At 38.5% G+C, this 63,302-nt stretch overlaps 3 protein-coding genes across 3 annotated transcripts; 2 read left to right on the top strand and 1 right to left on the bottom strand.

Moving 5' to 3' along the window:
- The first annotated feature begins 12,555 nt into the window (after nt 1–12,555).
- On the top strand, nt 12,556–15,189 carry LOC121996685 (probable cysteine protease RD19D). The gene is made up of 3 exons (XM_042550729.1): nt 12,556–13,328; nt 14,311–14,430; nt 14,510–15,189. Exons 1-3 carry the CDS (start codon nt 12,891–12,893, stop codon nt 15,032–15,034), a joined length of 1,083 nt encoding a protein of 360 aa, XP_042406663.1. The 5' UTR covers nt 12,556–12,890; the 3' UTR covers nt 15,035–15,189.
- Nucleotides 15,190–18,157: 2,968 nt separating this feature from the next.
- Nucleotides 18,158–21,012, bottom strand: LOC121994969 (WAT1-related protein At1g68170-like). The gene is made up of 8 exons (XM_042548839.1): nt 20,840–21,012; nt 19,528–19,590; nt 19,306–19,422; nt 18,970–19,213; nt 18,722–18,880; nt 18,472–18,623; nt 18,305–18,375; nt 18,158–18,246 (listed from the first exon to the last, which is right to left on the bottom strand). The coding sequence occupies exons 1-8, from the start codon at nt 21,010–21,012 to the stop codon at nt 18,158–18,160; spliced, it is 1,068 nt and encodes a 355-aa protein (XP_042404773.1).
- A 35,075-nt stretch (nt 21,013–56,087) lies between these two features.
- LOC121994968 lies at nt 56,088–58,592 on the top strand. The gene is made up of 3 exons (XM_042548838.1): nt 56,088–56,195; nt 57,741–58,123; nt 58,534–58,592. The coding sequence occupies exons 1-3, from the start codon at nt 56,088–56,090 to the stop codon at nt 58,538–58,540; spliced, it is 498 nt and encodes a 165-aa protein (XP_042404772.1). The 3' UTR covers nt 58,541–58,592.
- Nucleotides 58,593–63,302: the final 4,710 nt, after the last annotated feature.

Below are 63,302 nucleotides of genomic sequence, written 5' to 3'. Positions count from 1 at the left end.
AAACCTTCAGTTAAGCATTCATGAATTTCACTCAATCACAGCCCAATAGATCTAATGTAAAGCACAACGCCTAGCTCACTAGATAACCCAAATTAATCAAACTAAGGTTAATCAGAACATCTAATTCAAAACATAAACTAGTTAGCTAACTAATTAGTAGTTAAACAAGATTCGGGTTGCAACACATTAATAAAATCAGAATATCAAGTAAAACATCAAACATGGGTTTTCAAAGAAAATGCAAGCAAGAATTGAAATAAGAAAGGAAATCAAGAACTGAAATGTACTCTATACTATCAGATCTTTAGATCTGAGCAAGGAATTGAACAATTCAAAGACAAAGTTAAAGAAACAAAAGCCTAAAGACATTCCACAAACCAAAACCGAAACTAAACCTCTCTTCTCTCTATTGAAACCACAGATTTGCCTCTGGGAACGCCCTTCCGGCAATCACCGGCTACCTCTGAATCACCAGCACATTCAGGAGAATTCAAAAGCCATAGAGAACGCCCTAATTAGCTCGGATTCACCTGAAATCACCAGCCGCCGAAGAAACAGAGCACTCTTGCTAAATCCGGAGACGCGAGGTGGAAATGAAGATGGATCGATCTCTGGAGAACCGGAGAACGCCCCTAAATCCCCCAGAGAGAATGGCAGAAGCTCAGATCGGAGAACGCCCCTAAATCTGGCTTGGATGTAGCTCGCGGACAGCAAGATCACAACCGGAGAACGCCCCTAAATTGCTGCTCTGCGCTTCGTCTGCTGGTCGCCAGATCACTAGAGGTTCGCCGGAGATGAAGAGAAGTGAAGATCAGATCTGGAAGTGGAATGGGAGCATCAGCCGCGGAGGAGGAAGAAGCTGCTACAGTGTGAAATCGCGAACGCCCGAGCCCACTGCACTGTAGCTTCTCACGAAGCTTTTAAACCTCCTCAAAACTGATCGGACGGCTGAGAATGATCAAGACTCAATCAACGGTGAAAAATAGCCCAAAATCTGATCCAACAGTACTGATCTTGATCTAAGGCCTGGATCTACTCTCCCTTAAGTCGGATCGATCAGATCATCACTGGATGGCCCAGATCGGCCCAGTCTTCATTGAACGGCCCAGATTAATCCGGCTGGATCAATGGCTAGATGAACTCAGATCTGGATCAAAACTTCTGGATCTTCATCAATGGCTCAGATCTGCTCCCCATTAGGTTGTATCGGCCAGATCTTCAACAGATGATACATATCTCTCCTATTCTTGATAAACGGCCCATAATGCTTCAAAGCTTGATCTTCTCGTTTGAATTCCGATTCGAGCCCAATTTCAGTCTAAATAGATCCAAATCTAAGATCCTTCGATGCCTACAAAATAAGAATCGAATATTAGCATCAAATAATATAAAAGTAAAGTAATTTACAATTAAGTCCAAAAATACACACAATGCACAAAATGTGATGTAACCATGATTTTAACCTATGAAATCAACATCAAACCATGCATATATGAATCAAAATAATACAGTAAAATCATGGTTATCAAGCACTGAGCAGCTGGAGGCGGAGAAAGGCAAGAGCGCCAAGCAAGCGACCCAGCTGGCTTGTCTTAATAAACAAGCTTCCTTCTTTGAGTCAAAAATCCACTCGGCCAACACCAGAAAGCTCCGAACCATTAAAGATCTAGAGATAAAAAACAAAGAGTATTGGGTGTTGGCTCAAAATCTGAAGGAGGCTGAAACTGTGCTGAAGGCCGAGCGAGATGGATGATCGACCGAGCAGACTCTAGTAAAGGCCTAGCTCGACGCCAAGGATGAAGAGCTGACCAAGTTGAAGGAAGAGCTGGAGGCCTCCCGAGTGACCCTAGAGACTTATCAGGGAGCCGAGTCGAGTATGTTTGATCTTATGAAGCAAGCTTACATCCGCTCAGATGCTTTTAATGACAAAGTCACCGATCGGGCTCTTCGTTTGTTCAACCTGGCTATTAAAGGGATGTTCGGCCAACTCAGGGAAGGCGGCTACCTCCCCACCGTTCTATCAAACAAGGTCATCAGTCGGGACAAACTGACTGAGTCGCTGCTCGATGATGTCTTAGATTATCTGGAGTGAGCCAATTTGAACGTTTTGCCTCTATAAAAATTTTAAGTTTCAATGAATGTTTATCCGTTCAGCTAACCTTTATTCTCCTCCCTTTATTTTCTTCTTAGTATTTTAACTTTTCAGCTCGATTTTCAAGCGTCGTGTAAACTCGTGTGGCCTCGTGTTTCTTCCGATTGGCAACATATTATCTATTTAGCTGGTCGATCTATTTTGTTTTCAAAGTTGTCGCTTGACCGTTTTAACATAGATATGGGTTTAATGTTTCCACTCACCACTGGCGAAAATAGGGGTTTAAGGTCGCCGCTCGCCCGTTGATGAAGACAGGGTTTTAAGGTCACCACTCGACCGCTGATGAAGACAGGGGTTTAAGGTCGCAGCTCAACCTTTGATGATGACAAAGGTTTAAGGTCGTCGCTCGACCACTGACGTAGACAAGGGTTTAAGGTTGCCGCTCGACCGTTGATGACGACGGGGGTTTAAGGTCGCCGCTTGACCGCTGACGTAGATAGGAGTTTAAGGTCGCCGCTTGATCGTTGATGGAGACAGGGGTTTAAGGTCGTCGCTCGACCGTTGATGGCGACAGGGGTTAAGGTCACCGCTTGACCACTGACGTAGACAAGGGTTTAAGGTTGTTGCTCGACCGTTGATGGAGATAGGGGTTTAAGGTCGCCGCTCGACCGTTGATGACGATAGAGGTTTAAGGTCACTGTTCGACCGTTGATGGAGATAGGGGTTTAAGGTTGCTGCTCGCCCGTTGATGGAGACAGGGGTTTATAGTCGCTGCTCGACTTTTAACTTGGCCTAATCGGCCCAAGAGTCTGAAAAACTTTAGTTTTATTCATGTTGGCCCTGCATTCAGAAGGCATATGCACAAGTATATTTATATTTGCTCACGCACCTCTCACCTGGGCCTGTAGGATTAAAGAGAATTCACGCTCCACGATCGCTCGAGTCATCTCCTGTTTTCTTCTTCCAAGTAATAGGCCCTCGAGTAGAGTTTCTGTATGACCTTGTAAGGTCCCATCCAATGTGCCTCGAGTTTGGTGACGTCGTCGACCGGCTTGATTTTCTTCCATACTAGATCACTTGGAAAGATTTCGGGATCACCCTCCTGTTGTAGTTCTGCGTCATCCGCTATCGGTAAACCATTAGCTGAATGACCACCTTATCATGCACTTTACTACCAAGTCAAGCTCCATTGACCTTTGCTCGCCATTTTCCTCGTCATAAAGTCGCACCCGATCGGATTCTACTCCGACCTCCACAGGAACCACCGCTTCTCTCCCGTACACTAGCTGGAATGGTGTTACGCCGATCACCTCCTTTGAAGTCGTGCGAAGTGCCACAAGACACTTGAGAGCTCGTCAACCCAGCTACCTCCTGTGTGGTAAAGCCGAGTTCGTAAGCCTCTGAGTATATCTCAGTTTATAACCTCCCTGGCCGTTGCTCTAGGGGTAGACGACTAAGGTGAATGCCTGCTGGATGCCATAGCCTTCGTACCACTCCCAGAGCTTCTAACCCATGAACTACCTTCCGTTATTCGAGATGAACCGACGAGGGATGCCGAACTGACAGAGGATGTTTTGCTAAATGAACTTGATGACCATCTGCTCAGTTATCTTTGTCAGGAGTTTAGCCTCCACCCATTTTGAAAAGTAGTCCACAATAACGAGTAGGAACCTTCGCTGACCTGTTGCCATGGGAAATGGCCCCATGATGTCCATGCCCCATTAGTCGAACGGGTAAGATACCGTGGATGACTTCATCTCTTGGGATGGTCAATACGAAATATTGTGATACTTTTGACATTACATGCATGTGGTTGTCGTCCGAGCGACATCCTCTTGGAGAGTTAGCCGGAAGCATCCGGTTAGCTAATCAAGTGGACAACTGAGCTAAGTGAGTTCAACATCTAATACTAGCCTCGAATGATGATAAAAGTTCAAGCCTTAGCTGATTTCATCACAGAAATCCAGAGCGGCGAGTTAGAAGCCACTTGGGGAATATATGTGGATGACTCTTCCACCCGACAAGGCAACGAGATCGACATCCTGCTCATTTCCCCAAGGGAAGGTCGAATGCAACTTTTCGTTCAGTTGAATTATCGCGCCACCAACAATGAGGCCGAGTATGAAGTCTTGATAGCCGGCTTGCAAACAACGAGGCATGTCAGAGCCACAAAGGTCCTCATTCACTCGGACTCCCAGTTGGCCGCCCAGCAGCTGGCAGGGGTGTTCGAGATTAGCAACCCCGACTCAAGTTATATACAGAAGCCTTCGAGAAGTTAAAGACAGATTTTCAAGAAGTCATTATACAGAAGATTCCTCGATCGAATAATTAAGCAGCAGATGAACTGGCTAAGTTAGCTAGTTCATTATCACCGGTCGTGATTAGTCGTCCAATCGAACATGTTTCACTGGTGGCACACATCGATCGAATGGAAGGAGTTGTCTTTCCGAGCGACTGGAGAACAACATTAATTGAATTTCTCCGATAGGAAAGTACACCGACCTACCAGGAAGCGACGTGTCTATTAAAGAAGAGGGCCAGACATAAAAGGATACTCCAGGTATGAAGAATGCAAGATTTATCATTTTTTTAATTATTCATTGTCTTCCTGATTTTGACTTGAGCGTCAGAGGGCCAACGTCAGGGACCCCTTCCCTGCTTTGGTTTTGTTTTGCAGAATTAAAGTCTTCATCCCGTCAGCAGTCACCCAATCCCTGACTTTCCAGCTTCCTTCATTCGAACAGGATCATATACTATGCTCTCTACGATCAAAAAACTTCTATACAACTCTTTGATTGATCCTACATTACAAATCACATTTATTTATTTATTATTTTTTCATTTAATATCTCTATATAATTTTTATTTAATATTTTAATTATTTATGATCTTTAATTTATTTTTTTAATTTATAATTAATAAATTAATAAATTTATGATTATTAATTTAATTAAATTTATAATTTTTATTTAATATTTATTAACTTATAAATTTTAATTTAATTATAGTTATTTATATATTTTCTTAACTTATCTCAAATATATTTATTTAAAAAATACTTTAATTATTAAAGATAATTTATGAAATAAAATATTATAATTAAATGTTTCATAAAGTAATTTATTTTTTAATTATTTTAAAAAGTCAAACATTTAATTAAATCATAGAATCATTTTAGGTGTAAAAAAGATTCTCTTTAGTAAATGTATAAATATATTATCTTTTTCTATCCAAATACGTTAATGTCAAGTATTAAGTTTTACAAATACAATATGAAAACCTATTTTATATTTGATTTTTTAAATCTGTTCTTAAATAAAAAAAAACCTTAAATCTTATCTTACACAATCATAAAAAATTTTTGGTTGAAAATTTTCAATTTTACAAATCATTGACAAAATTTACATGAGAGATGCTCTTACACAGAGACCTTCTAACTGAGGCATAACCATTGGTGAGGAATTTTAGAGCCAACCGTGAGATCGTTGCCGTGTGATTATGGATTCTAATATATAGTCTCTTGCAACGCAAATAAACGATATATAATAGACCCTTTCCAGTATGTATAAGTTCATCCATCGGACCACCTTTATAAACATTGATAACATTGATGACCTTCCTTATGAAATCTGAGAAGACGTTTGGTTTAAATTTATCAATCGAAATGGTAATGGATTTGATTATAGGGTCAATAGGAATGGAAATCAAGATTACATTTTTGGTTTAAAATCCGGAATGCATATGATTATAATTGATAATATTTGTTTTAATCAACATTAGTAATGAGAATTAAATAAATTTTCAATTTTACCTTTAGCAGTTAATGCATTAAAAATTATTTAAAAAAATAATATCTCTATTTTTTTAAATAACATATATGTTAAAATTATTACAAAAGATATTTTAATTTTTTTCATTTTAATTATTTATGTATTTTAGCATAAAAAAATAAAATAAATTCCAAATATCTCAACACCAGCACAAAACCAGCAAAAAAAACCAAAAAAATATGGAAAAAAAAATACAGTTCTATGCTTTAGCAATCTTTAACACCAGCACAAAACCAGAGGATGAATTAGCATATTTTCAGATATCTCAAGAAACAAAACCAGATAATGAACTCGTCAGCATCTTCTTCACCTCCTCCCTTGACTCCTTCCTCATGCAGTATGCAAGTGTAGGTGGCAAACCATGAGCATTTGGATCCAACAGTGGATGCATAAGCACGTGTTACAGATGCACAAGATTGAACCTATTTTTTCATAGAGAAATAAAATTTATTTTCTATTTTCAAAATGAAATAAATTCAACACATCACGTAACATATTCAAAATATCACAAACAACATCAGTAATAACACTGTTCATAACCATTTTAAACATCATCTACTTGTTTAATACAAAATGAAATGCCTCAATGCAAAACCAACTATGAGACTTAAGCAAAATATAAACCTACCTATAAAACATTAACCTCAATAGTTGAGGATAACAATGCCAAAATCAGGTCTTAACAAACTTTAGTTATATTAAAGTGAGCATATATTCTCTCACTTCAGTGGAATCTAAACTAAATAACAAGTCAACATTTAAAGGATCCTGACAAATTGCTTTAGAAGCCTTGTACTTATCGCGACCACTGAACCCATGCTTTTCCAGCAGTTCAAGAACTTGTGGCATTCTTGAGGTTGTACCTTGCATCCAAGTTGATATTGTGCCAAGGTGAACATCAAGACTCTTCATAAAACCCTGAATTTCATCATTAAATTCCTTGTACTCAGTTTCAGCATTCTTCACAGGTGCAAACTTGATCTTCTTTGAAGCTTTATGAACTTGATGAGGGCATTTTTTTTTGGCAGCGCGTGAACTGGAAGAAATAGATGGCAGTGATTCCATAGTTGATAAAAAATTCTATTTCAGTATTAGAATCACTCTCATCTGTCATAGTCAAAGTAACATCAATATTCCCTAAATTCTGCTCAGCAGCAAGTGGATCTTCAGCCAGATCCCCCGTCGCTCGATCCTTGCCATACACAATATTCAAATCCGTAAAGTAAAGGAATGAGACATTATACAAGCCCTTAGCATCTTTATGAATCTGTAAAAAAAAAAAAACAAAACCAACATTACAATTAGATTCTACATAAAATAACAACGTAGCCAGCTATAATATAGAAACAAACAAAGTTCCCCTGCAACTATAAATAAAAAGAAACAGTAGGTTCTTTGATGTCATGACCATAAAAATGGGATAAATTTCTGTTTGCCTTTTCTGTGGCACAAACATATGCTCTCTAATATTATAGGCAAAGTTACAATGATCAAAGAATCTATTTTATGAAATTCCTCATTGGCTCAGGAGGCTCTGTAGAGGAAAAAAGTTTATGATTTTTAATAATGTATGCATGGAACAAGAAGTTTAATACTACTGAGGAATCACTTATCATCATGCAATGATGCTTAGGACATTGATGATTATGCAATGATGTTTTTGTAAGAACCAGTGTAAGCTGAAATATTTTCCTTCAACTTGTTGACTGATCATATTGGGGAAAGATCAAGAGAGCTCCAAAGTAACATTTCACTTTCACTGCTCGAATTCACATAAATATTGTTATAAAATTGTAAAATAAAACACATGAATTAACATACCTTGATTCATTCGGTATACCATGTGAATTTACATGCAATCTTTTTTTCAACATCATTCCAAAAACATCCACTTTTCTTGCACATTTCATTAATAACATGATACCTTCCCTTCAAGAACTTGATCCTAGAGTCAATGTGCTTCACTTCGATTATCAACTGGGGTAACTTTTGCACCATTAATCTTTTTATTTCGTTCATGTAATTATTCTTGAAACCACCATCTGTTTTCCAAAGAGAATCTATGGTCATATCTTGTAAACATCTAATTAAGACCCAAGTTTCCTCCTCTGTCCAAAACCGCTTATTCTTGCCTCTTCCGTATTCCACATCATTTGTCTCTTGGTTATGGGCATCCACTGCACCGCTTTTCATCATATTGTGATTCAATAAATACAAATTCCAAAAGCATAATAATATAATTATACACATTATATAACAACTCAAAAACATAAATATCAAATAATGTTGAAACAGTTAGGCAGTACATAAGGCAGTTAGCAGAGTTATACAAAATCCTACATTATATTGAAAATGTTCTAATCAAAATACAACAAAAGCACAAACATATGCAATAGTCAACCCATATTAAAAACTCCATTTCTCCAATTATTAAACATTTCAATTATCATATTATTCCTAAACGCATTCCACTGGTCAGTTGGGACAATGGTTCTTATGTATTCCACTTCATCATCATCATCACTTTCCTCATCTTCATTTCCTTCATCATCCTCTACAGATTCCTGAGGATTTGTACTCATAAATTTGCGAATCAGATTATGAAGTAGACAACAAGAAATAATAATACGGACTTGAGTTTGTATTGGGAAAAAAGAAGGGGATGCTAGAATTTTCCAACGACCCTTCAACAAACCGTTTACCTCTCGATTACATTTCTTGCTCTAGAGTGCTTCATATTAAAATATTCTTCCGGAGTCTCGGGTCGATGACCATCAAACTCATTAAGATGATACCTATGTCCACGATAAGGCACAAGAAATCCAGAAGAATTACAATAACCAGCATCCACCAAGTAGTAACAACCTTCAGCAATAAGACAATACTAAATGTAAGATTACAATAAAAATTAAGGTAATTGGTTAATTCACAATTTTTTTATGTATACCTTGAGGAACTTTCAGCCCAGTAGGCCTACTAATGGCATCACGAAGAACACGACCGTCGTGAGCAGAACCTTCCCATCCAGGTCATACATATATAAATTGCATATTTGGGGAACATACTCCCAACACATTTGTCGCTATACCTCCTTTCCTTGTGCGATAACGTTGTTTTTCTTCTTTAGGAGGTGTCACTGGAATAAAAGTACCGTCTAACGCGCCTAAGCAACCCTATAATAATCGAATGAATTAATAAGAAATAGTACTAAAACATAATGACCCTAACATGTTACTAAATACTTATCATATGTTATTACCTTAAATGGTTTCCATCTGTCATCTTCACAGCTTTCGGGTATAGGTTCTGGTGTTTTGAGTAATATGTGGTGAAGCTTCAAAATTGCATGAAGACACATATTGAATTGACGACTCACAGTCTCTTGACTTCGATGAAAAAGTAGACTAATTGTTCTGTTTTTCTTGTGATGTGTCAGAACATAGATAAAAAATACAACAATTTCATCAACGGATACATTTCTTGTGTCTTTTAATCCCCCAATGTCTTTTACCATATCACATAATATCCCAAAGGTTCTCCTATCCATACGGAGTTCACTAATACAAAATGCATCACTCTCTTTTGTAAGACTAAATATCCATTGCATTCGCTTAATTCGTTTTTCTTCCTTATTTTTTATTCGGCAAATCTTAGTACGTCGATATATTCGATACGAATGTTGATAGAATATGAGAACCAACATAGTCATAAGTATAGCATGTGTAACCCATAATGTGCACATTAAATTTTGACTTCTTCTATTAAAAGGAGGTCGTGTCATGTTTTTCTACAACAATACAAGTAAAAAACCATCAATGAAATATAAGAGAAACAAACAGAAATTAATGCATAACTAACAAGGATATATAACAAGGACACAAAGTTTAATAGCAAAAAAAAAAAAACATGTCTAGTTGAACAAGTAATATAGTGACCGAATGAAGGCAAAAGATTATAAACACTAGGGTTGTTGTGTAGTTACTAATATATGTTGGCGGATGGTAGGTTTGATTTTTAAATCCTGTTAGTTTCATTCTACTACATCACATGATATAATATGTTTTCTACTACATCACATGATATACTGAGATACTAGGACACACAATGGATCCAAAGTTTCACTTCAGAACAAATGATATACTGCAAGACATGGAGTCCACTATACTAAAGCATAGAGACGGCCATCAATCTTAAAATTGATCAGATGCAGACTATGAATTAGAAATTAAAAGACAACATAGAGACGGAATGATATATAAATGAATAAAACAAAGAACAAAGTGCAAAAAACAACTAGAAAAAATAGATTCAGTCTAACCAGAAACAGAAATGACCAGATACGTGCATTTGAACAAGAACATCAAAAATAGCCCATTCAAGAACTGACTTTGCTATATATATTATACTTTTTGGGAAAAACGTGACTGAGACCAGAGGCAGATATAATTATTCCAAAGGTATCAAATAACACCAAAAGAAAAGTAGAAAACAATAATATAGAAAGAACAAGTCAACACCGGGGGTAAACAAAGACACTTAAACAACAATGGCAAATGAAGCCATCGAGTCAATAATTTGTTGCAGGAGCTTGGGATAATTACTTCAAAACAGCAGAACTATATATATTCTAAATGAATTTGTTATTATGCAGAATCTACACACCTGATTTGAGTGGAAATAAAAAACTAGCTAGTGGGAAAGGGGTTGGAAACAAAAAATTTGGGATGATCACTCCTACAATCGAGAGTAAAATACATTACATTGAAAGGGTACCTGGTGGTGAGCATTGGGAGGAGATGCAGCAGTTCGTGATCGTGTCGGAATACCTAGGTCACCGGTACGGCGCTATTGGGGAAGGCGGAGGAGTTCGGGTTCTGGGAGGAAGGGGATCTTCGAATCCTCGACGAGGTGCCGGCGTTCAGTGAGGTGGCAGCGTTCGGCGAGGTGGCGACATTCGATGTCGTTCGAGAGCGACGTCGGCTTCGTTCGAGAGCAGCTGCAAACAAATCCGGATATGCGATGAGAAATATTAGGTTAAGGGTATTTTTGGTATTAAGGGGTATTATTGATTACTGCAAATAAGGGAATAGATGATTGAAAGGGTGGGATACGGGAATGAACCATTACCCACTAATAAAGAATTATTCCCTCATTTTTATTCTGATTCTTGTAAACCAAACACTAACATTAATTACTATTCTCGTTTCCTACTTGTATTCTCTCAAACCAAACACCTCCTGAAAGTCTTAACATTATGTTTTTCTGGACTAAATGCTAAAATGGAAGTATTTCAAAAAGATGATCTTATTTCTTATTCACTAAACAACTACTATTCAAATTTATTTATGTTGATTTAATATACATAAGATTAATTAAATAAAGAAACTTAAATAACTCGTTAAATTAAACAAATAAACTTGAACATATATGTTCAACTCGTTAACGTTCATGAACAATATTCATGAACAGTGTTCACGAATCATATTTATTAATAAAATTCTTTTTAATATGCTAAATAAATAATAAAATAAAATAAAATAAATAAATTTAAATTATCAAATTCAATAACCAATCAAACAACTAAAAGTTTACAACAATCAAACAACCGAATTGAAAGCTCAATAACATCTAAACAAACCAAGATCATGTCAATCTTGAATTGAGAGCTCGATAACATCTAAATGAATCAATCTCTAAGTTAAACTTTGAACATGCTCAAACTCATAAAAAATAAATCAAGCTAAGCTTGAATACTCATTTCAAAAACTTAAATTATTTGAAGCTTGATACATCTCGACTCGATTATCTTATTAAATAAGTTTAAATATCCAAAACTCAGTTCGACTCCTCATTTACCGCCCTAACCACCGTTAGCATTCAACAATGCCTAATGTGATTTCAACCGTCGTTACATGCGAATAAGCCCCGCTATTTACCACCGCACGATGCCCAGACCAGGGATCACCATTTGGCATTCTTGATCTCAACTTGTGCTCACTAAAAAAACTTGGCTAAAAAAAACTTTTTTCCGGATATTATGCTCACAATCCATCAAACACATCAAAGAGCATCCACATTAGAAAGCTTGACAGTCGGATATAAACCATAATGAGAGATTCTGATATGTAATGAAATCTAAATGATTAGGAAAAAGATAGACATTGATTTGAACAATCGGAAAGTTGCAACAATGTAAAACCGCGGTAATCATGATAAAAATTGGTTTTTTATGCATCTGTTCAAAACTTTTTCAAATTGATTTGACTTGAATTTGGAGTGAATTGTGGCCAGATAATCTTTCTCTTCCTCTCGATCGCTTCGGAGATTTCCTTGGGCATGTACTTCTCATCGTGCTGCTTCGCCAGCACTTCAGTGGCGTTGAGGAAGCCCTCGAGGACGAGTCCACGGAGGCAGAAGCGGTTCCTGGTGGGATTCGCGGCGAACTTCTCCATGGCATCGGTGAAAGTGCTTATCACGATGAACCGGAGACGCGGCTGAAAATGATCGGTCGGAAATGGTGGAGAGGTGGGATGAGGGGGGCGGTGGGGTGAGGAGAAAGGGCCGGAGGTGGAGGATGCGGCGATCGAGAGGAAGAGGGAAGTTGTACGAGGCGGAACCGCTTGGGCGAGGAAGAGTGAGGAAGGGGGCGGGAGACTTGTGTTTTTGTATTTTCCTCGGTGACGGGATCCGACCCACGGCCCATAAATTTCGTGGCCCGTCTCCTTTTCGCCTTCTTTCGCAGCGCCGTTCCTTCGGTTGCAGAACAAGCCACGCCATGGCGACGACACGTTCCCTGCGCACCTCTTCCAGGTGTTACCTTCTCCCTCACCCCCGCTGCATGCCGCTGCTGCCTCAGCCGCCCCCGAAATCGCCAGATACGAATAAGATCGCTCTTTCCCTTCTCCAATCCCTATCCCCATTTCCGATCCCTTACTGGCAAACCAACGAGCTCTTGCAGCAGAGAAGCAATGGCTCTGCGCACGCCCTTGACCTTCGCTGCTGCGCTCTTCCTCCTGATCCTCTCCGGCGGAGCATCCGATCTCCCTGAAGACTCCCAGATCCTCCAGGTGACCGATCGCCGGCCACTGGGAGCCACGGAGCTGCGTTTCCGGGCTTTCTTGCAGAAGTACAACAAGGAGTACCGCAACCGGGAGGAATACGCGCACAGGATGGGAATCTTCGCGCGGAACCTCGCCCGGGCGGCAGAGCATCAGGTGCTTGACCCCACCGCCGTCCACGGGGTCACGCCCTTCTCCGACCTCACCGAGGCGGAGTTCGAGGAGGCCTTCACAGGGTTGGTGACCCACCGCCCGGAGTTCCCCACCGCGGCTGTCATGGAGGTCGACGGCCTCCCCTCGAGCTTCGATTGGCGTGAGAAGGGCGCCGTCACCGACGTCAAGATCCAGGTAATTTAGACTCAAAAAGGGCGACACTGACAATTATGCAGACCTTCCAGTATAACATCTGTTGATTTCTGATGATTTTTTTGATAGTTTCATGAAAAGTCACACTTCTTAAAAATTATTTACTTAAGTCCACCGGTGCCTTTTTATCTTCTGATGATTTTTGATGTTTTTCTTCTGGATCTTACGTTTCTATCCTTTATCTTATTCCAATTCATTCAAGCTTATTTCTGCCGCTAGATTAGTCATCACCAATCTCATGATTCTATCATAATAGTTTCAACTTTTGTTGTCACACTCTGCACAAAACAGTTCATGTTCATCGAATTTCTGTGAGTAACAACAGATCTTTCATGGACAATGTAGATATCATTAAAGTGATTAATTTTTAGTTGATTTATAGAGGTGTAGTTTGATGCAGAGTGTCGGGTTCCTTTTGGGTATTCAAAGTCAGCATTGCTTAACTCTTATTGTTAACATTTCTTCTACATGCATGAACAACAAATTGAACTGGAGGAATGCGTGATCCTATAATACTGATCTTTTAGGTGATATTTTTCTATAGTCACACATTTTTCTTGTTGGTTGTAAGGGGAAAAAAATTGTGTCGTTAGACTATCTAGTGTATATAGCAGCAGCTACTTATTTTATTCTAGATTGTTTATCTTCTATAAGGGAAGCCTTGGCGCAATCATAAAGTTGTCACCGTGGTCTAGAGGTCACGGGTTCGAGTTACAGAAATAACCACTTGCAAAGCAGCCAAAAGGAATCCACATTGGAAGGACCTTCGTGCAACGGACCCATTCATTGTTTATCTTCCATCTAATGTCAGCATCTTGATAGTAACCAGGAATTTGGATTTGGTTATGCATCAATGCTCCATGAACAATATCTACTTTGTTGGCACAGATGTAGCAAAAGATTCTGATGCATGACTCCATAGACTGAATTTTTTATTTTTTTAACTCGGTGCAATTTGATGCAGGGGGTGTGTGGATCTTGTTGGGCATTCAGCACAACAGGAGCTGTTGAGGGGGCAAACTTTCTGGCTACCGGGAAGCTTATCGGCCTCAGTGAACAGCAGCTCATCGACTGCGATCACACGGTTGGTTGATCATCAAACTATCATTACATGCCATGCTTCTTCTCCCATTATTACCGATTGTTAAATCATCAAATAACAGTGTGATGCGGTAAAGAAGGAAGAGTGCAACAATGGCTGCCGAGGCGGGCTGATGACGAATGCCTACAACTACTTGTTGCAATCCGGCGGCCTCATGGAGGAGAAGTCCTACCCTTACACCGGTCGGCAAGGCGAATGCAAGTTTGACGAGGGAAAGATTGCGGTCCGTGTGACCAACTTCACGGTCATCCCCCTCGACGAGCAGCAAATGATGGCTAATTTGGTCCGCCACGGCCCCTTGGCAGTGGGATTGAACGCAGCATTCATGCAGACGTACATGAAAGGCTTGTCTTGCCCATTGATCTGCCCTCGGAAATGCATCAACCACGGCGTGCTACTGGTGGGATACGGCGCCAGAGGGTACTCGATTCTCAGGCTGGGGTACAAGCCCTACTGGATCATCAAGAACTCGTGGGGGAAGCAGTGGGGCGAGCAAGGGTACTACAGGCTTTGCAGAGGCCTCAACATCTGTGGGATCGATAGCATGGTCTCTGCTGTGGCAGCAACATCATCATCATCATCCTAAATAACTTGGATGACTTTGTGAAAGGATGAAAGGTGTTGTTGTATTTGCAGTAGTTTTCTTTCTTTGACATTTCCAAATGCAGCTTGGCTTTGCAATTCGCGGTGCGTTTCTTTGTTGGGTTCCTTATGGAGTTGTGTATTAGTCATGTTCAAATCCGATGCTCGAGTTAATTTTAATAGTTAAGCAAAAAAGGACTCAATTTTTTCGTCATTCAACTAAAAATTCCTTCATCAAATAGAAAATAATTAATGTATTTAAATGGATTAATCTGTCCGGTTTGCGGGTCCAGGCAGAGCGGATTTGAATTGGACAGCAAAATTGAATTAGTGATATGGATTTATGATAATATATAATTATGGATATGGATTTATGATGAAGTGTATTTTTATGAATTGTGAATTATGAAATTAAAATTATACATGTATTTTATCATAGCAGATCTCCTAGATCACTTATAATTGTGGTCGGATCAGGATGTAATTAGTTATGATCTGTTATTATGTTCATCGTCCTTTTCAGGTTATAGTTTGATTCAAAGAGGATGGTTGGAGGTTACCTGGAGGTCATCGATGGTGGACAAGTGGTCAGGTTGTTGGAAGTCGAACGAGGGGTGGCCTCCGAGCTACTTTCAACCGCTTTCTTCAAACTAAATTATAACCTAGAGGGGATAGTGAATCCAAAAAGAGATCGTAACTAATTGTGGTTGAATCGCGATCACGATCCGATCATAATTATGAGTAGTCCATCCTTCGTCCATAAAAAAAATATTTTATAATAAAGTTATTTTTTATAAATATTTATTTATAAAATGATTAAATTTAATAAATTATAATACTATATTATTTAGATGGGTTGCATAACCTCGCCTAGTTAAATGAAGTAAAACGATCCATTTAGAGCATCCACATCAGTTTCTCTATTACTATATCTAAAATTTAAGATAAATACCCTACTTTATTAAATTTAGATAATCACTTTTCACTATACACTACATCAAATATCTTAAAATTTCCATGATCCTTATTTTTTTTATTATTTTATTTTTTTTTTCTATTTTTTATTATTATATTTATAGAATGAGTGAAAGGAGAGAGATTGAGTGGAAGGAGAGAGATTAAAAAGAAATATTATTTTATTTTTAGAATAGAGGTTTCATTCCTTAAATTTAGATAATCACTATTCATCAAATCTAAATTTAGGGAATAGATAGGATAATTGATGCAAAGAATTTTTAGTTATCCTATTTAAAATTTAAGATAAAATTTTTAGATAGGGTAACTGATATAGATGTTCTTAATAGAATAAAATTTGATTACTATGTGAATGGGTTGGTTTAATTTGCAATCCACTTTAATTAGATTGCTGAGTAGCGGGCTGGTCCCAATGGTGATGAATTTTTTTTCCCGACCGGATGGCCACCACGAATCGACCCGTCCGATCACAGGCCCATCCGTCCAGTCACTGATTGACCAGTCTGACGACGTGATCTTGGCATCTTCCAAATTCGCAAAAGTGCACACATTCCAGCCTCGGCTTCACGTGCGTGACAACGCCTGATGGCAACCAATGAATTAAACTCACCGCCAAATTATTATTATTATTATTATTATTATTGTTAATACTAAAAAGCAGAGCTAGATCCTTTCAGTAATCTCCTATTAATACTCTATTTTCTTTCTCCCCTTCTCTGGGCATCCGTTCCGTAGTGTGAGATCTAGAAAACAAGAAGAGATTTTCTTTTCCTCTTCTCTTCTCTTCTCTTCCCTTATATCAATGTTTTTTTTTTTATCTCCAGGGGCAGCTCCAACTCAAGATGGTTTCAAATGGCTGAATTTGCACCTGCATCTAAAGAGGTATACGAATAGGTGCAGTGGCCTGTGGCCCATGCAACGGTTTGCATTCAATCTTTGCTTTTTCTTCGGTTCTTTTATGTTCTCTTTTAAAAAAAACTTTCATATTTTCATCCCCTTTTTCCTGTCTCAGGAACTTGAGACCAGTTGTTTTTAGTTGTTGCTTTTTGTCATTTTTTTTTCTTCAGAATTTGTATATTGATGATTTTGCTGAATTAAAGCGTTTTTTTATTTTCATAATGCTGTTTTTGGTTTCTGTTTCTGATATTAGTTATGTTAGTTGGTTTTTTTTTTTTTTGGCTAAAATTAGTAGTTATCGGCTAATGATTTAATTTGATCCAGATTTATTTCATTTCTCTTTGTTTGAGTTAAAAAAGGATTTTCAGAAAAACAAAAAAAACAAAATCCTTCTGGAAGTTCAATCTATATATTTTAAAAATTCAAAAATTATCATAATATATTTCTCTTTGTTTGGAGATAGGGCAGTAAATGAGTTACATTGTTTTTAATGAAGGTTCAATTTGATAAAAACTTATTTATATACCTTCAATATACACTAATCAATCGAATAAATAAAATTCATTGAGCTAAATAAAAATTTGAACACATTTGTATTCAATTCGCTAATATTCATAAATAAAAATTATAAATTATTCATGGATAATATTTACAAATTCAATTTATAAATCATATTCATCAATAAATTTTTTAACAACATAATAAATAAATAAAGAAAATTTTAAACTAATTAATTAAACTTATATTAACAATCTCAATAATCAATTAAAAAAATTTAAAACAATAAAAATTTTAAACAATCAAAGAGTTCATGAAAACAAATCAAACTCACACTAAACTTAAACCAATTAACTCAAACTTATAAAAAAATAAGTCAAACTAAGTTTGAATAACCATTTCAAGAACTTAATTCATTTTAAATTTGACTTGATTTGATTCAATTATCATATTAAATAAATTTGAATATCATAAAGTTTGATTCTACTTGATTTATTTACCGTCTCATTTTGAACCAAAAAAGGATTTTTTAGAAAACCAAATAATACTAAATTCTGGCCATCTGCGACTGCGAGGGGCGTGAATTTTCACAGCACTGACTTACCCATCTATAAAAGAGGGTAGAGGGCCAGGCGCGTTGAAAACCTTCTTCCCCAACATAATTGAAATATAATGAATGTAACAACCTTTTACATATAGCTATCGAGGCATAAAGACAAAGAACAAAGACTTGTCATTTAAATTATATTTTCTTTTTTTACTTTGGAGGCATCGACCTATGCTCCCATTCACCTCCCAAATGAATTATCTGTTTCTTCTCTTCTTGGAAGCCAGTTGTGTTTGAAGCTGAATCAACACCAAGTTCCACAGATGATAAGTCATAATTCTCAGTAGTCTCCCTCACCTTGGCTACCTCTCCATTTCCCCCAAAGCACCACAAACAACCCTACCATAATTAGGGCAGACCCTAGTACACTGCAAATTAAACCACCATAACAAAAATGAATTTGATCACTTTTGAATGATAAATATCTAAAACTAGTTAATACATGCATGTCGTCCAAGTAATACCTTCCAAGGTGCAACTTCTCATCCAACAAAAGGGAACTCAACAATGCCACAATAACAAGCAACAAAGGGTAGAACGCTGAAGCAAAGAGTGGCCCTTTCTTCTTGATGCACCAACTCATCACTGTAAGAATCAGTCCTGATGCCACTACACCCTGTAGAAAGTATAAACTCATCGTGTCAAAACAAATACGTACTACCACCATCGATCACAGGGTCGTAAAGTATGTAATTAAGACGATCGATATATTACCGAGTAGGCAACGGCGAGAAACCTGACATCGAATCCAATTTTCCAGTTGGACATATTTCTCTCCACACAAAGTGCATAAGCAACAGATTGAGCAGCTGCCATTAGGCAGAGCAGGGCTGTGCTCGAGTAGTGACAGGGATATTCTTTGCTAATTTTTTCCTGAAGAAGTTGATTTAATGGCAACGTTTAGCACGAGCTCTAAGTACCGATTTACTAATATTTTAGCATTGTTTAATGGTACGGTTCACCTGAATGATGAACCAAATTGCAGAGCTTAGGCAACTCATGATGGCCAAGATTGAGCCCATGACATGATCACTTGAACCTTGGCTCACTGCATTGTGACGAGAGTCGAGGAGGTGGATGTGTGTTGGCCAAATAGCTATGGCCACCCCTTTGTAGAAGGTGAGAAGCATGGCGCCACCTACACTCGTAAGTGTGCCGAAAATCTTGGCTCGTCCAGAGATTGATCCAATTTCCAAGCTCTCCAATCTTGCAAATGATTGAGATGATCTTGTTAATTAGAAGCTAAGATAATAACGAAGTGGATATAATCGATTATATCATGTTAAGGAGGAAATTACCTGAATATGATTGCCAAAATAAATGTCATTGATGGAATAAGATTAGTCATTGCCGAGGGGAAGGTTGCGGATGTAAGCCGAATGCTTGATAAGTACAAGTTTTGGGATAGGGTACCACTGTCATGCAAGTATTAACTTCTTCTATCAGTATTGGGAAAATTAAATCTAATGAAGCAAATTATATTCCTTGTACTAGAAGAATACATATATGCAAATTATTACCCAAAAAATCCAGAAAAGAAAACTAACATCAACACCTTCCATGTCATCTTTGGGCGACTCATCCTGAAAACAAAATAATATATATACATCAATAGTTACCGAAATTTAAATTTTATCATTAAATTAGAGTTTAAGATTTAGCACTGAATTAATGTTAAATACGAAAATTATCGCTAAAATAACGATTGAATTAAATTTTGTTATCTAATTCTCTCTCTTGCTTCACCAAATATCTTCAGTCTCTTCTTCTTCTTCTTCTCCCGTCTTCCCTCCCGCCTCTTCTCTCCCATCTCTCTTCCCGACCGTTGCTAATTCTACATCTTCCCTCTCCCCTTTCTCCGCATGAAGGAGCCGCCGGCCACGCAGGCGAGGTCGCGCCCTGGCCGTCTGCGGCTTCGCAGCGAGGTCCTGCGGCCTCGCTGCGGGGTCGCGCCTCAGCCGCCTGCGACCTCGCGGTGGAGAAACTCTTCAAGTCATGTATGATCCACGAGACCACCAAAAAGAACGAGAAGAACATCTTCTGCCTCCATTGCTGCTCCAGCTTCTGCCCTCACTGTCTTCCTCGTCACCGCGCCATCATCGTATCTCCAGTATTATTCTTCGGCAAGACCGAACTCAAAAAGATTCAACATTCATGGCGATTCTGTGCAGGTGAGAAGGTATGTGCACCACGATATGTCGTGCAAGTGGACGATTTGGAGAAGTTAATCGACTGCTCTTCTGTTCAGGTAAATGAGTCAATGGAGTCTTCTGTTACTTTGTTTAATCGATCAATGCACTACTCTTCTCGCTTTCGTAGTCTTACACGACAAACAGCACCAAGTTGCTGTTCTTGAACGAGCGACCGCTTCGCGGCTCCGGCAACTCCTGCTATCGCCCTTTCCAAGACCCCTACATCTTCTGCTCCCTCGCCTGCAAGGTATTCGATCGTGCTCCCGAATGGCAGATAAAAAAAGTTCAACTTTGTTTCCAATTATATTGGTTTCTTTCTGGGAGAGCAGGTGAAGGAGCTGCTGCGGAATGAAGCTCCGGGAGTGCGAGTACCTCCAGCTAGCTTCCGAGCTCTGCAATCTGAACTAGGGGCAGTTGACGCCGGAAGGATGGAGTCCGGCGTCGCGGATCCTAGCGGAAGATGTGAACCCGCCCCCATCGTGCGGCCGGCGCGGTGGAGGGGTGATCCGGGCGCCCTCAGTCGCGGACGCCACCGCTGAATCTGATAGAGGGGGAGCAGTATATCCCCTCTATATATATCATCTATGGGTGCGACAAGAATAATAATCTAATTAAGCTACTTAATTAATCGATAAATTACCTTTCTAAAAAGAAAGCAAGAGGAGCCAAGAAGGCAGTGGCGAAGAGATAGCGGTAGGCTATCAGGATCCTGCTATCCATGCCATCGTTCAACGCCAGCTTGTAGAAAATACTCACTCCGGCAAACACCACCTGAACGACCACCATCGCCACCACTGCCTTCGTTCCTTCCATTTCTCTTCCCCGCCCTTCTGTCGATCCCTTAACGATGACATGAACAAATTAAACAGAGAGCATGATCGATGGACTTGCTTCCGATATAAAGCGAGAGTTGCGATGTGACGTTTGTTTCTTTTTTTTTTTTGCCTCATTTTTTTTTCTGGGAATCAAAGAAAATTTAAAGGAAAGAAAAATAACATTAAAATGTGAAAACAATTCTGACAATAATATTGTATTTAATCAATGTAACATCATCAGGACTTATGGGAATGGATGAGGCCCACTCAGAGGGGTCGGTGGGGCGAGGATCCTCTGATCTGATTCCTTATTTATTTATTGGTTGGATATATTAAATCTTACCTATTTAATAAATGGAGTTTAGTCCATTAGATGAATAGGATTTTTTTTTATTCAAAAATTTCTGGACCGGAGAATCGAGTAAATCCTTTATCCAGTCTTAGTTTGTACTTGTATTACTTACTAATTAATTATCTTCACTAGCGTGAGACTCTAGCTCATAATTAAATACATAGTTACTGGGAGATTTTAAAGACTTTGACAATTAAAATACACTTCCACTGGCATGTGCATAAGAATGTGGCTAAAAGTAATTGACTTGTGCCTCCGTTAATTCATTTCTAGATTAATAAAAAAGATAAATGATAGATAGCTATTAATAGTACAGATGTTTAAGACATGAGAAAAGATATAATCAAATATATTGAGTTTTGATTTTAATATCTCATGTGGGAACACTTTACGTTTCACCCATCGCACCGTTCCCACGTAAACTTATAGCTTGCTTGTACATGCGCTGATGGAAGTGTTGGTTATTAAAATATAATTAATGTCTAGCCGATGCAAGATAAAGATGCGAGGATTTAATTTTTCTACTCCTTAATCGTAAGTTGTTAAAATTATCAAATCATATAAAATAATTTTAAAATTATCAAATTATATATTAGTTTTTTATTTTATCCTTATTAATCAATTGATTTTTTTTTTCAATTGAATCGATTTTGCTCTATGTTGAAATGTCAAAATTTAGAGTAAATCAGTAAATTGATTTTTTTAAATCAAAGTCAATTTTAAATAAAATTAATTCAATTTGACTCAAATGACATTAAATTGACATTAAACCATTTTTATGTATTCAACTACATCTCCTATTATATATTCATATTCAAAATTCAATTTGATTCAATATATTAAGAGTAATGATTTTTTTAATATGAATATATTTAAAAAAATTAATTTGTATATAAAAATTATTGGTCAAATTAATATTTGAGAGAATAAAAAAGATAGACAAATATATATAAATTAATTTCATGACAATCTAAGATTATTATAAATTAATTTCATGATAATTATTTGATCTATCAATTAATTTTATCTAAAATTATTAAAAAGAATACGAAGATAATTAATTAGTATGAAATCCAAATGCAAATTAAGACCGGCACAAAAAAGATACCAAGTCCAAATTAAGACCTGAAAAAAAGATGGTAATACGGTATTCATTGAATACAACATTCCTAATTCATTTCACAATTTAATCATATTTTCTTTTCTTTTAAATTTTCCATGATTTAAAAAAATAAGAAAAAAAACATACGTCACATCGGTAAGAACTCTCACATTCAACAGATGATCATACAGAATAAAATATTTTTAACGATTACATTTTAATCTCTGACTTAATGTATATTTAATTATGAGCTCACACGATCGAAACACATAGAATAGTCGTCGACATAGAAATAATTAATAAGTAATAAATTCAAGTGTAAATAATAATTAATAAGTAAGCAATTCAAGTGTATTTTTTTATTCATAAAAATTAATAAGTAAGCAATTCAAGTGTAAATTTAGATTAGAATAAAGGATGATAATATTGCATTGATTAAATACAACATCATCGAGTAATTGTCATAATTTGTTTCACATTTTAACCTTATTTTCTTTCCGATTAAATTTTCTTTGATTTAAAAAATAGAAAAAAAAAGAAATAAACGTCACATCACTTAGAACTCTTGACACTCAACGGCACACGGAGAATAAAAATATTTTTTTAATGATTACATTTTAATCTCGGAGTGACTATATATTTAATTATGGGCGAGGATAAGAGCACAGAAATAGTTGTTGATATGGAGAAAATTAATTAGTAAAAAAAATTTAAATGCGAATTAAAAAAATATATATGATAAATTCATTTAAGAGAAAATTTGAATGCAGTCACTAATCATAAATTTAATTTTATATGTAATCCTCATTAATAAAATTTTTTATTTTCACTCTCCAATTAAGTATAATGGGCATTAATTTGTTTAATTATCCCTAATATTTTTAAATATAAAAAGTTAAAAAATAAGTATAATTCTTCTTAAATTTAGCATATTAAATTAGAATCTAGTATATTTTCTATCAAATTAAATATGATTTTTTTCCATGATGAAAAATATACTCGATTTTGTTTATACTATTTTTTTTAAATAATGCTGAATTTAAAAGGAATTATATTAAATAGGAAAAAAATCGTAAAAAATATACTCGATTCTAGTTTAAAGTATTGAATTTAATAGGAATTATATCCATTTTTAGACTTTTTATATTTAAAAAAATTATGAGGAACGATTCTATTTAAAGTGTTGAATTTAAGAGTAATTATACTCATTTTTAGATTTTTTATATCGAAAAAATTTGAGGGGCAATTAGAAAGTCGTACTTAATTTGATAGAAAATATACTCGATTCTAGTTTAAAGTGTTGAATTTAATAGTACTTATACCCATTTTTTAGATTTTTTGTACCTAAAAAAATATGAGGAGCAATTTTAATAGAAAATATACTCGATTTTAGTTTAAAGTGCTGAATTAAGAGAAATTATACTTATTTTTGGATTTTTTGTACTTAAAAAATTTGAGGGGCAATTAGGTAATGATATTTGTATGAGAGAATTGAAGTAAATAAAACTTTACATGCAGGGAGTGAAAATAAATTTTTTTAGACATGTGGATTGCATGCAAAGTTAACATTGTGATTAGAGATTTTTTTCTAATTTACCGTTCATTTAACTTTATTAATTAGTCTTGTATAATTAGTTTAGAACCATAAAATTTTTACATGATTATCTGGATAAATTGGGAAGTACTCATGGAGGATGACCAACAAACCCAGTATTCTCTAATTGTGTGCGCTCCATTTAAATATTTTTTTTTTTAACAAATTTACTTAGTTAAACATCGAATTATAAATATATGACCAACACCTTAAATATTCTACCGTTGTCCATAACCCAGGCAAAGAAAATTAGTTTCAGAACGAGAACGTTAACTTAGTGATTTTTACAACGTCATTGTCATAATTCCTTTCACGTTTTAATCTTATTTTCTTTCCTTTAAATTTTCTTTGATTTAAAAATGAATAAGGAAAAAAGAAACAAACTGGATCAGAAATCTGGTTATTCAATTGAGGAGCAAGTACAAAGAATAAAATATTTTTAATGATTATATTTTAATCTCCAAGTCACTGTATATTTAATTATGAGCTCAGAGGATCGGAACATAGAATAGTAGTGGACATGGAGATAATAAATTAGTAAAATATATTTATATTTAAAAAATTATTTAAGTTAAATTAATATTTGAGAGTACGAATATAATCAAGATAAAAAATTAGATAGCAAAGGAATACTCTATCCTAATGAAATGAAACATGTGGGAATACTAAGACCTATTGTTTGTGACCTTTTTTTTTTTTTCTAATTTTACTTTTACTCTATAAAAATAAGAGTTGACCGACTATCCTGATTGAATGTTTGATTACTCAGAGACCCCTCGTGAGTCAGGATATAAAAATATATATGAATTAGTTTCATATCAATTTAAGATCATTTGGTCTATCAACTAATTTTAGACAATATTGGCTCCCTCAAATGTCAATTTAACTAAATATATTAACAACAGTAATTTTTTAAACACTAATTAAAACTTTTAAACATATCTGTGTTCAAAAAATTACTATTTTTAATATTAGGTTAAATTAATATTTGAGGGTATGAATATAATTAGAAGAAATAGAAGAACATATAAAAAATAGTTTCATATCAATCTGAGGTCATTTGGTCCATCAGTCGATTTTGTCCAAACTAACTGATAGATCAAATGACCTCGGATTGACATGAAACTAATTCATATGTGTTCATCTATCTTTCCTGATTATACTCATGCCTTCAAATATCAATTTCACGCAATATATTAAGAGTAATGATTTTTTGAACACAAATTAAAATTTTCAAATATATTCATATTAAAAAGAGCATTGCTCTCAATGTATGAAGTCAAATTGATGTTTGAGAATATAGATATAATAAAGAGAGATGGTCGAACACATAAGAACTAGTTTCATGTCAATTCAAAATCATTTTTGTCCCTCGCCCAATTTTGCTCAAAATCGGCTGATGGAACAAATGATCTCGGATTGACATTGATCTAGTTCATATGTATTTGACTAATTCTCCTGATTATATTCAGACCCTCAAGTGTTAATTTGACCAAATATATTAACAGCAGTGAGTTTTTGAACACGAATTGAATTTTTCAAACGTATCTATGTTAAAAAAAAACTTCTCTCAATATATTAGGTCAAATTGATATTTGAATGCAATTTGAAATTGAATGCAATTAATATATATTCTTCTACCTCTCCTAATTATATACATGATCTAAAATGTCAATTTTACCTAATATATTGAGAACAATGATTTTATAATCTTATTTACCTTTTCTTTCAATTTTCTTCTATTTCAAAAATAAAAGAGGAAAAAAAAAACAAACGCCACATCGCTCACGACTCTTGACAATCAACAAAGGAGCACAAAGATAAAATATTTTTAATGATTACATTTTCAACTTTTAGTTATTGTGTATTTAATTATGATCTCAGAGGAACGTAGCACAGAAAATAATCTTGGACACGGAGACAATTAATTAGTAAGAAATCCAAGTGCATATTAAGACTGGAATAAATAATGATAATGTGGCATTCATTAAATACAACGTAATTGCCATAATTTGTTTCACAGTTTAATCTTATGTTCTTTTTTTTCAATTTTCTTTGATTTCAAAAAAAAGTGAGGAAAAAAAAGAAACAAATGCCACATCGCTCACGACTCTTGACAATCAACAAAGGAGCACAAAGATAAAATATTTTTAATGATTACATTTTAATCTTTTAGTTATTGTGTATTTAATTATGAATTCAGAGCATCCAGCACAAAAAATGGTCTTGGACACGGAAACAATTAATTAGTAAGAAAACCAAGTTCATATTAAGATGAGAATAAATGATGAAAATGTGGCATTCATTAAATACAACGTCATTGTCGTAATTTGTTTCACAGTTTAATCTTACTTTCCTTTTCTTTCAATTTTCTTTGACTTCAAAAAAAAATGAGGAAAAAAAGAAACGAACGCCACATCGCTCACGACTCTTGACAATCAACAAAGGAGCACAAAGATAAAATATTTTTAATGATTATATTTTAATCTTTTAGTTATTGTGTATTTAATTATGAGCTCAGAGGATCACAGCACAGAAAATGGTCTTGGACACAGAAACAATTAATTAGTAAGAAAACCAAGTTCAAATTAAGATGGGAATAAAAGATGATAATGTGACATTCATTAAATACAACGTCATTGTTATAATTTGTTTCACAGTTTAATCTTATTTTCCTTTTCTTTCAATTTTCTTTTACTTCAAAAAAAAATGAGGAAAAAAAAGAAACGAACGCCACATCGCTCACCACTCTTGACAATCAACAAAGGAGCACAAAGATAAAATATTTTTAATGATAACATTTTATCATTTAGTTATTGTGTATTTAATTATGAGCTAAGAGGATCACAACACAGAAAATGGTCTTGGACACGGAGACAATTAATTAGTAAAAAAACCAAGTTCATATTAAGATGGGAATAAATGATGATAATGTGACATTCATTAAATAAAACATCATTGTCACAATTTGTTTCACAGTTTAATCTTATTTTTCTTTTCTTTCAATTTTCTTTGACTTTAAAAAAAATGAGGAAAAATAAGAAACGAACGCCACATCGCTCACGACTCTTAACAATCAACAAACGAGCACAAAGATAAAATATTTTTAATGATTACATTTTAATTGTTTAGTTATTGTCTATTTAATTATGAGCTAAGAGGATCATAGCACAGAAAATGGTCTTGGACACGGAGACAATTAATTAGTAAGAAAACCAAGTACCTACTAAGATGGGAATAAATGATGATAATGAGACATTCATTAAATACAAAGTCATAGTCATAATTTGTTTCACAGTTTAATCTTATTTTCCTTTTCTTTCAATTTTCCTTGATTTCAAAAAAAAGTGAAGAAAAAAAGAAAGAAACCCCACATCGCTCATTGTCATAATTTGTTTCACAGTTTAATCTTATTTTCCTTTTCTTTCAATTTTCTTTGATTTCAAAAAAAAATGAGGAAAAAAAAGAAACAAACGCCACTATGCTCACAAGCAACCTAGGCGCACAGAGATAAAATATTTTTAAAGATTACATTTTAATTGTTTAGTTATTGTCTATTTAATTATGAGCTCAGAGGATCGCAGCACATAAAATAGTCTTGGACATAGAGACAATTACTTAGTAAGAAATCCAAGTGCATATTAAGACAGGAATAAATGATGATAATGTGGCATTCATTAAATACAATGTAATTGTCATAATTTGTTTCACAGTTTAATTTTATGTTCCTTTTCTTTCAATTTTCTTTGATTTAAAAAAAATGTGGAAAAAAAGAAACAAATGCCACATCGCACACGACTCATAATCAACAAAGGAGCACAAAGCTAAAATATTTTTAATGATTATATTTTAATCTTTTAGTTATTGTGTTTTTAATTATGAGCTCAGAGGATTGCAGCACAGAAAATGGTCTTGGACACGGAGACAATTAATTAGTAAGGAAACCAAGTTCATATTAAGATGAGAATAAATGATGATAATGTGACATTCATTAAATACAACATCATTGTCATAATTTGTTTCATAGTTTAATCTTATTTTCCTTTTCTTTCAATTTTTTTTGACTTTAAAAAAAATGAGGAAAAATAAGAAACGAATGCCACATCGCTCACGACTCTTAATAATCAACAAATGAGCACAAAGATAAAATATTTTTAATGATTATATTTTAATCTTTTAGTTATTGTGTATTTAATTATGAGCTAAGAGGATCAAAGCACAGAAAATGGTCTTGGACACAGAGACAATTAATTAGTAAGAAAACCATATTCACACTAAGATGGGAATAAATGATGATAATGTGACATTCATTAAATACAAAGTCATAGTCATAATTTGTTTCACAGTTTGATCTTATTTTCCTTTTCTTTCAATTTTCTTTGATTTCAAAAAAAAGTGAAGAAAAAAAGAAAGAAACCCCACATCGCTCACGACTCTGGACAATCAACAAAGGAGCACAAAGATAAAATACATTTAATGATTACATTTTAATCTTTTAGTTATTGTGTATTTAATTATGAGCTAAGAGGATCGCAACACAGAAAATATTATTGGACACGGAGACAATTAATTAGTAAGAAATCCAAGTTTATATTATGATTGGAATAAATGATGATAATGTGACATTTATTAAATAAAATGTCATTGTCATAATTTAATTTGTTTCACAGTTTAATCTTATTTTCCTTTTCTACCAATTTTCTTTGATTTCAAAAAAAAATGAGAAAAAAAAAACAAGCGCCACATCACTCACGGCTCTAGACAATCAACAAAGGAGCACAAAGATAAAATATTTTTAATGATTACATTTTTAATCTTTTAGTTATTGTGTATTTAATTATGAGCTAAGAGGATCGCAACACAAAAATAGTCTTGGACACGGAAACAATTAATTAGTAAAAAAACCAAGTTCATATTAAAATGGGAATAAATGATGATAATGTGACATTCATTAAATACAACGTCATTGTCATAATTTGTTTCACAGTTTAATCTTATTTTCCTTTTCTTTCAATTTTCTTTGGCTTCAAAAAAAAATGAGGAAAAAAAAGAAACGAACACCACATCGCTCACCACTCTTGACAATCAACAACGGAGCACAAAGATAAAATATTTTTAATGATTACATTTTTTCATTTAGTTATTGTGTATTTAATTATGAGCTAAGAGGATCACAGCACATAAAATGGTCTTGGACACAGAAACAATTAATTAGTAAGAAAACCAAGTTCATATTAAGATGGGAATAAATGATGATAATGTGACATTCATTAATTACAACATCATTGTCATAATTTGTTTCACAGTTTAATCTTATTTTCCTTTTCTTTCATTTTCCTTGACTTCAAAAAAAAATGACGAAAAATAAGAAACGAACGCCACATCGCTCACGACTCTTAATAATCAACAAAGGAGCACAAAGATAAAATATTTTTAATGATTACATTTTAATCTTTTAGTTATTGTGTATTTAATTATGAGCTAAGATGAACATAGCACAAAAAATGGTCATGCACACGGAGACAATTAGTTAGTAAGAAAACCATGTTCATATTAAGATGGGAATAAATGATGATAATGTGACATTCATTAAATACAACGTCATAGTCATAATTTGTTTCACAATTTAATCTTATTTTCCTTTTCTTTCAATTTTCTTTGATTTCAAAAAAACGTGATGGAAAAAAGAAACAAACCCCACATCGCTCACGACTCTTGACAATCAACAAAGGAGCACAAAGATAAATTATTTTTAATAATTACATTTTAATCTTTTAGTTATTGTGTATTTAATTATGAGCTCTGAGGATCGCAGCACAGAAAATGGTCTTGGACACAGAAACAATTAATTAGTAAGAAAACCAAGTTCATATTAAGATGGGAATAAATGATGATAATGTGACATTAATTAAATAAAACATCATTGTCATAATTTGTTTCACATTTTTATCTTATTTTCATTTTTTTTCAATTTTCTTTGATTTCAAAACAAAGTGAAGAAAAAAAGTCGCTCACGACTCTTGACAATCAACAAAGGAGCACAAAGATAAAATATTTTTAATGATTACATTTTAATCTTTTAGTTATTGTGTATTTAATTATGAGGTCAGAGGATCATAGCACAGAAAATGGTCTTAGACACGGAGACAATTAATTAGTAAGAAAACCAAGTTCATACTAAGATGAGAATAAATGATGATAATGTGACATTCATTAAATACAAAGTCATAGTCATAATTTGTTTCACAGTTGAATCTTATTTTCCTTTTCTTTCAATTTTCTTAGATTTAAAAAAAAAGTGAAGAAAAAAAGAAACAAACCCTCGTCGCTCACGACTCTTGACAATCAACAAAGGAGAACAAAGATAAAATATTTTTAATGATTACATTTTAATCTTTTAGTTATTGTGTATTTAATTATCAGGTCAGAGGATTGCAACACAGAAATTAGTCTTGGACAAGGAGATAATTAATTAGTAAGAAATCCAAGTTCATATTAAGATTGGAGTAAATAATGATAATGTGACATTCATTAAATACAACGTTATTGTCATAATTGGTTTCACAGTTTAATCTTATTTTCCTTTTCTTTCAATTTTTTTCGATTTCAAAAAAAATATGAGCACAATTAATTAGTAAGAAAACTCAGTTCATATTAAGATGGGAATAAATGATGATAATGTGACATTCATTAAATACAATGTCATTGTCATAATTTGTTTCACAGTTTAATCTTACTCTCCTTTTCCTTCAATTTTCTTTGACTTCAAAAAAAAATGTGGAAAAAAAAGAAACGAACGTCACATCGCTCACGACTCTTGACAATCAACAAAGGAGCACAAAGATAAAATATTTTTAATGATAACATTTTAATCTTTTACTTATTGTGTATTTAATTATGAGCTCAGAGGATCATAACACAGAAAATGGTCTTGGACACGGAAACAATTAATTAGTAAGAAAACCAAGTTCATATTAAGATGGGAATAAATGATGATAATGTGACAATCATTAAATACAACGTCATTGTCATAATTTGTTTCACAGTTTAATCTTACTTTCCTTTTCTTTCAATTTTCTTTAACTTCAAAAAAGAATGAGGAAAAAAAAGAAACGAACGCCACATCGCTCACGACTCTTGACAATCAACAAAGGAGCACAAAGATAAAATATTTTAATGATTACATTTTAATCTTTTAGTTATTGTGTATTTAATTATGAGCTCAGAGGATCGCAACACAGAAAATGATCTTGGACAATGAAACAATTAATTAGTAAGAAAACTAAGTTCATATTAAGATGGGAATAAATGATGATAATGTGACATTCATTAAATACAACGTCATTGCCATAGTTGGTTTCACAGTTTAAACTTATTTTGCTTTTGTTTCAGTTTTCTCTGACTTCAAAAAAAAATGAGGAAAAAAAAGAAACGAACGCCACCTCGCTCACGATTCTTGACAATCAACAAAGGAGCAGAAAGATAAAATATTTTTAATGATTACATTTTATCTTTTAGTTATTGTGTATTTAATTATGAGCTAAGAGGATCACAGCACAGAAAATGGTCTTGGACACGAAGACAATTAATTAGTAAGAAAACCAAGTTCATATTAAGATGGGAATAAGTGATGATAATGTGACATTCATTAAATACAACGTCATTGTCATAATTTGTTTCACATTTTAATCTTATTTTCCTTTTCTTTGAATTTTCTTTGATTTAAAAAAAAAGTGAAGAAAAAAAAGAAACAAACCCCACATCGCTCACGACTCTTGACAATCAAAGGAGCACAAAGATAAAATATTTTTAATGATTACATTTTTATCTTTTAGTTATTGTGTATTTAATTATGAGGTCAGAGGATCGTAGCACAGAAAATAGTCTTGGATACAGAGACAATTAATTAGTAAGATATCCAAGTGCATATTAAGGCTGGAATAAATGATGATAAAATGGCATTGATTAAATACAATTTCATTGTCATAATTTGTTTTATAGTTTAATCTTATTTTCCTTTTCTTTCAATTTTCTTTGATTTAAAAAAAATTGAGGAAAAAAAATACAAACGCCACTTTGCTCACAAGCAACAAAGGCGCACAAAGATAAAATATTTTTAATGATTACATTTTAATTGTATAGTTATTGTCTATTTAATTATGAGCTCAGAGGATCGCATCACATAAAATGGTCTTGGACACGAAGACAATTAATTAGTAAGATATCCAAGTGCATATTAAGACTGGAATAAATAATTGTGTTTCACAGTTTAATCTTATGTTCCTTTTCTTTCAATTTTCTTTGATTTCAAAAAAAAGTGAAGAAAAAAAGAAACAAACCCCACATCTCTCATGACTCTTGACAATCAACAAAGGAGCACAAAGATAAAATATTTTTAATGATTACATTTTAATCTTTTAGTTATTGTGGATTTAATTATGAGCTATGAGGATCGCAGCACAAAGAATAGTCTTGGATACGGAGACAATTAAATAGTAAGAAATCCAAGTTCATATTAAGATTGGAATAAATGATGATAATGTGACATTTATTAAATACAACGTCATTGTCATAATTTCTTTCACAGTTTAATCTTATTTTCCTTTTCTTTCAATTTTCTTTGATTTCAAAAAAAAATGAGGAAAAAAAGAAACAAATGCCACATCTCTCACAACTCTTGACAATCAACAAAGGAGCACAAAGATAAAATATTTTTAATGATTACATTTTAATCTTTTAGTTATTGTGTATTTAATTATGATCTCATAGGATCGCAGCACAAAAAATAGTCTTGGACACGGAGACAATTAATTAGTAAGAAATCCAAGTGCATATTAAGACGGGATTAAATAATGATAATGTGACATTCATTAAATACAACATAATTGTCATTAGGGCTGTAAACAAGTCAAGTCGAGCCTTGGGGTGTTCAAGCTTGTTTGATAAGATAACCGAGCCGAGCCGAGCCGAGCTGAGCTTAAAATGAACCAAGCTTTTGAAATGAGTGTTCAAGCTTGGCTTGGTTTATTTTTTATGAGCTTGAGCTTGTTTGAAGCTTGGCTTGAGCTTGGTTAGTTTAGATGTTATAAAGCTCTCAATTCAAGTTTGGCTCGAGCTTGGTTCGAGCTTGGTTTGAGCTTGGTCTGAGTTTGGTTCGTTTAGCTGTTATCAAGCTCTCAATTCAAGCTTGTTTGATTGTTTGAAACTTTTAATTATTTGATTGGTTATTAAGATTGATAATTTAAATTTATTTATTTATTTTATTATTTATTTAACATATTGAAAAGAGTTTTATTAATACATATGGTTCGTGAACATTGTTCACGAACGTTGTTCACGAACATTGTTCACGAACGTTGTTCACAAATATTGTTCACGAACGTTGTTCACGAACGCTAACGAGCTGAACACATATGTGTTTAAACTTGTTTGTTTAGCTTAACGAGCTATTCAAGCTTGTTTGTTTAATTAATTTTATGTATAGTGAACGAACATAAACAAGCTCTTATCAAGCTGAACACCTAGCTTGTTCACGAATGCTTGATTCATTTATAGTCCTAATTATCATAATTTGTTTCACAGTTTAATCTTATGTTCCTTTTTTCAATTTTCTTTGATTTAAAAAAAATGTGGAAAAAAAGAAACAAACGCCACATCGCTCACGACTCATAATCAACAAAGGAGCACAAAGATAAAATATTTTTAATGATTACATTTTAATCTTTTAGTTATTGTGTTTTTAATTATGCGCTCAGAGGATCGCCGTACAGAAAATGGTCTTGGACACGGAAACAATTAATTAGTAAGAAAACCAAGTTCATATTAAGATGGGAATAAATGATGATAATGTGACATTCATTAAATAGAACGTCATTGTCATAATTTGTTTCACAGTTTAATCTTATTTTCCTTTTCTTTCAATTTTCTTTGACTTCAAAAAAAAAATGCGGAAAAAAAGAAACGAACGCCACATCGCTCACGACTCTTGACAATCAACAAAGGAGCACAAAGATAAAATATTTTTAATGATTACATTTTAATCTTTTAATTATTGTGTATTTAATTATGAGCTCAGAGGATCGCAGCACAGAAAATAGTCTTAGACACGGAGACAATTAATTAGTAAGAAATCCAAGTTCATATTAAGATTGGAGTAAATGATGATAATGTGACATTCATTAAATACAATGTCATTGTCATAATTTGTTTCACAGTTTGATCTTATTTTCCTTTTCTTTCCATTTTCTTTGATTTCAAAAAAAAAAAGAGGAAAAAAGAAACAAACGCCACATCGCTCACGACTCTTGATAATCAACAAAGGAGCACAATGATAAAATATTTTTAATAATTACATTTTAATCTTTTAGTTATTGTGTATTTAATTATGAGCTCAGAGGATCGCAGCACATAAAATAATCTTGGACACGGAGACAATTAATTTGTAAGAAATCCAAGTTCATTTTAAGATTGAAATAAATGATGATAATGCAACATTCATTAAATACAACATTATTGCCATAATTTGTTTCACAGTTTAATCATATTTTTTTTTCTTTCAATTGTCTTTGATTTAAAAAAAATGTGGAAAAAAAAGAAACAATCGCCACATCGCTCACAACTCATAATCAACAAAGGAGCACAAAGATAAAATATTTTTAATAATTACATTTTAATCTTTTAGTTATTGTGTATTTAATTATATATGAGCTCAAAGGATCGCAACACATAAAATAGTCTTGGACACGGAGACAATTAATTAGTAAGAAATCCAAGTGCATATTAAGACTGGAATAAATGATGATAATGTGGCATTGATTAAATACGACTTCATTGTCATAATTTGTTTCACAGTTGAATCTTATTTTCCTTTTCTTTCAATTTTCTTTGATTTTAAAAAAATGAGGGAAAAAAAAAAAACAAACTACACTTCGCTCACAAGCAACAAAGGAGCACAAAGATAAATTATTTTTCAATGATTACATTTTAATTGTTTAGTTATTGTCTATTTAATTATGAGCTTAGAGGATTGCAGTATAGAAAATTGTCTTGTACACAGACAATTAATTAGTAAGAAATTCAAGTGCAAATTAAGACTATTTTAAAGTATGATAATGTGGCATTAATTAAATACAACATCATTGTCATAATTTCTTTCACATTTTAATCTTATTTTCCTTTTCTTTAAATTTTCTTTGATTTCAAAAAATAAAAAATAAAAAGAAAAAAAAAAGAAACTAACGTCACATCCCTCAGAACTCTCGACATTCAACAGAAGAATAAAGAATAAAATATTTTTAATGGTTAGATTTTAATCTTCAATTGACTGTGTATTTAATTACGAGCTCCTAGGATCGAAGCATAGAAAATAGTCATGGACCCGAAGATAATTAATTAGTAAGAAATTCATGTGCAAATTAAGACTAAAATAAAGGATGATAATGTGGCATTAATTAAATACAACATCCGTTGTTATAATTCGTTTCACATTTTAATCTTATCTTCCTTTCCTTTAAATTTTCTTTGACTTAAAAAAATAGGAAAAAAAAATAGAAACAAACAAACGCCACATCGCTCAGAGCTCTCAACATTCAACGGAGGAGCACAATAAAAATATTTTTAATGATTACATTATAATCTCTGATTGAGTGTTCATTTAATTATGAGCTCAGATAATCGGAGCATAGAGAATAATCGTGGACACGGAGGCAATTAATTAGTAAGAAATCCAACTGCAAATTAAGACCAGAATAAAGGATGATAATGTGGCAGTGATGGCTGTTCGGCTGTTCCCCATGTGTTTTAGCTCTCATATGGAGCAATGATGGTCGGAGTCAAGTGCTTAATTGGGTGTCTAATCTTCATCGTGCAAAGGGCATTGTACTTGATAAAAATACTCCTGATCCGATGATAAGGACGGGGGATCCTCGTCAGCGGGGGGTCAACGACATATGAAGGTCAAATGTCAAGATAGTCAGCCCGGAAACTGGCCGACCGGACGGAGCAGGTCTACCGACAGAGTCCTGTAGGCCGACCGGCCGAGAATTCTCCGAACCGAATGGAGTGCAACCTGACTAGGGGTTGGGTTGCCAATGCTCAAGATAAAAAGATTTCAAGGGTCGAGCGGGCTCACCGTTCGGCCGGTGCGCGAGGCAACACAGACAGGAGCAGTCTTAGCCGAGCATATGAACGATGCAGGAGCAATATGCTTGCCGAGCGGCCGATCCGCTCGGCCCTGGAACAGACAAGAAACGCGAGAGAACAAAGGAGACGGGATAGTATCATCCTCGAGACATCTGCCGCCGACAAGCAGCAGAGTTGGCGGCCGAGCCGTGTTAGGATGTATACTATAGCATAGCTTTTGGTATAAACATTTATCTAGAAATAAGAATCACATTGGTCAAATGTCTACATTTATGATAAATGTAGTTGCTCAATTAATTTATATTGTAAATAACATGGTGTGTGGTGTCACACACAGAAGATCATGTTATCGATTCCTTATAAATTATAAACAGTAGCTCACGACCAAAATGGAAAGGAACAAACCATTGGAAGGTCGTAGTGTAATTAGGAATTAGTTTATCTTGACTATATAATTAACTAGTACACTTAGAGTGTATTGAGTAGGACCATTAGAGGTCGTTTCTTTTATACTGACTATATAAAGAAACAAATACCTCAGTTATTATGGAAGTGTGTACTCTTAATCCTAATATAATAACAAGCACATATATTTGATATTTATTTCTTTAATTTATCAATGGGTGAGATTTAGTTCGATGAGTCAATAAGCCCGATAAGTTGGGAAATGATATCACTTATAGTGTGTGTTGTTGATTATAGAAGGAAACTGTGTCCTAGTAATCTAGGTTGATAATGTCCCCAAGATGAGCTCATAAAGATTGTCATATTAAACCCTGCAGGTAGACTTAGTTCGACATGACGATAAGGTTGAGTGGTACTATTCTTGGATTAAAATATTAATTAAATGAGTTGTCAGTAACTCACTTAATTAGTGGACATTCGACATCTTAAACACAGGGAGACTAACACACTCATAATAAGAAGGAGACCAAAAATGTAATTTGGGATTGGTGCGGTAGTTCAATAATAGTTCTCTAGTGGAATGAATTATTATTGATAAAATTAAGTTGTGTGTTCGGGGCGAACACGAGATGCTTAATTTTATCGGGAGACCAAAACCAATTCCTCCTCTCGGTCCCTATCGTAGCCTCTTAATTATAGAGTACTATACCCACCTATACCCACCTTCTATACCCACCTAAAGGGGGCCGGCCAAGCTAGCTTGGGGATCAAGCTAGGGCCGACCTAAGCATGGTTTATGGGTGGCCGACCCTAGCTTGAACCCAAGCTAAAGGGGGCCGACCCTAATGAAATTAAAAAGAATTTTAATTTTAATTTTTTCTCATGTGGAAGATATAATTTATTGGAGAGAATTAAAATTAAAATATCTCTCTTAAAAGGATTTACAAAATATTAAAGAAAGAGATTAGATCTCTTTCCTTATTTGTAGATTGGAAAGATATTTTATTTTTTCTCTTTGTAAAATTATTCACATGTTGAAAAATAAAATTATAGAAATTTCTTTTTATCAACAATGAAGGGATTTTTGAAGAGAAATTTTATTTTTTAAAATTTTCGAAAACAAAATAGGAAGTTTTATTTTGTTGATTGAAACTCTCCTAATTTATCTATTTGAGGTGGCCGGCCATGATTAATTGATTAAGAAATTTTATTTAATTTTTCTTAATTAATTGTTGTCAAGGAAAGTTAAGGAAATTTTATTATAAATAAATTTCCTTATTTGCCAAAGCCAAGGAATATAAAAGAAGGGGTTGGGGTGCCTTCATGGGTGACAACCTCTATTATTATCTCCCTCTTTTCCTTGGTGTTGTGGCCGACCATCTTTTCTCCCTCTCTTCCTCTTTGTGGTGGCCGAAACCCTCATTGGCTTGGAGCTCTTGTGGTGGCTGGATACTACTTGGAGAAGAAGAAGAAGAAGAAGAAGAAGAAGAAGGAGAGAAAGCTTGCATCCCTTGGAGCTTGGTTGGTGTTTTTTCTTCATCCTTGGTAAAGCTTTTGTTTTGGCCGAACCTAGCTAGGAGGAGAAGAAGGTGCTTTGGTGGTTTCTCATCTCGGAAGATCGTTGCCCACACAACGTCCGAGGTTAGAAGAGGAATACGGTAGAAGATCAAGAGGTCTTTCTAAAAGGTATAACTAGTAATTTTTCCTTTCAGCATCATACTAGTTAATTTTGGAAATAATACCAAATACAAGAGGCTTACAATTCTAGTATTTCGAATTTATTTTCGATGTAGTGTTCTTATGTTTTCTTCTTTTCCTTGTGATTTGATTGTTCTTTTCGGTTAACTTAAAGTTATTTTAGGAAATTAAATATTAACTTTCCTTAAAAGGTTTTGTCTAGTCAGTGGTGGTTGCTCCCATATCCAAGAAGGCCATGTGCCTCGCCACGCCAGTACTGGGAACTAATTATGGAAATTAATATTTAATCAAATTAATAACTTAGGTGATTTGGATCGAACGTATTAAGTTTCGCAGGAGATCCAAGTCAAAACCTAAAAGAACAAATATATTAAAAATTTTGGATCAAATGTGTTAAGTTCCGCAGGTGATCCAAGTTTAATTTAAAATAACACATGGTAGCTAAGAAAATGTTCAGACCTTTTGTACAAAATTTTTGTACAGTGGAACCATTAGGTTTTCCGAGTAGCAACCAACAAGCCGTACACAGAATCGTACGGTGGAAGCTTCCATCGTCACATCCGGGATATGCTTGGACGATTGCGGAATGGCGCTAGAGGCACTTTTCTGACACAGGCTTATTAAGGTATATTTGGGGAAGTGTGCACGCATTGGGAAAAGTGTTAGGATCGATGATCGCGGCTAGAGAGGGGGGTGTGAATAGCCGACCCCAAATCCTTTCGTTTCTTCCTACGATTAGGGTTAGTGCAGCGGAAATAAACAATAGAAACGATAAAGGAGAAGCAAACCTCAACACGAAGATGTAACGAGGTTCGGAGATGACACTCCTACTCCTCGGCGTGTCCGTAAGGTGGACGAAGCCTATCAATCCGTCGGTGGATGAGTCCCCGGAAAACCGGCTAATAAGAACACTCATTCTGGGTGGAGAAACCTCGCCACAGAAACTTCTTGCAACAGCAAGAAAGGTGTACAAAAATACAGCACAAAACAGAAGACAATATGAATGTACAAAACAAAGCTTGCCTACTGTTCTTGTCGACTGGAATCCGAAGCAGCAACTTCAGGAAACTCACAGCAGCAGCTGATCAGTCGAGGAAAGCTCACTCGAAGCTTCAAGAAGGAGCGAGCTCAGCAAAGCTCAAATCACAGCAGTGAAGAAGAAGAAGCAGAAGCTTCGGAGAAGAAGTTCAACTGTAGAAAGCCCTCGATCTCCTTTTATAACCTGCGCAAAGAAGACAGCGAAGAAGACAGAGATAGCCGTTGTCACTCACAACGACTATACCTGGACCGATCAGGCTCCACCCTAATCGGTCCAGGGTGCTGCTGATCGGTTATGGGGACCGATCAGGCTCTATGCTGATCGGTCCCCAGACCGATTAGAACGCTTACAGAGAGTTGGCCAACTCTTTGTGCGTACCCTGATCGGTCCCGGGGACCGATCAGAGCTCCCTCTGATCGGTCCAGGGATCGATCAGCACCCTTTTCTCCCGAACTTCTTGCCTTCTGATCGTTGTTTCCTGATCGGTCTGTAGACCGATCAGATAACACTCAGTAGGCTACTGTTTGGTTACTGATCGGTCACCAGACCGATCCAGATACCCAGTGTATCACTGGATCGATCCACTGATCGATCCAGAGCTTGGTTTTTGCCCAAACCAAGTCCCAAGCCTTCCAAACCAACATCCGGTCAACCTTGACCTGTTGGTACATCATGCTTAGCATCCGGTCACTCCCTTGACCTGCTAAGACTCCCCACCAAGTGTCCGGTCAATCCCTTTGACCCACTTGACCTTCTCAACACCAGATGTCCGATCATCCTTGATCCATCTAGATTTTTCCTTGCTCGGCTTCACTCACCAGGACTTTCACCTAGCTTCACTCACTAGGATTTTCACCTGGCTTCACTCACCAGGATTTCCAATCTGCCTAGCTTCACTCACCAGGACTTTTCCGTCTGCCTGGCTTCACTCACCAGGGTTTTCACAACTGCCTGGCTTCACTCACCAGGACTTTCCCACTGCATGGCTTCACTCACCAGGACTTATTCGTCTGCCTGGCTTCACTCACCAGGACTTTCCACATCCGGTCCAGAGAATGAGCTACCGAGCCCTCTCTGACCACAGTTCGGAGAACGAGCTACCGAGCCCTCTCCGACTTCCATCCGGTCCAGAGAACGAGCTCTCGAGCCCTCTCTGACCTAGTCCGGAGAACGAGCTACTGAGCCCTCTCCGACTTCCACTTGCCAAGTTCCCATACTTGGACTTCTCCGTGCCAAGTCTCCATACTTGGACTTTCTCCCGTGCCAAGCTCCCTGCTTGGACTTTTCCCGTGCCAAGCTCCCTGCTTAGACTTTTCTCGTGCCAAGCTTCCTGCTTGGACTTTTCCGAGTCAGGTCAACTCACCTCGGGTCAACCAGGTCAACCTTGACCAAGGGTTGCACCCACAACCTCCCAAGTTTCTGTTCTTGTCAAACATCAAGATACAACTTGAGTCAGGTCAACCAGGTCAACCTTGACCTAAGGTTGCACCAACAATCTCCTATCAAAATACAACTCTTTTGTTCTTGTCAAACATCAAAATACAACTCGAGTCAGGTCAACTCGAGTCGGGTCAACCAGGTCAACCTTGACCTAAGGTTGCACCAACAAAAAGTGCCCGCGCTTCCCCGGGGTCCTATATAAAGACCCCAGACGTCGACGAAGGTATGCGCAACTATTTACTGTAGTCACATTACTCTGCCTCGTTCGTTGCCTGACTTGAGCGTCGGAGGGCCGTCGCCGGGGAACCCCTCCCGGCTCGGTTTCTTTGCAGGATCGTCGGAGAGGTACACCACCAATCGGAGACAGCGGAGCGTGCCACGTCCCCAGTGTCCGTCGACTCAACGCTCGGACAGGATCAAATTGGCGCCGTCTGTGGGAACGCACCTGAATCCGAGCCAAGAAGATGGAAGAAGCTGCACGTCAACTTTTGGTAACGCTCTCTCCTGAAGAACTCGAAGCACTCGTCTAAGTGCGAGCGGCGAAGATTGTGGAGCAGCAGCAGAAAGCTCAAGCCGAGCGGGCAGTCCAGCAGGCAACATCAGCTTCGGGTGGAAGAGCGTCACCCGAAGACCGGCAGGAGCAGCTCTCAATATGGGGGCAAAACAAGGGGCCGGTTGACACACAGATGGGTGCGCCACCCGCCCCAATACCTTTTCATCGGGCTCTATTCCAGACGCCCTCGGAGGCGGCGCAAGACAATCAAGACAAGGGATCCTCATCAGACGAGGCACCCATCCGGGATGTCAGAAAAGGAAACGCGCCCCGATCGGACGCATCGCCCGAGCAGACCAATCAGCAGTTCTCAGATGCCATTCTTCGTGATCCACTGCCGAGGCATTATGTGACACCTGTGATCGGGGAGTACAACGGGACGACCGACCCAGACGACCACCTGGGTAAATTCGACAGTACCGCCACTCTGCATCAGTACGCAGATGGTGTAAAATGCCGAGTGTTCCTCACAATGCTTTCGGGATCGGCACATCGGTGGTTTCGAAGACTGCCGGATGGCTCAATCACCAGTTTCAAGGAATTCTGGACGGCGTTCCTCCATCATTTTGCTAGCAGTAGGCGCCACCAGAAGACAAGCGTTAGCTTGTTTGCCGTCAAGCAAGGCGCGAGGGAGCCACTCCGAGCGTACATTCAGCGCTTCAACCAGGTGGCCATAGACATTCCAACGGTCACCTCGGAAACAATGGTAAACGCGTTCACGCAAGGGCTCGTGGACGGTGATTTCTTCCGATCGCTCATCCGGAAGCCGCCTCGGGACTACGACCATATGCTGCATAAAGCCAACGAATACATCAATGTGGAGGAGGCCCAGGCGGCAAGAAGGAAAGAGGCCCAGAGCGACCAACCAGCTCCTGCCGAGCGGAAGCAACCCATCAATCACCAGCTACCAAGAGGACCGCGGGCCGAAGCCGCCCGTCCTCATCAGCATACTCGGCCGCACGCCGTCCAACAAGTCGCGGCTGATCGGCCTAAACACAAGGGGAAGGTATGGACCCCAATGTTTTGCTCACTCCATCAGTCGGCCACTCACAATACTCGCGACTGTCGGAGCCTCCCACCCATCGCTCATCCCGCACCGAGGAGTTACCGTCGCCGATCGCCTTCACCAGATCCACAACGAAGCCCCATGCAAAGGACAGAACGACGATCCCCCGAGCGGCATCACCGTCAGCAACACGAAGCCCACCATCGAGCGTCAAATGAACGACCTCGATCTTCAGCTCGGGAGGAGGAGAACAGGGGCAACGCGTCTTGGGGAGAGATCAACATCATCACCGGGGGTCCGACCGGCGGAGATTCGAATAGAGCCAGAAAGGCGCATGCAAGGCAGCTGAGGATCCACGCGGTCGGCTGCAGCCAGGAAAGGGCGAGCGGACCCGAGATCAGCTTCGGACCCAGGGACCTTCAAGGAGTTGAAGTCCCTCACGATGACGTCCTGATCATTCGAGTGGTAATAGCCAATTACACTATTCACCACATTTTCATTGACACAGACAGCTCGGTCAACATAATTTTCAAGAAGGCCTTCGACCAACTACAAATTGACCGAGTCGAACTATTGCCAATGATGACTCCCCTATACGGATTCACGGGGAATGAAGTCTTACCGGTCGGTCAAGTCTGATTGGCTATCTCGTTGGGAGAGGAGCCGCTCAGAAGGACAAGGACCACCACCTTCATCGTGGTCGATGCTCCTTCTGCATACAACGTCATCCTGGGGCGACCAGCTCTCAACGAGTTCCGGGCGGTCGTCTCCACCTTCTGCCAGAAGATCAAATTCCCGGTGGAGGATCAAGTGGGGGAGGTGCGGGGAGACCAGCTGGCCGCTCGGAGATGCTACATGGAGATGGTCCGGGCCGAATGCAAGTCCGCTCGGAAAGTGCCGTGTGTCGAGGTACATGCTATTACTGAAAAGCCACCTTCTTTAGTTTATGAAGAAAAATAGGAGGTGCAGATTGACCCATCCCGACCGGAGGCCACCACCTTCATAACATCTGATCTGGAGGAGAAGCAGAAGGAAAAGGTGATCAAATGCCTCTAGTGGAACTATGACGTCTTCGCCTGGTCGACCCATGAGTTGCCAGGTGTCTCGCCAAATGTAGCCCAACATGAACTTCATGTCCGGCCGGACGCTCGTCCGGTGAAACAAAAGAAGAGGGACTTCAACGCGGAGCAGAATGTAATAATCCGTGCGGAGATAGAAAAGCTTTTGGAGGCCGGCCATATAAGGGAAGTACAATTCCCGAGTTGTCTTGCAAACGTGGTCCTGGTCTCCAAGCTGGGCAACAGGTGGAGAGTCTGCATCGACTTCCGGGACTTGAACAAGGTGTGCCCAAAGGACTTCTACCCTCTTCCCCGGATCGATTAGCTGGTGGACTCCACGGCCGGGTGCGAGCTGATATGCATATTGGATGCATACCAAGGCTACCATCAAGTGCCGCTCGCCCGGGAAGACCAAGAGAAGGTCAGCTTCATCACGGCGGATGACACTTACTGCTACAATGTAATGCCGTTCGGATTGAAGAACGTGGGAGCCACCTACCAGCGTCTAATGAACAAGGTCTTCAAAGAGCAGATCGGACGCAATTTGGAAGTGTACGTGGATGACATACTTATCAAGTCCTTCCGGGCGGCCGACCTCTATGCGGACATGGAGGAGACCTTCCAAATATTGAGGAGGTATGGCGTCAAACTTAACCCTCAGAAGTGCCTGTTCGGAGCAAGAGGAGGGCGCTTCTTGGGTTACATTGTGACCGAGCGGGGCATAGAGGCGAACCCTAGCAAGATAAAGGCGCTGCAGGACATGCCGCCTCACAGAAATCTCCGAGAAGTGCAGCGTCTCACCGGTCGGATAACGGCGCTGTCAAGGTTCATCTCTAAAATCGCCGACCGGAGCTTACCGTTTTTCAAGATACTCCTTAAAGCCACCAAGTTTCAATGGGATGAGGAGTGCGATTGAGCGTTCGAGGAATTAAAGACTTACCTTAATTCTTTACCCGTGCTGGCAAAACCAGCCGTAGGTGAGCCGCTTCGCATTTATTTATCATCAATTGAGCTTGTTGTGGGCTCAGCATTAGTGAGGCCGAGCGGCGAGGAGCAGCCAGTGTATTTTTTAAGTCATATCTTAAAGGATGCTGAGTCTCGCTATACCGGTCTCGAGAAGTTGGCTTTCGCCTTGGTTCTTGCAGCTCGGAGGTTGCGCCCTTACTTTCTGCCGCACACAATTATTGTGATGATGAACAACCCGCTAGCAAGGGTACTCCTGAACCTCGAAGCATCTGGACGGCTTATCAAGTGGACGACGGAGTTAAGTGAGTTTGATATCCAATACCAACCCCGCTCAGCACAATCCTTGGCGGATTTCGTAACCGAGGTACAAAAGCCCGAGCCCGAAGCTACATGGAAAATATATGTGGACGGATCGTCCACTCGGCTCGGGAGCGGAATGAGAATAGTACTACTTTCGCCTCAGGGAGAGCGGATGCATCTATCAATCCGGTTGGACTATCGGGCAACAAATAATGAGGCAGAATACGAAGCCCTCATAGCCAGATTGCAAGTCGCGCGGCATGTTGGAGCCAGTCGGGTCTTGATCCACTCGGATTCACAGCTTGCCGCTCAGCAACTCATGGGCGCTTTTGAAATAAATAATGCCAGACTAAGATTGTACGCGGAGGCCTTTGAGAAACTCAAGACCGGCTTCACCGAGGTAGTAGTCCAGAAGATACCTCGAGTGGAGAACCATGCGGCAGATGAGTTAGCTAAACTCGCAAGCTCAATATCGCCGGTCGTCATCCAGCCACCCATCGAGCAAGTATGTTTGGTAGCACACGTGGATCAAATGGACGACCTTACATTCCCGAGCGAATGGAGAGCAACCATCGCGGAGTTTCTGCGCTCGGGTGCCACACCCTCCGATCGGGACGAAGCTCAACTATTAAGAAGGAGAGCCGACCGATTCACGCTCATCGGGGAGCAACTTTACAAAAAGGCGTTCTCCCGACCTCTGCTGAAGTGCGTCAGCTCGGAAGACGCCGAATACATTCTCCAGAAGGTACATCAAGGGTCATGCGGAGACCATCCGGGCGGCCGGTCTTTGGCTAGAAACATCTTGCTGGCCGGATACTTCTGGCCAACGCTACACGAGGACGCCGCTCAGACCGTCGCAACATGTCTTTCCTGTCAGAAGTACCACAATTTTTCACATAGGCCGACGGAAGAAATGAAAGTGTCCACAGTGTCTTGCCTGTTCGACCAGTGGGGCATGGACATCATAGGATCCTTCTCTATGGTGACCGGACAAAGGAAATTTCTATTGGTGGCGGTAGATTACTTCTCCAAGTGGGTGGAGGCTGAGCCATTGGCCAAGATAACTGAGCACATGGTCAAAAAATTCATCTGGCAAAACATCATCTGTCGGTTCGGCATTCCACGTCGGCTCGTGTCGGACAATGGGCGGCAGTTCGTCGGAAATCAACTCGAAGAATGGTGCAATGGATATGGCATCGAGCAGCATTTCACGTCCGTGAAGCAATGGTCAAGCCGAAGTAGCCAACCGGGAGATACTTCGAATTCTTCAGGCTCGGCTCGACCACATGGGAGGAAGCTGGGTGGACGAGCTGCTGGGAGTCTTATGGGCCATCCGTACGACCCCTAAGGAGGGAACGGGAGTTACCCCATTCCACCTGGTATACGGAGGCGAGGCGGTCGTCCCAGTCGAAGTTGGCGTGGAGTCTGCCCGGATCCAGAACTACGATGAAGATAATGTCGAGCGGAGGCAGCTGGAATTGGACTTGATCGACGGGGAACGAGCCAAAGCGTCCGTCCGGCTGATGGCCTACAGGCAGAGGATGAAGCAGAACTACAACCACCGCGTGATTCCACGAGCATTCCAGGTGGGCGACTTGGTATGGAAAAAAGTGAAACCGGTCGGGAATGTAGGCAAATTGGAAGCTCCTTGGGTGAGACCGTTCAAAATCATCGAGAAGATCCGGTCGGGAGCTTACTACTTAGAAGATGAGGATGGACGGAGGCTAGAGAGGCCGTGGAGTGCGAACCACCTCCAGCCCTATTGGGCTGGGTGAAAGGTGCGCTGATGTAATATATTTTGCATATTTTGTTCGATGTATTATCTGGATGCAGGAATGAAAGCTATAAGAATAAAGGCATGAGTCAGGCGCACCAAGCAGATAGCAGCGTAATGCCGTGGCAGAAACCCCGTGCCGTTCGGCCGGGAGTATATTATCCGAGCCAATGCTCGATGGAGAAGACCCGTGCCGTTCGGCCGGGAGTATATTATCCGAGCCAATGCTCGATGGAGAAGACCCGTGCCGTTCGGCCGGGAGTATATTATCCGAGCCAATGCTCGATGGAGAAGACCCGTGCCGTTCGACCGGTAGTATATTATCCGAGCCCAATGCTCGATGGAATATATTATTCGAGCTATAAGCTCACCATTGAAGATCGTCGAGCGGTGATGTTAAACTCTAGAGTCGGACCGGCGACTATAAACCCCCCAGCTTGAAGACCGTCGAGAGGCGACGTTAAACTCTAGAGTCAGACCGGCGACTATAAACCCCCCGGCTTGAAGACCGTCGAGCGGCGACGTTAAACTCTAGAGTCGGACCGACAACTATAAACCCCCCGGCTTGAAGACCGTCGAGCGGCGACGTTAAACTCTAGAGTCGGACCGGTGACTATAAAACCTCCGGACGGACAAAGTTAATAAAAAACTCGACTCGTGAGTCAACAGGCCGATCGACCAAGTTATCAAAGATACTTCATGAGCATCTAGCAGGGATTCCATTTAAAAAATAGGGATGCTTAGCCGAACGGCTTAGTTATAAAGAAAACTTCGTTAAAAATTCCTTGAGAAGAACGGGCGAGACGAGCAATGGTTAAAGAAAAGAAGGAGGAGATTTGAACGATTGTATTTCGCGGTCTGAGAGGAGGACACAAGTGTTGATAGCTAATAACAAGACAGTAGGTATCCATTAAAAATCCGGCCCTTACGGCCGATCGGAAGAGCTACAAAAAAAACATTACAGGAAAATCATAAACGCTCCTCACTCCAGTGGCTCGAAGATGGGCTCCGGAACGGCGTCTAACAGGCCGGCCATGTCTCGGGGGGGGGGGGGGGATGGAGATATCCTTGGAGAGATGACCCTTGGCTTTCAAGTAAACAGTGGTCGCCCGGATAGCCTCTTCGAAGGACAGAACCAACCAATCGCTAAACTTTTCACCAAAGGCATCCGATCGGAGGTAGTTCTGTCTCATCACTTTGAAGCGGTCAGGCTCTCCATCTTGGTATTCCTTCAACGCCGCTCGGGAAGCGTCGAGAGCCCCTTGGAGTTCTTCCTTATCATCTTGCAGTTTAGCTTCAGTGGCGGATTGGCCATCTTTCTCAGCAGATAGCAGGTCGGTCAATTCAGTGACGCGTTGCTCCAGCGCCCGAACCTGCACCTTCATTGCGTCGAGATCAGCAACGGCCCTATTCTTTCTGTTAGTGGCCACAGTGATCTGGTGGTCATGGGGCTTGACTTGGTTTTCAAGTCCAGCCACCCTATTTTCCAGGCCGGAAGATTTGTGCTGCTCGGCCACTAGCAATTTTTCTATTTTGGCCAGCTCGAACTTGAGCGTGGCGTACGGGGGCCCCTCAGCCGACGCTCCTCCAGAAATTTGGAGCTTCTTCAACTCCTCTTCCAGCTCGGCCAGACGATTGCTGACCGCAATGTTCTCCACCCAGTGCTGCGTTCGGATGGATAACATCAATAACCTGGTAAAGTCATCATAATAGCGTGTTAAGAAACATACCCCGGTGGCTTGCTGCATGTGGCTGTCTGCCAGCTGACCGGGAGTCATCAGGGCCACGCGAGCCCTCGCATCTTCCCACATCTGGGCGAGCGGACCCCGGATGGTGACTTGGTGCTCGGGAGCGGCAGGCTGATTCGCCGCTAAAAGGAATTCCTCGGTGGGGAGACAGAGGACGAACTTGATCATTCAGCGGCCGCTCGGATCTGCTTGGGTAGAAACGGCTCGGCTGGAAGACTCGTCGACCGGTGCAGAAGTAATGTCCTAGCGCTTGAGCCGAAGGCGGACCCGGGGCACGGAGCTAACAGGTGGTTCTCCAATTGAGGGTACTGGCTGGTCAAGCTGGGAGAGGGTGCGCTCAGAAGAAATGGTCTCGTGCACGGCAGGCAGCGGGTCGATTGCTTCTGGGGGGGGGGGGGCGTCGACTGGCCCAATCACCGGCTTAATGGGCGCAATGGCGGTCCGGCGGCGTTTGCGAGTTATCAGTGGGGAATCGCCGGCCGATCGCTCCGCGTCCTCTGATGTGGGCTGCTGACCGGCCGAAGAAATATCATCCCCGGTCGCTCCAGTGGCGGTGCCCTATGCGGCAGACTCTCGGGCCTCAGTTGGAGCCTCTTCACTTTCGCCCTCGTGCGAGCCGACCGGCGCGATGCCTCGATCTGCCATCTCCTTGGCAGCCACTGCCTCAATCTCGACGACCTTCAACTTCAGCCGATCGGCAACCTTGGATCGCCACATGATGTCAGCTGCATAACAGAAGAATAAATCAGTTAGACCAAAAGGAAAAAGGACAAGGAGAGTGCTTACCCAAGCTGCTCGGAAGCTTTGTGCGGATCGGGCTCAAGCCAAAGACATACAACACCCCCTCATGAAGCAATTTATCGATGTTGAACCTCTGGCTGGCTAGTAGGTTAGCCGCATGAAGATATTCCGGTTGGTTCTTGTATTTGCCGAGGTTGGGCAGATCCGACACGGTGGTTTGCCACTTGGTGCGAAAGGGGGGCAGCTCGGGAAAACGAAGGTAAAAATAGTTTTCCTTCCAGTGCTTGTTCGAGGTCGGCATTTTATCGAAGAATACGAGGCCGATCCGCGACTGGAAGAGGAAAGTACCCCACTCGGACTATTTGGGATAGTAAAAGTAGTGGAAAATTCTGGGAGCCAAGGGAATGCCGTGTAGCTTGAAAAGGATTACTACGCCGCACAGCAACCTAAAAGAGTTAGGAACAAGTTGGCCGAGCGGGATGCGGAAATAGTTACAAACCTCCCGGATGAAAGGGTGTAGGGGGAAGCGTAGACCGACCACGAATTAGTCGCGGAAGAAACAAACAGTGCCGATTGGCGGATTATGGGGCCGATCGGAAGAGGTAGCTAAAACCAGTTTATGGTCAGAAGGCAGTTCAAATTCGTTGAGGAAACGTCCAGCGTCAGTTTCGTCGAACCGGCTAAGCATGGTCATATACCACAGGCCAGGAGAAGAACCAGAAGGTTGCGAAGTGCTAGCCATCGACGAAATAGTAGTGAGGAAAGAAGAAACGATAAAAGGAGAATGAAAGGGTGGACAGAGGATCCAAACTATATTGAAGGGGTGTGGAGGTCACCAGAAAAGAAAAAAAAATAGGAGAAAGCAAGGGCAGGAGAAGGCTTACAAGGAACGAACCGGGAAGGAGGCGGCGGAAGTTCGTCGGAGCACCACGGCAAACGGACACTGGGGATGGTCGCAGAAGGAATCGCCAAAAACGCAAAGGCAAGAGTCATAGAAGGAGGCTCAGTGCCGACACTTCTTAAAGCCCGGTCTCGGTTCCCCACAGCCGTCCGATCCAGGTCATCGGAAGAAGCGAGGACATCAGACCGTCGGATTTGAACCGACGCATGTTCCATCGAAGATTACGCCCCCGCCGTACGATGACGGCGGACTTGGCAGGTGTCGATCAACGATTGGGCGGCATTTAATAAGCGCCATTACCCGCGCTTGGGCAGCTTAATGGGGATTGGCACGAATTTCGAGGAGACCTGACGACGCCGATCCGCTCGGCCGCGGAACAGTAGCGTAACAAGCAACGAAGGGAGATCAAAACTACAAGGCATGGTCATCAACTCGCCGATCGGCCTAGGGGGCCTCCTATAGCCGATCGGAAATACACTTTCGGAAGTGGCGAAGTGAATGTCGCTCGACCAAATTCATAGTCCAGTCAGTCGGACTTGGCGCCTCCTTCGACTAGACTTGAAGGGGAGGCATGTGATCCGGTGATAAGGACGGGGGATCCTCGTCAGCGGGGGGGTCAACGGCACGTGGAGGTCAAAGGTCAAGATAGTCAGCCCGGAGACTGGCCGACCAGACGGAGTAGGCCTACCGACAGAGCCCTGCAGACCGACCGGCCGGGAGTTCTCCGAACCGAATGGAGTGCAACCTGACTAGGGGTCGGGTTGCCGATGCTCAAGATAAAAAGGTTTCAAGGGTCGAGCGGGCTCACTGTTCGGCCGGTGCGCGAGGCAACACAGGCAGGAGCAGTCTTAGCCGAGCATATGACCGATGCAGGAGTAATATGCTTGCCGAGCAGCCGATCCGTTCGGCCCTGGAACAGACAAGAAACGCGAGAGGACAAAGGAGACGGGATAGTATCATCCTCGAGACATCTGCCGCCGACAAGCAGCAGAGTTGGCGGCCGAGCCGTACACAGAATCGTACGGTGGAAGCTTCCACCGTCACATCCGGGATATGCTCGGACGATTGCGGAATGGCGCCAGAGGCACTTTTCTGACATAGGCTTGTTAAGGTATGTTTGGGGAAGCATGCACGCGTTGGGAAACGTGCTCGCGCTTCCCCGGGGTCCTATATAAAGACCCCAGACGTCGACGAAGGTATGCGCAACTATTTACTGTAGTCACGTTACTCTGCCTCGTTCGTTGCCTGACTTGAGTGTCGGAGGGCCGTCGCCGGGGAACCCCTCCCGGCTCGGTTTCTTTGCAGGATCGTCGGAGAGCTACACCACCAGTTGGAGACAGCGGAGCGTGCCACGTCCCCAGCGTCCGTCGACTCAGCGCTCGGACAGGATCAACTCCGATCCCGTGATGTACTTGTTATATCTTACCATGAAGTTGACGGTATTAATCTATTTGGGATGAATAATATCACCTTTTATTCTAATAATGGCCGGAGTCACCAAATGGCATCATGATCGTAATTGAGCCTGATCCCTACCCACTAATGAAATACAACGCACTCCATGGCCTTCATGTCCGCCTACACATGCAAAACTTTCTCTTTGCTTCATCAAATTGGAGGATGTTGGATTTAATATCTCTTAAGGTGGCTCACATGTGATTTAAGAGACTTACGATATCGAAACTTATTAAGTGATCTAACTTAAGTTTATTGGATTTTGAGTTATCAGATGTGGATTGAATGTGTAGAACTATTTAGCCTGATCCTTAATTATCTATGGGCTGATAACCCGTGGCGGATTTACATGGGGACTATATATATATATAAATTAATCATCTTTTTTTAATATATTTTAATATAATCAATGGGAATGATAGACTTATTAAATATGCTATATAATTTTAGAGAAAAATATTTCTTTAGGGTGTTTTTTTAATTTACCTGATAGGAATTATGTTGGAACGTACTAGTAAGACTATTTTAAGAGATTGATAGTTACAATAAAAAAATTTAAATGATACTTTCGTTAATAAAAGGAAACTGATCATTAATTATATACCAACATTATTAGTAATAATATTATTAATTTATTACTATATAGAAATCTTTTCTAATTTATGATATAGGCATTTATCTCGATCTTCTCCAATTCACTCCAAAACAATTGTTATTATTTTCATTGTAAATTGTGCCATTGTCGATCGCCAGAATTCAAAATTGATTACATATTTAGAAAGTCTGCAACCTAAATTTTCTATTGGTAGTTTGATATCAAAATCTTGAAATAACATCGCAACTTGAGAAGGGTCGTTGGCCCTTGTTTCATGCCGGAGCTACATTTGAACTTGTTCGCTATTGTTGTCTCATCAACCACTGTGTAACCTAGGACGGTGATTTCTAGGTAAATTTTGACCTCAATTTCAGTCCTAAATTGAGAATTCGGAGGTCGTTCAAGGGTTTACAAATTTCTGACGACAATTATTTTTGTCACTTAACATGCGACCCCCTCAAATTTAAAATTCTCGATCCGCCCTTGCTGATAACGGATTGGTTGCCTATACAAAGGAAGGTTCCTAAGGATTTAAGGTATCATATATATCTTAACTTAGTTTCTTGTTCCCCATTGACAAGAAACTTTTCGGCGTCGTCTCCCCTAAGCCCCTTTGAAGATCTTCCCCATTTGCTTCCACTTCTTCTTCTTCCTTAGGATCTTCCAAACGACGGTAAAGGACAAAGAGAATGACTCTTCAATCAGGTTCTTTATCTTTTACGTTGAAACTAGATCTTTTTATTCTTGTTTTTCCTATTCGAATTCTTATTTAAGTTTTCTAAAATTCATACGGCTTAGGTTTTACAAGAACTAACATGTGGTATCAGAGTCACATGTTATGTTTGATCATTTTCATTGTCAACAAAATTAAAGGGTTTTCGTTAATTTATTGTTTATATGTTAGATTAAATTTTCCTAATATATAATATAATTTTTTGATAGTCGAAAATCATATAAAAGAAAACTTGGATAGACTTATTTTTTGAGTTTTTCATGTTTCTACTAATATCTCGAAGAACGACAAAAAATGTCACTGTTTAACATAATTTTAGGTCAAAATTGTGATGGTTCAATCGATTACTTTGATCAGGTAATCAATTCACAAGTCTAAAATGACAAACAAAAACTATTAGAATCGATGGGTCAATTGATTAAAGCTTTCCTGATCGATTGAGAATTTTTTCCAATCAATTTAAAGCTTTGAGTCGTGATAAAATCTTGTTGTTAATCAATTAAGAATTTTTCCTAATCGATTAACAGGTTAAAATTGTGACATACTCTATTGGAATCGATTAACTAATCAATTGGTGCATTCAATCAATTTGTAATATACCAACAAAATATATAAATAAATATTTAAAATAATTAAAATTTAACATAATTAAATTATTTTAAGAGAAATAAATATTTTTAGTAAATAATTTATCAAGAAATAAATTTATATGGAAAATTTGAAATTTATTGGAATTTTTATGTATTTTATAAGAGTCTTTTTATATTTTACGGGATAAAGGGTAGAGATATAAAGCATTTCTCTGTCCCCGTGCCCCCTGCCGATCGGACGGACCCGATTACATCTTAAGGCATCATGACATCTTTAAGATGTGTGTAGTATCCTCGTGATGTGCAAGACATTCTTGAGATGTAATCTGGTCTGTCCGATCGGTAAAGAGACACGGGGACAGAGAAATTTGGGGACAGAGAATTTGATCTCGATATAAAGTCTGTTTAGGAATACTCTGTTTAAGTAGAAGTGAAGTTGATTGAATATAAAATGATAGGTTTAGTTAATTAAAACCTAAGTTTTAATGCTTTCCGCTGATTCTTTCTTCTTTAACTCACGCGTTTCACCATCTCCCCCGTCGTTCGTCGACGAAGGCCAAGGCGGACTGCCGCCTACACCCAACCAGTCACGCGTCCCCCCACACGCTAATAGTCGCGGTTTTCGCCGACAACTATGATTTCCATTGTGAGAAGGATTGCGCTGTTTGGAGCAGCACATCCGAGAACCGACCTTCCTGTCCACGACGTCCATAGCCTCCCTCCTCCAGCGAGCTAGCGACTACCGTCTAGCAGCTTCAGAAGCTATTGGACAGCAATTGCGCACACGCCGTCACCACCCAAGGAGGAATCACCGACGCCCAAACCACATAGCCGCAGCCACCATTGGGCAGCATTGGACGCCGACAACTGCTGCCTAAGCATGAACAGCAGCTGCTGGCTACTATCCACCTTGTCGCTTCACGAACCGTCCCGTCGACGTCTTCGAAGGCTAGCACCACCTGCCAATCCAAGCTGCCGAGGAAGAGAAGGGAATGGTACCAAATCTTTAGTGATTTCTATTAAGCTAATTAATTTGCTTTGATTAAGCAATATATGGTTAATTAATCCATTAGTATTACTTGAGTTAATTAAAGGTTCTTAATCAATTGATATGTTTCATATTTGTGTAATTAATTGAATCGATTTCATTAATTGAGTAATTGGTGTGATAAGTTTACTAAAGTAGATTTATTGGTTCAATTGGCTTAGATGTGAACAAATGGTAACGTGATCACTTAATGGGTTAATTCACAAGTTAGTAATTATGGTTAGTTGACCTAACTATAAAGGATTCAAATTATTAATTTGAAGATGAACTAATAAGTTGATTAATTAATCAATAGGGATTGATTATTGATTAATAGACTCTTAGGTTAATTCCCTGTATCCTATATTTGTAGGATTTGAGCTCAATGTGATCTCACATACTTGAAGACGATTTGGACACGCTATATCGAGGTGGGTAGTTTTGATTATAATGCATGATTATTTACTGTCATGTTTTGATGAGGTTGCAGTTACGTTACTCGTTTACCTTAAATCTGTCCTATATTGCTCATGAGTATACCTTATTGTGTGTCCTTATATGTTGACATCTTGTTGATAGCTATACGGTTATGTTTGTTATTAATGATTGTGTTTCATACCATAGTGTAGAGTATTGAGTATCAAAATCGACTCTTGTTTTTTTGAGTCTATGCCTATACGCTAGTGAAGTTAGACCAAGGTGTGATTATAGAATGTTATATTGGATGTGACTATTCATTTTCTGCTTATCGACCGTTGGTATATCTTAACGACCATTGTCTCTCATTCGTGGTTGAGAGAGTCGTTTATAATCGTTGGTATATCCAGTCGACTATGGTCTCCCATTCATGGTTGAGAGAATCGTCAGCGATTAAAATACATAGGACTGTCCACTGTCCATATAGTGGTAGCGTATATTGCCGCACGCAGTTCGTAGCTAGATAGCTATACGTTCTGTCTGCCCACTAGATCAGATAGTGGTAGCGTGTATTGTCGCCCACAGAAAATGATATTTATGCACTCTGATTGCCCACTAGACCAGAGAGTGGTAGCATGTAATGTTGCCTGCAATCAGTAACTGAGGAGCTAGATAGCTACCTCGCCCTATCTACCCATTGGATCATATAGTAGCATGTATTGTCACCCGCAGATAGTAGATACCCTAGCTGCCCACGAGATCCATTCGTGGTAGCATGTTGTTCCGTGCTGTTAGGATTTGTTATATGTTTGTTATATGTTGGTTATATGCTTGTTATGTGCTGAGTTTATGTAGGTGGCTTTGGATGTACGGTATGCACTTTCGATTTATTGGTTATACTTGGTTAAGTAGGTTAGTGTAGTGTTATGTTATTTATTATACTTTTGATTAGCTGGTGATTATGTTGGGATACGTACGTTGGTTAGTAAATATTTTACCTGAGAGTGCATACTTTGATCTCCTGACAGTATATTATTCATGTACTATCTTCTTCTATCCACTGAGTTGTTATACTCACTATCCCTTGCTTTTCCTTTAACTTTCAGGTTAGTAGATAGAGGAGGTGTTGTGTCGCTCAGAGGTCCTAGCTGTCATTCCTACTCGAGTTTGAATTTCTATTTGAGTTGTTGGTGTACTTTACGCTGTTTGAAATTTTGGTCCTTTTTTTTTGTATCGAATAGTGATGTTGTAGGTTATGTTTTTGATTTGTTTAAGATGATCATTTGTTCATGCATACATACACGTATTATCATTTGTGACTTGGTGTTATTATATTACATTGGTGTTTTATCTTGACTTGAATTGGTTCGATATCGATTGTTCCTTATATTGTCATGGGGGTACCGTTCTATCTAACATACAAGTATACCCTCGGGGCATGACAATTTTATTGGTATCAGAGTATGATTCGAGTTCAAATGTGGGGTTTTGTGTTTTTGGGATTTCCATCTTGTTTGATTATGGTTTTTCGAGTTTGGGATGCAAGGCAAGCCGAAGGACATCTCTTAGCTATAGAAAAGTAAGGTATACTTTTAGTGATTATCTTACCTTTTTTTGTTTTCACTTCTTGATGCAATTTATTATTAGACAAGTAGAACATCATTGGAATTAAGGTATGGTTGGTTTGATTCTTTCCAATTTTATTGGATGGTGTAGCTATTTCTATACTTGACTATTAGTTACTCAATTATTCATTTCTAGCATGATGACACTTAGTGAGTCAATCTTATTCATAGTCGTGGTTAGGGTTAATCACGGAAGTGACTAGTTGACATTTTGAGACCTGAACCTAATGCAGAGAAAGTAGATTCTCCAATGACACCAACTGATACCAAGTTGGAAGCATGGTCGGGCTCATCAATGACTTATTGGAGATCGAGAAGCACAATCTCAGGTTAAGGATGTTGGGGACCTTGCAGTTCGATACTTAGTGTATCAACAAGTGAAGGAAGAATATCAGAGTGGTACAACAGCATCATGGGGGGGGGGGGGGGGGGGGCCCATAACCCACAAGGAACGTCAAAGACTAGTAGACTTACTTCAGAAGATTTTGCACCTAAGTGAAAAGGGGGTCATAGTATGATGGATTTTGGAGGGTGCATAATTCTAATTGAATGATCGTTGATCGATTAACTAAGTTCGACCATCTTCTACTAACATCCTAGATTGGCTCTTTGGATCATTTGGCAGAGTTTCCAATGAGTCATGTGTACAAAACTTCTTTTTGTGTAGAATTTCAAACAGACAGACGAAGCACACCATTCACTAACTGAAGGACTTACTTCGAACATACAGGATAAACATCGAAAGTAGCTAGAAGATAATTTATACCTACTGGATTTTACCCACAATAATTAGCTAGATGGTAATACAAATATAGCGGAAGCTATGTGGGCTCATAACTCAATAGTGTAGTGATTATTTACTTTAGTAGTAGATCATGTAATGTATAAGGGTTCCTAGACCATTATAAACTTTTTGAGATACTAGAATGAACTATTATAAGGGTATACTTGCTATCCTTACATGAGAATACCTTTATATTACAGATTGAGTAGTAAATTTGAGGACCATATTTTTATTAGTGGGGAGAATATAATATACCAAAAAAATATATAAATAAAGATTTAAAATAATTAAAATTTAACATAATTAAATTATTTTAAGGAAACTAAATATTTTTAGTGAATAATTTATCAAGAAATAAATTTATATGAACTTTTAGAATTTATTGAAATTTTCTTGGATTTTATAGGATGGTCTTTTTATATTTCATGGGATAAAGGGCTAAGATATAAAGACTGTTTAGGAATATTCTATTTAAATAGGAGTTGATTGAATATGAAACCATAGGTTTAGTTAATTAAAACCTAAGTTTTAATGCTTTCTACCAATTCTTTCTTCTTCGACTCACGCGTTTCGCCATCTCCGCTGCTACGCGTCGACGAAGTCCAAGGCGGACTGTCGCCTACGCGTGGCCGGTTCCTACGTTCATTTTCGGCCACCCCTCCTCACTCGCACGCGCTGACAGCCGTGGTTTCCGTCGACAGCTGCAGTTTCCACTGCGAGAAGGATCGCATTGCCTCGAGCAGCACATCCAACCACCAGCCTCCCTGTCCACGATGCCCACAGTCTCCCTCCTCCAGTGAGCCAGCGACTACCGTCTAGCAACTTCAGAAGTTGTTGTACAGCGACTGTGTACACATTGTCACCGCTCGAGGAGGAATCACTGATGCCCAAACCACATAGCCGCAGCCACCATTGGCTAGCATTGGACGCCGACAACTGCTGCCTAAGAGTGAACAGCAGCCGCCAGCTGCTATCCACCTCGCCGCTTCATGAACCATCCCTGTCAGCGTCTTCGAAGGCTGGCGCCACCTGCCGATGCCCGCTGCCGAGGAAGAGAAGGGAACGGTAACGAATCTTTAGTTATTTCTATTAAGCTAATTAATTTACTTTGATTAAGCAATATATTGGTTAATTAATTAATTAATCCATTAGTATTACTTGAGTTAATTAAAGGTGCTTAATCAATTGATAGGTTTCATATTTGTGTAATTAATTGAATCGATTTCATTAATTGAGTAATTGGTGTGATAAGTTTAATAAAGTAAATTAATTGATTCAATTGGCTTAGATGTGAACAAATGGTAACATGATCACTTAATGGGTTAATTCAAAAGTTAGTAAATATGGTTAGTTGACCTAACTATAAAGGATTCAAATTACTAATTTGAAGATGAACTAATAAGTTGATTAATTAATTAATAGAGTTTGATTATTGATTAATAAACTCTTAGGTTCTTTATATCCTATATTTGTAGGATTTGAGTTTGATGCGATCTCACGGACTTGAAGATGATTTGGACATGCTACATCGAGGTGGGTAGTTTTGATTGTAATGAATGATTGTTTACTGTCATGTTTTGATGAGGTCGTAGTTACTCATTTACCTTAAATCTATCCTATATTGCTCTTGAGTTTAATACCTTATTGTGTGTCCTTATATGTTGACCTATTGTTGATAGCTATGCGGTTATATTTGTTATTAATGATTGTTTTTATATATATGCATGACAATACCATACCATAGTGTAGGAAGTTGGATATTTTGCTAGACCCCTTGGTAAATGATTTGAGCTTGTACTTATTATTAGGACGATCACACCGTAGTATAGGATATTGAACATCTTGCTAAACCTTTGTTTTGATATTTCATACCATAGTGTAGAGTATTGAGTTTCGTAATAGACACTTGTTATTTGAGTCTATGCCTATACGCTAGTGAGGTTAAACCAAGGTGTGACTATAGAGTGTTATATTGGATGTGACTATTCATTTTCTACTTATCAACCATTGGTATATCCTAACTACCATTGTCTCCCATTTGTGGTTGAGAGAGTTGTTAGTAATCATTGATATATTTTGTCGACTATGGTCTCCCATTCATGGTTGAGAGAGTCATCAGCGATTAGGATACATAGGATTGCCTAAGGTGTGACTATAGAGTGTTATATTAGATGTGACTATTCATTTTCTACTTATCAACCATTGGTATATCCTAACTACCATTGTCTACCATTTGTGGTTGAGAGAATTGTTAGTAATCATTGGTATATTCTGTCGACTATGGTCTCCCATTCATGGTTGAGAGAGTCGTCAGTGATCAGGATATATAAGACTTCCCACTAGACCAGATAGTGGTAGCGTGTATTGCCACCCACAGTCCGTAGCTAGATAACTATACGTCCTGTCAGCCCACTAGACCAGGTAGTGGTAGCGTGTATTATCGCCCACAGACAATGACATTCATGTGCTCTAATTGTCCATTGGACTAGAGAGTGATAGCGTGTATTGTCGCCCGTAATCAGTAGCTGAGGAGCTAGATAGTCCTGTCTGCCCACTAGACCAGGTAGTGGTAGCGTGTATTGTCACCTGCAGACAATGACATTCATGAGCTCTGATTGTCCACTGGACCCAGAGAGTGGTAGCGTGTATTGTCGCTCAAAATCAGTAGCTGAGGAGCTAGATAGTGTAACGACCACCCTTCTTACTACTACTACTACTCTCTAAGGATGACCGCTACTTAACTACTAACTCTACTTAACCGGTATGATTAAATATCACATGGAAACCCTACCGAAAAATTTCGACAGAATCTCCCCTGTACCGGTGACCAAATCCATAATACAAACAATATATACGCAGCCACAGGCGGCTGGAACACATTTTATTCATAACCACGCAGTAATAAATCAACAGTAAAAGAAAGAAACTACTCTAGTAAGCAACCAACTACATCACTCCACGAATAATACAAGTGAACTACATACAAGTGCGGAATAACTTAAATACAATCTCAACTCAAAATAACACTTAAGGCAATCTAAAAGAATTAAATAGAAGGTCTTAACAGGTTTGTCAGCTAATCCTGGATCTCTCCACAGTCCAAACATCACACACCTTCATCACCACCACCATCCTGTCGTCTTCCTTCATATCTTAGCTTTTCCTTTATCTGCGGTAGGAGGAAAAAAACAAAAGATCTATAAGCGAAAACGTTTAGTAAGTACTAATCTATCTCACAAAAACATCGAAGTGCATAAAAAGAATGCAACAATACTAAAACTGAAATGCTAAAAGCAAAGCTGCATGTACTCATGGTATACAGAAATAAAACTGAATACTAAACATGCTCACTAACTAACAGGAAAGTAATGAAACAACTACTGTAAGCTTAGAATTAAAGAACTAAACTTTTATTGATTCTAAGCATAAAACTTGTTTCATTTTCTTATATCTTTATACCAGAAATTAATCTTTTAATTTCTCTTTTACCTTCTTCTTCTTTTCTTCTTGCTTTACTTATACTAGAAATTAATCTTTTAATTTCTCTTTCACTTTCTTCTTCTTGTTCTTCTTTTCTTTTCTTTTATTTTCTTCTTTGGGCCCAGGCTTAGTACCATCTTTGTTTTACGCGCTCTCTAATAGTGACTGGGGTAGCGAGCCTCCAGCCCTATGAGGATAAAGACCTCGGTCTTACCAGGGCCAAGACCTCGGAATTAGTCACCTGGATTTGTTTAACGACAACCTCGGAAGTCGGGTACTAGCCTCTTACTTTAATTTACTTGTTATCTCTTTTTAACTAAACTTTAGTCTTTTTCTTTACTCATGCTTCTTATAATCCTTTATTGGAGCCTATTAGAATCCTATAGATATATCTAACGAGTATAGGATTACAACTAACCAAGCATGCTATATAAAAATAACATAAGGGAAGCAGATCTGAACTCTCTAGGAATGTTATAAAACAAAGTAAAGGAAAGCAAATCTGAACTTACTAATCATGCTACAAAATAAAGCAAAAGAAAGCAACTTTGAACTTACTAATCATGCTATAAAATAGAGCAAAAGAAAGCAACTTTGAACTTACTAATCATGCTATAAAATAAAGCAAAGAAAGCAACTTTGAGCTTACTAATCATGCTATTCTAATACTGCAAGTGAAATAGATTTAAGAACTAATACTGCTCATGCTTGTGGACAGCAAAACAAAGGAACTGTTCATGCTCATCTAATGGCAAAGACTTCAGAATTGTAATGCCAGAAAGTAATAGGGTTGTTCGTATTCAAGAATAGCACTAAAACTAATATTGTCACTTAGATAACCTGCTGATCATGCCTACTAATTAACCAAGATTACCTAACTTGAAATGCTAAAGATCAAGGGTTGTTTATGCCCATCTGCGTGGCCCAAAAAGGAAAACAACTTGCTGGAATTTATGGCAGCAGGTAGACCTACCCGGATGCAACATTTAAGAGCTAAAGGCATGCTTAAAACACAACCACAGGCTGGAATTAGGGGCTGTTCGGCTTAACAATGAATTCGAAACAGAAATTCTATGCAAGAAATGCTCTAATCTACATGGTATAAAGAGCTAACAACATAGGCAGAACATGCTATCAATTAACTGCATTAAGAAATTAACAGAATAAGCAAGAAGTGCTACAAGCTACACGGTATAAGGGAACTAATAGCACAAGACAGCTACATATCAAACCCTAAACCACAAGTACTCTTCACGCAGTGTGCCACGGCAACATAGAACAACAGAAAACCAATGCTAGCTTCCATGTAACCCGATTATGCCAACTAAAATACTAAGTTCAAGCCTGAAGAACAATCCTCATAGCCCTACTGGAAACTCTACATGAACTGTACCACTTGGAACTGCAAACTTCGAAACTGTAAGTCACAATCTACAAACAAAAGCTTCTTAAAACCTGCTATGCTTAGCAAAATCCAACCGAAATCCTTAAACGAATCAATAAGAAATCTGTTCACGCTCGGCAAGGAAAAGAAGGAAGAAAAAATCGCGGAGCTACTCCTACCACAGGTGAGTAGTACTTACCTAGCGTTCTTGGACTTACAACCGAAGGAGGAAGCTTTAGGGTTTCGGTTAGCTTGGATCTTCAACCTCCCTTGCGCCCACAGACCTTCCTTGACTAGGGAATCACCACCGCAGGTGAAGATCGGCCGGAAAAAGCCTTCGCCGGCGCCGGAGAGACCTTCACTTGCTGCTGCGTTTTTCGACCGAGACGAGAAGGCGAAATCGCCGTCGGGAGAGGAAAGAAAAGGCAGATAGGGTTTTCGGCGAGAAAGGGAAAACTTAATCCCTTTATAAGTCAGTTTAATTATGTTCCAATTACAACTTAAATATATTTCGTTTCATACTTATTAACAAACCACACGTAGCCCAGTTGGTTGGCTATGTCCGGTTGGGGTCAGGTTCGACCGGAGGTCTTGGGTTCGAGTCTCACTTTCAACAATTTTTTTGTCAAAACTTCTTTCTTTTTGTAAACATACTAAACGACCTCCAAAAATTACGTAAAAATACTCTAAAAATTTCTAAAAATGATTTTTTTGTCAAAACTTCTTTCTTTTTGTAAACATACTAAACGACCTCCAAAAATTACGTAAAAATACTCTAAAAATTTCTGAAAATCTCTAGAATATTTTAAAAGTATTTCCAAATATTTTTATGGACTTTTAGAACTTGAGATAGGGAAAATTGGGTCGTTACAGATAGCTACCTCGCCCTATCTGTCCGCTGGATCAGATGGTGGTAGCGTGTATTGTCGCCCGCAGATAGTAGATACCTTGGCTGCCCATGAGATCCATTCGTGGTAGCATGTTGTTGCTTGCAGTCAGGATTTATTATATGTTTGTTATATGTTGGTTATATGCTGAGTTTATGCATGTGGTTTTGGATATACGGTATGTACTTCCGATTTATTGGTTATACTTGGTTAAGAAGGTTAGTGTAGTGTTATGTTATTGATTATACTTTTGGTTAGTTGGTGATTATGTTGGGATATGTACGTTGGTTAATAAGCATTTTACCTGAGACTGCATTTTTTGATTTCCTGACAGTATATTATTCATGCACTATCTTCTTCTATCCACTGAGTTATTGTACTCACTACCCCTTTCTTTTCTTTTAACTTTCAGGTCAGCAGATAGATGAAATATTGTGTCGCTCAGTGGTCTTGGTTGGTAGTCCTACTCGAGTTTGAATTTCTATTTGAGTTG

The sequence above is a fragment of the Zingiber officinale genome, chromosome 6A (genome assembly GCF_018446385.1).
Source record: "Zingiber officinale cultivar Zhangliang chromosome 6A, Zo_v1.1, whole genome shotgun sequence".
Classification (NCBI taxonomy): Eukaryota; Viridiplantae; Streptophyta; class Magnoliopsida; order Zingiberales; family Zingiberaceae; genus Zingiber; species Zingiber officinale.
The sequence above is the reverse complement of the archived record's forward strand: the minus strand, read 5'-3'. Positions and strand labels throughout refer to the sequence as shown.

Coding starts and splice junctions, on each gene's coding strand:
- LOC121996685 (XM_042550729.1), top strand. CDS start 12,891: ATGGCTCTGCGCACGCCCTTGACCTTCGCTGCTGCGCTCTTCCTCCTG. Junction 13,329..14,310: donor TCACCGACGTCAAGATCCAG/GTAATTTAGACT, acceptor AATTTGATGCAG/GGGGTGTGTGGATCTTGTTG. Junction 14,431..14,509: donor TCATCGACTGCGATCACACG/GTTGGTTGATCA, acceptor ATCAAATAACAG/TGTGATGCGGTAAAGAAGGA.
- LOC121994968 (XM_042548838.1), top strand. CDS start 56,088: ATGACAATTTTATTGGTATCAGAGTATGATTCGAGTTCAAATGTGGGG. Junction 56,196..57,740: donor TTTCGAGTTTGGGATGCAAG/GCAAGCCGAAGG, acceptor ACGCGCTGACAG/CCGTGGTTTCCGTCGACAGC.
- LOC121994969 (XM_042548839.1), bottom strand. CDS start 21,012: ATGGAAGGAACGAAGGCAGTGGTGGCGATGGTGGTCGTTCAGGTGGTG. Junction 19,591..20,839: donor CTTGCTTTCTTTTTAGAAAG/GTAATTTATCGA, acceptor TTTTGTTTTCAG/GATGAGTCGCCCAAAGATGA. Junction 18,881..18,969: donor CAATTTGGTTCATCATTCAG/GTGAACCGTACC, acceptor CAACTTCTTCAG/GAAAAAATTAGCAAAGAATA.